The sequence below is a fragment of the Pinus tabuliformis genome, chromosome 8 (genome assembly GCF_031772625.1).
Source record: "Pinus tabuliformis cultivar Carrire ecotype Pingquan chromosome 8, CPIR1, whole genome shotgun sequence".
Lineage (NCBI taxonomy): Eukaryota > Viridiplantae > Streptophyta > Pinopsida > Pinales > Pinaceae > Pinus > Pinus tabuliformis.
Window position 1 is genome coordinate 695,258,414 of NC_142294.1, and position 72,089 is coordinate 695,330,502.

At 37.9% G+C, this 72,089-nt stretch overlaps 2 pseudogenes; both read left to right on the forward strand.

Moving 5' to 3' along the window:
* Window positions 1-21,974: 21,974 nt before the first annotated feature.
* On the forward strand, window positions 21,975-24,336 carry LOC149237513 (acyl-coenzyme A oxidase 4, peroxisomal-like; annotated as a pseudogene).
* Window positions 24,337-35,175: 10,839 nt separating this feature from the next.
* On the forward strand, window positions 35,176-44,537 carry LOC149237514 (acyl-coenzyme A oxidase 4, peroxisomal-like; annotated as a pseudogene).
* Window positions 44,538-72,089: the final 27,552 nt, after the last annotated feature.

A 72,089-nucleotide genomic window follows, 5' to 3' on the forward strand; every position in this document is an offset into this window, starting at 1 on the left:
ATCACATGGCCGCAGGATTCCATACGACCCAAGAGGAGGCCGCGAAATCTCAGTGGGAATTAAATTTACAAATTGCAGAGCTACGACTGAAGGTGTAGCCACCCACACCCCCTAAAGTTCTAAAGCAGCGCCACGGTGAAATTCAAGCAGGATTGGAAGTGATAAAGCTCGTTGTCCAAGATTTCTCAGGATTGTTAGATCAATCCCTCCTTACACTCACATCCCTCCACGAAGACCCAACACTATAGCAAGTAGAAACAGAAGTGTGGGAGTTGTAGCAGGCTTATGACATAGTGCGGGGGACTGCGCAAATGGTCATCATCACACAGCGGTTGGCCAAAATTATGGAGGCCCGGGTTCTCAAGGCACAGGTTGATGCCGCTCGGCAAAAGGAAGCAGTGCTTAAAGAACGCATCCAGCCCTGGCTTGATGAGGCATTCGCGGTCTCCACCACCATCGAGGGAAAGTTAGCACACATGCAGGCAGTCTATGAACCTAGACAAGCAACTGAACCAAACACGGATGCATAAGTGGCTCGCGTACAATGGGTACAAAGGATGGCGGAAGACTTTGTTACGAGTGTAAGCGAATTGCAGAAGCTGCTAGATGACCTCCACATGAAGATTGCCACACCAGCCGAGTGACTCGGTATGAGTCACGATGATTGTGATGGGGGCCTGTTAGGTAGAGGAGGCCCTGGTTTTGGGGCTCAAAGCCCACAATTTTGGGTAAAAGTATGGTAAAGGCTCCGCGAGATGCGCGGAGCGTGAATTGTAAGGAGTCAAGTCAAAGGGTTGTCTGCCCGAAAATAATGTAAGGAAATAGAAAGTGAGTCAGCCTGCCCATGGTCCGTGGACCATGGGAATAAATAGAGCAAGGCTCTAAGGTTAGAAGTCAGTTTTTGTTGGAATTTTGGATCTTAATATGATGAGTCTGTAAAGGCAATATTCTTTCCGCGTCTATAAGTTAGAGTCAAGGGTGTTGGTAGATAGATAGAGGCTTTGTAGCTGTGTGTGCAAAGGCCTGATAGAGTCCGCAGCTATGTGCACGGACCCCTGCAGCTGAGTGCGCAGGGAATATTTGGTTGTACTAAAAAGGAGATCAATAAAGATAAGAATTTCTAAATCATTGTGGGTTTTATTGTGAATCTATCTATTGCTTATTTTTATGCACTGCCTTTAAGAATTATGATTATGTGCACTGGGTTTTATTGTTAAATGTTTGCTTAAAGACCACAAGAAGAAGATCAGATCTATAATAAACTCGTTAATAACAAAGCGCATAAGCGTGGATCTACGCGGAAACCTGACAATAGTACAGAGTAGCGCGAGGCCGCAGAACGGTTCGTTCTCCATCCAGACCTCATCAAGACATCACAAGGGTGCAGAAACCTGGTTCCAACACTCTCCCCTACTACCTCGAGTGAGACTTTAGGCCGCGCTCCGCAGACTTTTGCAGAAAGGGCCGGTAGTGTGGGATTTGTTTGGCTCAATAACTCTTCCGAACCTAGGTTAGGCCCCAATAAGCCAACAGTAGGTCATACATAGGAAATGCTCATTGTTAGCTCCTAAATTATACTACTAGATAATCTCCACAAATATTTGGTAATTTTCACTCTTTAGTCCTAATTCAAGTGACTAGAGAATGTTAGTGACACTCATGCAGTTAAATAAAGTATGATGTTTGAATTTATAGATGTTGCAATGCTTTAATTGAATCTGAAATTTAGATAGAATATATGTAAGACACACAACTGTAAATTTTATAAAGCTGCCAACTTAAGGGCTTACACTCTGCAGAATGGACCATAATTCAATTGTTTTAGGAAGTTGGTTGGAATATAGTAATGACGCCATAAGGCATTCCTTTTGAAAATAAATCCCCTCCTGTGCCACTATGTGTCATCATGCTCCATAAATTTTGTGTTAGATAATAGAATTATCGTTTGTCGTCGTATTATACTGGTATTATATTGGATATTTTTTTATGTGGCATGGGCCTCCCACCGAAAACAACATTAATAACACTTTTGAACTGGAGAAAATTGTGATTAATCCTCGAATTTTTCGTTAGTTGCCTTTGCACATCTCTCTTTTCTTGGCCTATGCACAGTTGTCCTGCCTTAATGAATTTTTTCCAAACTTTTCTTAGCCTACCCACAACTATCTTGGCTTAATGATTTTTTGCCAAAATTCACTCTATTCTTAGCATGAAATTCCTTCACTTCTGAATTTGTTAGAATGCCTTTCAACCTCAGAGATATATGGGATTGCTACAATGAATCAAGTGTATATAAACTTGAGTACCACTTTGTTTTTCAACAATGGAGAAATTGTAGTTCAAAATAATGTGCCTTACTTTTCTGCGCTTCAGATATACACCTCGAGTGACATCAGATTGTCTTCAAACTTCAGGTCAAAAAATTACATTAGTCTCCAATCATGTCATTTGAACACCCACTGTGTACATACCATTTCATTTCTTGGTTACGGGAATGTAGTAGAAGAGTTACACTCAGAAGTTGATATTATTACTTCCTTGCAACATAAGAACTTATTATTTTCCTAATTGGTTATTGTATAGATGGTGAGGAATGCCTTTTGTATATAACTTTGGTTAAGTCCATAACTATGGTTTGGGCTTTACATGTGGGATTGAATTTGGAGTCAAGATGGTCTTGGACAGTGGGGCTCTACCCCATCTATTGTGTATGATTTGCAAGGGAGATGAACAGGTATATCACTCTCCTTAATCCTCTTTGCTCTTTAAAACCTTTTTTCTACTTTTGGAAAGAGTTTGAAATCCTTGTATGTTGTGGTTCTTATTTGTGTGTGCAGTAGACACCTTAACTGATATATTTTCTTAAAAAAAAATTATGGTGGGTTCTCCAGCTTGTTGTGAGATAGTGAATGTCACCAGATAGTATGCATTCTTTATGATCTATTCTCTATTTTTTTCAATACCATTTGAATTTAATTAAATAAATCCTTCTGTAAACGGTGTTTTCAAGCAATAGATTTTAGCTTCCATTGAACAATTCCTTGATAAAACCCAAAAGCTTCAAAATTGAAATTTGGTAAACAAGTTTTTAGTTTTTAGGTGGTTTTCCCAACATAAAAATAGAGTGTATGTGCTCAAATTTGGCAGCATTTGTCAGATGATGTTATTTTATGAAGGGAATGTCAAATTAGGGTGGTTTATGAGTACTACACTTAGAATTTTTTCCAATTTGGAAGTTGCCTCCAGTACTCGGTGTTTTATGAAGTGCAACACCCATTAAAATATTTCCTAGTCTGGAAGCTCAGCTTGGGGTAAAACTCTTCATATTAACATTGTATTAAAGGGGTGTTTCTATGTGGGTCCTTTTTCTTGTGACTGATTTCTTTTTTAAGCTTACAAAAACACGGTGGCATATTCATTTTTAGATTGAAAACTTCTATGATTCATTGTGTTATTGACAGAATCTTTCAGGTAAATCAATTAATTAATTTATTATTATCCTTTAATGTTCATTTCTCTAGCCATTTTGCATCTCTACAGTATATAATTACATGGTTTGATCAGTTCATTCATCAAGATCATGATGATGAACCATAATGAGTGGTTTGAAACACGTTGACCAGAAATATGAAAATGTTATTTACTTGAAGGATTCTCTCAATGGCATATGCCTTACTAGGAATTTCATTTCACACATTTATGGCTACATAATATGCCAATACAATTGGATTAGCATTCTATGGAACCATGAGAACATCATAATAAGCCTCCAAAGTTGATTGGTTACTTTTTTAGCTACTAAATGTGGACATGGAGTAGACTATAATGTGTTTTGTTGTTTAATGAGTGTAAAGGGAAAATAGAAGTATGGTGCGCCTTCTGATCTTCTTGGACCAAGATTTACCTTAGCAGAGTGGGTCCCATTTTTTTTTATTTACAGAGATGTTTATGCATTGATATCCTTGTGATTTTGGAAGACTTTCATCATTGATACCTTTTAAGAAAAATACAACGTGGTAATCTATTGTATCTATGTAATGTAAATGTAATGTACTTATAGGTCAAAATTGTGGACAATAGTTAAATTATGTGAAGTACTAGTAGAAATTGCATTGTGACTGCTTAGTCAATAATGCAATATTTTTTTGTACATGGTTAAAGTAGTTTTTATGGCCACTGCTCAAACTTGTTTTGTAAAATATCCATCATAAGTTATATGTTTTGTGATGTTTTTCTAGTTATATCTTCTAAACATTTCCATGGACTAAAAGATTTTATTTAAACTTTTTCTCATTTCAATGGATTGTTTTTTTTTTGGAATTCATTGCCTTGCAGCTAAATCCACAATTTGCATTGAAAAAGGTGCCCTGCCCATGTCTTGATGCTGAAAACATTAAATTGTTTGACCCATCCAAACTAGAATGGTATACCTCCCAAGGAGACACGTTCTCCAATAGTAAATGCCATTAATCCATGTAAACTGCCTCCAAGAGCATGTGTGCCCTCCCTTTTAACTAGCACACACTATCCATGTATATAGTTTGAAAGTAAGTGGAGCTAAATGTAACTAGCTGTTAGAAGCTACCAAAAGAGGGCTAAGAAGACCTTGTCAATTTGCATTTTTTATGAGTAGATCTATAAAAGGCTTACATGTTCAATGAATAAAGTTGATGGTATTCTGAGTTCTCTTACTTGTTGTTTAGTTTTATGTTTTGTTATACACAGTTCTACACTTTTAGTCTTTCATCATATCAGAGATGAGTGGTATTATCTGCCTTTAGAATAGGCGAAGTGGACACGCACTAGTCGACATGGGTAGGTATGCACCTGCACTAGATAGAGCAGAACTTAAAAATTCGTCATTTGCTCAGGTGTGGGAGGCTAGTGCTAGGTCCTTAAAAATGATTGTTTAGTCAACAGTTTCTCCAAAAAATTATTTACGTCAAGGTCATAGAATGGATCTACTACTGACCCTTCTTAACACTACAAATGAAAATGTGGCAGAAGTTGCAACAAATGCTATTGCACATTTTTGTGTAACCAACATGAAACATCATGCTTTTTTGAATGTTGATGCTCTGGATATCCTTGTAGATCTGCAGGGAAGCTCTCCAAATAGAAGAGAAGCTTGTTTAGATGCTTTAAGAGCTCTTGTCAAGAATAATCCTCAAATTTATTTGAAACTGATTAGCTTGAAACAGGGTGGTGTTCTAGCTACAATCATCAAATTTATAAAGGATAAATCTCCTCACACAAGATTTCTCACTTGCACGTGATTGGAAAATGTAAGTTGTGCTTTTCCTTCTAGCTATTCACAAGAATGGGAGGTGAGGACTGATATGTTACCTATTTTATTCAAGTTTCTTGATGAACCTAGTAAATTTGGAGAAGAAGCTCCTAATGTATTAGAAAATCTAGTTGCAAATAATGAAGAGCTAGCTTAGAGTATGAAATAAATGTTGTTGAAAATTTGTATAACCTTTTGCAAAAATATTCCTTGCAGCCTAAGCATCTACAAGGTAACATTCTCCTTTATCTTTAATTTTGTAGAAAAATGAAATATTTTATTAGTCAAGCTAAATCTCACAATCTAACTGATATTTCACTGACAAGTGTAACACTGTTATTACCAATCTTATTTCCATTTATTTGGGAGGCCTTTTTGTTTCTTATTTCTTTCATCATGGACTGTTTTTTAAGTTTTATTTTGGTAGGCACCACAATATTTAGTTGTGTCCCACTAAACGTGTTAGGGTTATGTTTTACTGTTGTTCATAGCATGACAAAAATCATAACCCTTTGATAAACAATCACAACTTGAGATACTTAAAAAGATCGATTAAAATTATTTGCGATATATGTTGTGATAGAGGCTCAAACATGCAGGGTGACAAATGAAAAATTACTTATTATTTCCAGTCATTACATCCTATCCTTAATGGACAAAAATGGAGAATGATGCCTTGTATGATCATTTTGTTCTTTCATTTTTCTGTCTTTTATTGGCACTCTTTTTTACATTATGGATTGGATTGTAGCATTTTTATGTGATTTGAACAGGAATAATTTGACAACATTGAGACTTGAATTTTAAATTTACTTTTTTATTTTTGGTCAACGTTATTTAATTTTGAAATTATTTTAATATGGTGTTGTAGGGGATTTATGTGCTTAGTAATGTTGCAGCAGGGAATGAGTTCCACAAGGAAAAGTCATGCATTTTGTTGTAGCATCTTTCCATGAAGTGTGTATTACTTCATGTGGCGGTAGTATGGTGTATAATGAACCTAAGTTATCTTGATAGCCCCAGTGTTATTTCTCGTATAGAAAGACTCATAGAATCTAGTCCAGTGATAGAATCCACCTAGCATTCTACTGTGGTTAAATAACACTCTTCCTAATCTATACAGTCCACAATATCATTGTTTACAAGTTGAATCAGATGAGTGTTCTAGCTAGATCATCTTGATTCTTATTTTCTTCTCAAGATTGTTCTCCGTCATCTTATAGAGGGATTTTTGGTGTGAAAAATACTCTGTTGCATTTTCAAAGGTACTTTCGTTGGCTTTTCATGTGGAAACAATTGGAAAATTACATCCAAAAATGTTGACATTGGGGCTTAAGAATCCTTCGCCATGGATTTTGATAGTGGTTTTCCAAATATTCATTGGAAACATGATTGCATATTTGTGGTAATATGCACATTTTCCGGGATGATAGTTTTAACTTATCATAACGTTCAAAATGGATGAAATATAGGAAAACATGTACAAAAATTATGTAGATGACTCTTCTGTTTTTAATGATATTATATGTTATGATAAATTAGTAGGGTTACGGGTTTGAGGGAGTTTTTACTGTTACTTTCCAACTTATGAATTTTCAAAATGAAAATAATGTGCATCATGTTTTTTTAAGGAAAAATGAATTATTTTTAAATGGATTGTTGATATTTGTATAGCGAACGAACGTTTCCTCTCTGGAGGAGGTCACAAATTCAAATTCGTTTTTTGGGTGGGTGGCATAGTTCCAATTTTCGAGTGGGTAAGGTGTATGAAAAAAATCTTGTAAAACTCCTTTCATAGTAAGATCAACCTTTCCAAAACATCAAAAATACAAACTTATCACTGGGAAGCAGGGCAACTTTTAATTGGAGGACTCATCCATAATTATTGCAGGAAACTCTGAAAAAATCCACATAACAATCTACAATTGAATTTGAGGAAGTGTTGTTTTCCTCTGAAAGATCTCTTCTTTAGTATAGGTATTTCTTGACCCATTGAAAATGTACACATCTAAAAGTCCATGTCGGATAACAGTGCTTCAAGTTATAGTGAATGACATCACTTATGAGATTCCTTGTGTTTTTTTGTACCAAATGCATGTCAAATGACACATGGGAATTGTTTGCAGCATTGGTAGTGGATTGGAATATTTGTCACATGTCATATTGTTTGTAGGGTTAAATTTTGTTCCTGAGAAGATGGTGATTAGTCAAATTCCTTAACATTTTCTTTTTATGGTCGGTGAAGATTGTTTAACTGTTTTGGGGCTAAACATGAAGTGTTGTTTCAAACATGGCCCATCTAATTTTGTATTTTAGTAAGTAGCAGAACATCTTGTAGCATGTCTTTCTATTGAGAAGAGAAAATATTTCTCCAATTCAAAAATTCCTACTTCTAGGATCCCTTTTAAATAAATCATCTCAATCTCAATGTCACCATCAAAAGAATAAATATTTAAATAGAATAATTACATTGATAGGCGTTCTTATTATGAGGTTCTTCTCACGGAAACTATATAGATTTATCATCCGACATTGTACAGATTTGGATGACGTCATGTGGGTTGAAGTCCTCCCATGTTTGGTGTGTTAAGAAAGACTAATTGTCAGGGTTAGGTATTTCCTTCCTCCTTGCAATAGGATTTGTACCCACACCAGCACCTGAGCTTATCATTCTTTTTCTTTTCTAAAATCTAGCCTTACGGGTGCTTATGAGTCTACCTCTACTGACCTTCGATGGTGCCCTCTTCATTTCAAATAAACTCTCACCTTCTTCAAGGCATGGAGTAAGAACAAGATACAAGCCTGATCCAAAATGGATCTAACATAGACTTTTAAGTCTACGAATTTTCCTCACAGAGGAAAAATGAAATTCAAAGGATGCTCTTGGGAATAGTCTCATTGCTTAGATCTTTTCAATCTAAATCTACTTTTGAATGGGCTAAAGCGGACTTTAGATGAAGAATTTATTGTAAAAAGAAATTTGCTCATTATCCTTAGAAAAGGAGGCAAATCCTTATAAAAATGGACTTAAAGGCTCATTGAAGGAAATCGCATCAGAAGAGTTCAAAGGGAGGACTTAAGCAAAGGTGGAAGGACTCCCCGATTGCAATCTTCAATATATCGAATCCGAGGAAGCCCTTCGTGCGACATCAAAACCTTGGGTAGGCCGATTAGCGATATGTCGATGTTGCGACATGCGACAAAGTGATCAGCGATGGAGAGATGTGGAGGCAGACCCAAAATATTATATTATGCAACCTAAACCCTTATCGGATCCATAAGATGTATCAGATCAGAGCATTCCATGGGATGTTATATAGGCCTCGAGCCGTTGCGATTGCGATATGCGATGGCACCGATCAGCGATAGCGCCAATGCAAGGGGGCCAATAGCGATACGCCAATGCTGTGGGGCCGATAGCGATATGTGATGTGTTGATATCAGTGATCGGTGGATCCCCAATATAAAGGCCCATTGACATATGCGATTACAATTTGTGATCAGGGTGTGGACCCGATAGGTTTATAAGCGCGATTTCATAATATTTGAAATCCAGATTTTCAGATTTTCAATGTATTTTCGCGTTATCTCTGTGTATTGGAATTTTGTTCCATTTTCGAGAATTTTTCTGAAGAAAGGCTGCCTGTTCCTTTTCATTATGAAATGGTCCCTATTCCTACAACATTTGGTTCCGCATTGTAATGGGGCGTTTCTGTAACAATGATGTGTTATGAAATACGCAGAGCCACAGAGCTAGTGAGCCAGATGGCTAGTCGCAGAGCCACAGAGCCACAGAGCCAGAGGGCCAGTCAAAGAAACACAGAGGCAGAGGAATGATTATACATATAGAAACAGACAGGAATTCGCAGAGTCGAAAGGATGCCTTACAAAAGCCAGAGAGCATGATTGACAAAGGGAGTTTTGGAGTTGCTTAAAGGTCGAGCGGAACCAAAGAGCTCAATTGATGGAGAGTCGCTTGGAGGTCAAGCGAAACCAGATAGCTCAATTGACGGAGAGTCGCTTGGAGGTCGAATGAAACCAGAGAGCTCAATTGACGGAGAGTCACTTGGAGGTTGAGTGAACCCAAAATCTCGTGAGAGCTAGAGCTAAGATCCAGAGCCAGAGAGAGAGAGCCAGAGCCAGAGCCAGAGCCAGAGCCAAGAACCAGAGCTAGAGCCAAGAGCCAGAGCCAGAGCCAAAGCCAAGAGCGAGAGCCAGAGCTGAGAGCTAGAGCCAGAGCCAGAGCCAGAGCCAGAGCCGGAGCCGGAGCCAGAGCCAGAGTTAGAGCCAAAGCCAAAGCCAAAGCTAGAGACAGAGCCAAGAGCCAAAGCTAGAGCCAAAGCCAGAGCCAGAGCCAGAGCCAGAGCCAGAGCCAAAGCCAAAGCCAAAGCCGAGAGCCAAAGCCAAAGCCGAGAGCCAGACCCAGACCCAAGGGCTAGAGCCAGAGCCAAAGCCAAAGCCAGAGCCAGAGCCGAGAGCAAGAGCCCGAGCCAGAGCCAGAGCCAAGAGCCGAGAGCCATAGAGCCAAACGGCCAGGGATAAAAATGGTATTTTAAGCCCAATGGTTCAGTCGTAACCTATTGGAGTTGAGTGTGGAACTTGTAAAAGAAATATTACCATAATCCCAGAGAACCTAGTCGAGTTGACTAGAGATCACGGAGATGTAGCCCAAGAGGTTTGGGTGAACTCCTAATTATATTGTTGTCTTATGTGTTTGTTGATTTGTTGCTTTATTTACTGTTATGTGTGTTTAAATATCAGCATAAGAAAATATACATAAGCACTTGAACAGTTTAAAAACAAACACAAACATACACCTCTTTCAAGACCTTTAATTCCGTAATTATCAATCATAATCTTAGATCTTGGGAATATATAAGCTTTGGAGTGGGAGAGGTTCTTGTAAGCATGACAAGAAGCCTAGGTGCCCCATTTTAGATCAGGTGGTATTAGAGCTGGTTATACCATAACTAGTTATATCGGAGCATCAGGTTAATTAACCCCACCTTCAAAGAAGGTGATATCAGAGTTAATTTATACCAAAGCAGGTTATATCATGATGCAAGTGATATCAAATCAGGATGCTTGATTTACAGAGCAATCGATATGCTTGTTTAACTTGAAAGGTGTTCAAACAGTAGCAAGGATTTTGTTGTTTGATTGTTTGTAAACTGACTGTTGGTTGAGTTTGCAGAGGTGGAAGCTATTGTTAGCTAAGTCCAGGAGAGGATAAGAAGGACGAAGGGATGTCTTATCCCAAAGGACCTCAAAGAAATCCTTGAAGCACAAGGGGTTTGTTGCAAAAGGTTTCTTGAATAAGCTCCTTGTTAATCTTGTTTGAAGTTCTTTTGTTCATTTTGATAATGACTACTTCTACAAGTGAGTCCTCAAATTCTTCTTTCTTCTCAAGAGTCTTTGATGAAGACAAGAAGCAAGATTTGTTCACCATGATGGATATGGTCAGAGAAATGTATGAGGATGGAAGGAAGACCATCATACTTAGAGAGCAATTGAATTCCATGAAGGAATAGAAGCATTTGCTTTTTGACAAATTGCAAGAAATGGAAAGACAACTTCATATTGCAAATATGAATCTAGAAAGGATGCATGAGTTGGAGACACAACTCTTTATTGCAAAAGAAGACTTAGTCAAGTATCAACTTGAAGAAGAGATAAAAAATTCCTGTTTGTCTTCGAATTCCTCTAAGAATGATTATGTTGGTTATTTTGAAAAACATACCAGAGGCATAGGGTCCAAGTTAATGTCCAAGATGGGCTATGAAGGAAAAGGCTTTGGAAAACATGCATAGGGTATTGTTGAGCCAATAATGGTTGAGGAAAGGCCTAATTATTTGGGTCTTGGATATGGAAAAACTTACGGAGAAAGTTCCAAAGCTGCCATGAAGACCATTGAAACGGCTCCAAGAAGGAGTTTCATTGCAAGTCTTCTACCTCAAAAGTGTAAGGATTGTATTCATGGGGAATGCAATTGCTTGAAACATCATTTTCGGGAATAAGATGTTAATAAGCATGCACTTGAACCAGAGAGTTGTGGAAGCTTTGAAACCATTGAAGAGGTTGAGGGTGTTCCAAAGGGAGCTACTTCTTCATTCAATTCACCTCTTCATGAAGGTAATAAAGGTGAAAGAGAAAGGTATAAATCTGGTTGTAATCATATTCCTTTTGATTATGTTCAACATGGTAAATTTCCATATAAGAATGGGAAAGGAATTGCATGTTCCTTTTGTGGTTTGGATAACCATAATGTTTCTAGATGTTGGAAGAGAATGGCCACATATATGAAACTTTTGAGGGAAAGGAAGCAAGAAGCCAAAGGTCCATTGGACAAGGCAAATCACGCTGTCAAGAGGATGCACGTGTGTTGCACTTACTATGATAAGCAAGGACATTTTGCTGCAAAATGTTGGACTCTGAATCCAACAATGCTTCCACAAAACTTGAAGGAGGTGGAAAGAGAGAATGGCAAGAATGGAAAGAAAGATTCCATGAATGATGTGTTTTAGGAGGATTCACATGTTGATGCTGATGTGCAGACAAAGGAAGTGCCTTTGAAATGGATTGGTAAGAAATGGTTAGAGTTCTTATCCAATTAAAGATTGCATGTCTTTTAAAAATGCATCAAATCAATAGAATGCATTTCTTTGTTAATGGAATGCAAGTTGTAGGGTTTTACCAAGAAGGTGAATGAAAAAGTTGAGTAGGAGACTCACTTTATTGCTGCAACATTATGTTCATTTCAGCTTCGAAAGTACAGTGTACTTAAGAGAAAGTTGAAGGATGAAATGCATGCATGAGAATGATGTGCATGAACACAAGGATGTTGATGATTCCTTGTATTTGAACATGTATGTGTAATTAACTTGAAGGGTTGATTGCTTTGTTTTTAAACATGCATGTAATGCAATATTGACTTGAGAAAAGTTGATTTGGTCTCCAAGATGGAGATGATGATGAAGTGTTTCATCTTTGAAAAGGAACAGTAGAATTATTTTTCTACATGCTTGACTTGAAGGGTCAATTGTTTTAAAGGCATGTTTTGTTGGCTTGTTATCTAGTCAATCATTTGTATGCAAATGTAAAGACATGGAGGTGTTCACAAGGTGAAATCTATTTCTTTTGATGAAGCAAGAGTTTAGGCCATCCAGTTGTTGTCTGTAATCCTATTGTTGTTAATAATTGTTTTTGACAGTATGTCAAACAAGTACAAATGAAAATTTTGTGAAGCAGTTGTAACTTCACATTGTTTGAGCCATCTTGGATCAATGATCAAGGCAGATAAGTTCAAACTACCTTCTGTGACCTTCTCAGTAGGAGTTTTGCAGGAAGTCAAGGAGGAAGATAGTTCTTCCCAGGAGGACAAGCACATCCAAGAAGGGAGTGTTCAAAGGCTTTGGTTCAGAGGCATTATGCAAGGCAAGTGTATGGAGGTTGAAAGAAGAGGGTGAGATACTCTTGTTTACTGTTCAGATCAGTATATCAGTCTTTTGGAGTCCAAAATCTTTTTAGTGGGAAGGCATGATCCAAAATGTATCTAACATAGACTTTTAAGTCTATGAATTTTCCTCACAGAGGAAAAATGAAAGTCAAAGGATGCTCTTGGGAATAGTCTCATTACATAGATCTTTTCAATCTGAATCTACTGCAATTTGAATGGGCTAAAATGGACTTCGGATGAAGTTATTGTAAAAAGAAATTTGCTCATTATCCTTAGAAAAGGAGGCCAATCCTCATAAAAATACACTTAAAGGCTCATTGAAGGAAATCGCATCAGAAGAGTTCAAAGGGAGGACTTAAGTAAAGGTGGAAGGACTCCCTGATTGTGATCTCTGATATATTGCATCGGAGGAAGGCCTTCATGCGACATCGGAACCCTGGGTAGGCCGATTGGCGATATGCCGATGTTGCGACGTGCGATAAAGTGATCAGCGATGGAGCGATGTGGATGTGAACCCGAAATATTATATTCCACAACCTAAACCCTTATCGGATCCATAAGATGTATCAGATCGGAGAAATCCATGGGATGTTATATGGGCCTCAGGTCATTGCGATTGCGATATGCAATGGCGCAGATCAGTGATAGCGCCAATGCGAGGGGACTGATAGCTATACACCAATGTGATGGGGCCGATAGCGATATGCGATGCAGCGATATCATCGATCGTCGATCGACTATCGGTGGATTCTGATATAAAGGGTCGTTGACATATGCGATTGCGATTTTTGATCAGGGCGCAGACCCAATAGCTTTATAAGCAAAATTTCATAATATTTGAAATCTAGATTTTTGGATTTTCAATTTATTTTCGCGTTATCTCTGTGTATTGGAATTTTGTTCCATTTTTGGGAATATGTTCGAAGAAAGGCTGCTAGTTCCTTTTCATTATGAATCAATCCCTATTCCTATAACGTTTGCTTCCACGTTATAATGGGGCGTTTCTGTAACAATGATGTGTTATGAAATACACAGAGCCACAGAGCCAGCGACCCAGATGGCTGGTGGCAGAGCCACCGAGCCAGAGAGCCAGAGGGCCAGTCAAAGAAATACAGAGGTAGAGGAATGATTACAATAGAGAAATGGATAGAAAGTCACAGAGCCAGAAGGATGCCTCACAAAAGCCAGAGAGCATGATTGACAGAGAGAGTTTTGGAGTCACTTGGAGGTTGAGCGAAACTAGAGAGCTCAATTGACGGAGAGTCACTTGGAGGTTGAGCAAAACTAGAGAGCTCAATTGACAGAGAGTCGCTTGGAGGTTAAGCAAACCCAAAAGCTCGTGAGAGCCAAAGCCAAAGCCAAAGCCAGAGCCAGAGCTAAGAGCCAAGAGCTAAAGCCAGAGCCAGAGTCAGAGCCAAGAGCCAAAGCCAGAGTGAGAGCCAAGCACCATAGCCACAGCCGAGAGCTAGAGTCAGGACCAAAGCCAGAGCCAGAGCTAGAGCCAGAGCTAGAGCCGAGAGCCAGAGCCAGAGCCAGAGCCAAGAGCTAGAGCCAAAGCCAAGAACTAGAGCCAGAGCTAGAGCTAGAGCCAGAGCCAGAGCCAGAGCATAGAGCCAGAGCTAGAGCTAGAGCCAGAGCCAGAGCCAAGAGCCAGAGCCAGAGCTAAGAGCCAGAGCCAGAGCCAGAGCCAAGAGCTAGAGCTAGATCCAGAGCCAGAACCAGAGCCAGAGCCAGAGCCGAGAGCTAAAGCCAGAGCCAGAGCTGAGAGCCAGAGCCAAGAGCCAAGAGCCAGAGAGCCAAATGGCCAGGGATAAAAATGGTATTATAAGCCCAATGGTTCAGTCATAGCCTATTGGAGTTGAGTGTGGAACTTGTAAGAGAAATATTACCATAATCCCAGAGAGCCTAGTCGAGTTGACTAGAGCTCACGGAGACGTAGCCCAAGAGGATTGGGTGAACTCCTAATTATATTGTTGTCTTATGTGTTTGTTGATTTGCTACTTTATTTATTGTTATGTGTGTTCAAATATTAGCATAAGAAAATATACATAAGCACTTGAACAGTTTAAAAAAAAACACAAACATACACCTCTTTCAATACCTTTAATTCTGCAATTATCAATCATAAGCATAGATCTTGGGAATATATAAGCTTTGGAATTGGAGTTGGATTCATTCTTTCAATGCCCTAGGTAGAAAGAGATATGCTCTCTAATCAATGAGGTTCCTTCCTCCTCCTTTGCATCGACCACCTTGAGGCATATGGGACGAAAGCCTTCGATATTTCTAGGAAGGTCGCTTTTGGTCTTAGGGGACACCATTAATGGCTTTTTCATTACTGTGGCCATGTGGTGCTGGGTAAAACCCACACATACCCACAGTATGCATAAATATGCATCCACACTTCTGTCCTGGGTGTTTAACTCTCCAATGGAGTTAAAACTACAAACCATGAATGGTTAAGGCCCTTTTATCTTGGTTCCTTTATATCGGAACCCAATCACCCCATCAAATCTCCTATCGAAACCTTTAAACAGGCTTCAAGCCTTTGATTATGACTTTTTTTAAAGTCTTCCCCCTAAATCCTTCTATCGGAAATTAGAAACCCTTCAGAACCTTTATATAAACCATAATTCATATACATATAACCATTCCCCTTTTTAACATTAGTTACGTATGGTTTAACATACTAAAACCCTTATCTACGCTCTTTTCCCTTATAACTCTTTTAAAAAAGGAATTAACTACAAAGCATACCTCTTCCACCTTTTGTATGGTCTTGACACACTTCCCGATATTTCACCTTTATCGCAATCGTTGTCGGGTTCTTCACGGGCCCTCATCAACCCTTCCTTTCCGATATGCGACTATCAGAACCTATTTTATATATGTTTTAGTCTTGGAAGACTTGGTCCACACTTTACGCCAATATATAGGAAAACCAGTCTGAATCACATATAGCAGATCTCAAATGTTATAGATGCGCCACTATAACTTTTGTCGGGTCCGTGTCTTTACTGCTCCATAACGCTGATCTGACCTCCACCTTCTCCAATCGCTAATACCTTTTATAGCCGATCACCGACACCTCTGACTCGCTTATCAGCTATTGCTCTTCTCCTCACTTCGATGCGAACATATATTTGGACCCGATAGGGATTTAAATCCGTCGTTATGGAACTTCGGGTCCGGTTATATCGCCCTATCGGAGTTCAGCAGTTCCATAGGTTGGTTCCTCTTCCACTTGAACTTTTGCGATGCGATATTTTGGTGCCAATTCGATCTCAGCCATTGATCTTCCCAGATCTAACAGTTCCTGAGCATCGATCTTCGTTCCTCCGCTCGTTTCTTTTTACTTAGAATTTTTTGCCATTTCCAATGTTTTCTATGGTTTCTGGGTTTTCTTCATGTTTTAGCCCTACACTCTACTGTTGCTCAATTCAATCCCGCTTGAGCTTAACTTCACATGCTCCATTAACCAATGTCCTTCCAGAGCATTACTCTACCCTTTGAATGGATTTCAATAATCCATTACAATTTCTTCGACTTGTTCTGAACCTTTGCGCAATCTCACTTGCTATTTCTTCAAAGCTTCGCTCTTTCCATCAATTGGATTCAATGACCCATTGTGATTCCTCTGAATCACTCCATTCCTCTCCGTCCTTCATAATTCTGCCTACAACCTATTATAGATCCTACTAATTCACAGTAAATCATTTATGAAATACTCTTCAATACTCTGGCACAATCAAGAACAAACTCTGCATATATTAATGTAAAAGAAAACATTACATTCGAGCCTCCTCGGTCTCACATAGGCCTATTTTTCAATGTCAGTGGCCTCTTCTCCTTTTTGACTCTGCCCGTAGGCTTACATATATCCAACATTGGTTCTGTTGAACTAGTTCTGGGGTAAATCATAAACTAACTCCTAAATCCTCTGTACTGACTCCTAAATCTTCTGCCCACTTCTATTTCCATTAATTCCTAAAATCTCTCTCTCGTCCCTCAAATCATGGACTGTTTTAAGAGTTCTGATTGACTTTGGACTCTTTTCATTTATTCCCACTCATGTTCTCATTTATTTGAGAGCACTTACAATTCTTTCCATTATCTAATTAAATCACTAAAAGGCCTAAATTACATTAACTTGAGACTTAGGAAAGCTATTTCCTAAAAATACATGACCCCTCTATGTCTATTTAATTACAATGATTTTCCTTGGGCTGAATGCTCCTGCATCAGACTCCCAAAGTAGAAAATATTCATGATCTCCTAATCATGTGTCTTCTGGTCTTTGTCTTCCTGGATCCCACACTTTGTTCTGTAACTGTCCACATGCTTTGTTCCCTTGTTGTTATTGTACTTCTGTTGTCTTTTGCTCCATCTTCTTCTTCTTGTCAATCAGATTCAAACTCTGATTGATCTTGCTTCCTTCTACTACCATTTTCCTCCATTTGGACTGCTTCATCATTAGTTTCCACATTTCTTCAATCTCTGTTTCCAGTACATCTTTGGACTAGTCCATATTCTGCTTCATATTTCTGCCTCCTCCTTTTTGTTTCTGGTTGTTGTTGTCCACTAGTTCTCCAATCTGATGTTCGTTTTCTTGTTTTGTTATTCTTGCTTTTGCTTACTTTGACTTCTATTTTGCTTGCTCCAACTTTTGCCTTGGTTTCTTTGCTAACTTCTCTTTTATTTGTTGACTCCCTATCATCCTTACCCTCTTTCATGATTGAATCATGACTGTTCAACACTTTCTCCAGCAAATTAACTTCTCTATTCCATGGATTGAGTTCTTTCATAGAATTCTCTTCTTTCACTTTTATTTGGTTGTTCACTTGTGCCAAATCTCCTCCGGCAATTGCAACAAAACCTGCATTCAAAACCACTTGTTAAAATTAAAGACACAAAGCTGTTGTGCCTTGTTTTCCTTTGGCAACAATTCAGTTTACCACTCTGTTTCTTTCTCCTCTGTCAACACATCAGTATGCTGATTTGAATTCTCAAAAGAATTCTTGAGACTGTCAACTAGTCTCTCTTCCACACCATATGTCCTAATGATGTCTTCCTACCCTTGTCCACTGTAGTGAACTCCTTTTTCTGCAACCATATTATCATATTCTGAATTCTCCAGCAATGCAATTTCTCTGTGACACTTTGCCAGTATTTCATCATCACTTCCAATCCTAATTTCTTTCTACTGCAATAAGTCACTACTTCTCTCATTTATGAGACATTCTTCATCCTCCTTTACTTCAGAGTTTTTATCTTTTGAAATATACTTCCCCATAATTCTGAAAGCTTCAAAAGATTTCTCATCCTCTGCATAATACTCTTTTGTTAGTGTTCTTTCTCCCAAGGTTAAATCCTTTGCATAGGTTCCTTCCTTCTTAACATCCTTTAGTAGATGTCCTTGTTCCTTACTGACTCTCTCAATAGTTTCCATGGCTATCTCAACTGTGCATATCATCTTGGTGAATTGATGATCCTTTACTATGTTTTCAGCTAATATAGTCTCTTTTCAAAGCTTGCCTTCAATCTCTTGTTGTTGACTTTCTCCAAGAGCTATCCTTGTCTCACCATCTGCATTATCATTCTCCTGTGTTTGTTCTACATCCACAGACAAACTATCAATCTTAAAAACAATAGACTCTATGGTCCCACTAGATGGTTCAACTATCATATCCTCTTGCTATTCTAGATCCTTCATATGATTCAGAAATTCTTCGATAGTCTCTTCTTCAATCTCTTCAAGCACTTCACTTGGTGGCTTGATATCTTTCTCAGCCTGTATATGAGATCTATCTCTCTCATCTTCTTCCAAAACATAATTTAGATTTTGATGTTCTTCTTCCTCTTTTATGACAATACCAGCAAATTATCCTTCTTTACATGTTTCACCTGCAAACACACATAAATTGTCAGTTCTAAAATCATGTGACCCTTTGGCCTCACTTGAAGTTTCAGTCTTCAAGTCTTCATCTTCACTTTCTCCCAGGATTTCTCCTTGTTCTAGTTCACAAATGTACTCTTCCATTTCTAACTCAACTTCCTTGAGTTTTCCCTTCAACCACCTTACTTGCCTTTGTTGTAGCCTTCTTTGTATCTCAAGCCACTTCACTGGCTTCTTCCTCAAGACCCAACCTAGTCTCTGGTCTTCTTCAAGTATACTCCTTAATGCATTGAGTTGTTCTTTTAACTCTATAACCTCTTTTTCGATATCCTCTTGACTCATCCTCTTTCCATTTGCTTTGCCATCCTTCTTCTCATACCCTCTATTGTGGCTTCTCTCTAAACCTCTCCTATGACTATCAGTAGTCATCTTCTTCTCTTCCTTCTTCATGAGCTCCTTTGCAATAAGCCTCTACAATAGCTAGTCCTCCTCATTGTAATATTACCTCACTAAAATCTCCTCACTCAGTCTTTTGGTAAGCACGGGTCCTCTGTCTACAACCTCCTCTTGAGCAACACCTTTGCTCCTTCTAGGCTTCTGAAATCTCTCATTCTCTCTTGAGAACACTTCAGCTGCCCTCTCTGTCGAATCTCTTGTTGGATTCTTCAGGTTCACTGCCACTTCTCCTTCAGAGTGTTTTTCTTACTCTGTCTTCAAGAACACATCTGGTTCTCCTCTCACAGCTTCTCTTGCTGTCACCTATGCATTAGTATAAAAACACACATTCTCAATTTAAAATAGAATATATTACCTCACTTTAAAGATCTCAGCATGATCTTGTTTCACCATTCCATCTATGCTTTGAATGGATTGCCCTCTGTCTTGTCTCTAAGTCCTCTTTCCTTCAGAACTTGCATTAAGTAATCTTTCTTTCTCTTTCCTTCAAGGAATCCTCTGTTCTTGTCTACTCCAAGCCTCTGCTATAATTCTACAATCTTCCAATAACTTCAAAAGTTCTCCTTATAGTCTTCTATTGTAGCCTTGTGCACATTATCTTCTTCTGTGTGCAATCTCCTTTTTGCAGAAATCTTTCCTTGCTTTGATTTCAATTCTGCTCTGATAACACTAATGGTACTGGGTAAAACCCGCACATACCCACAGTATGCATAAATATGCATCCACACTTCTATCCTGGGTGTTTAACTCTCCAATGGAGTTAAAACTACAAACCATGAATGGTTAAGGCCCTTTTATCTTGGTTCCTTTATATCAAAACCCAATCACCCCACCAAATCTCCTATCGGAACCTTTAAAAAGGCTTCAAGCCTTTGGTTATGACTATGTTTAAAGTATTTCCCCTAAATCCTTCTATCGGGAATTAGAAACCCTTCAGAACCTTTATAAAAACCACAATTCATATATATATAACCATTCCCCTTTTAAACATTGGTTACGTATGGTTTAACATACGAAAACCCTTATCGGTGCTCTTTTCCCTTATAACTCTTTTACAAAGGAATTAACTACAAACCATACCTCTTCCGCCTTCCATATGGTCTTGACACACTTCCCGATATTTCACCTTTATCACAATCGTTGTCGGGTTCTTCACGGGTCCTCATCGCCCCTTCCCTTCCGATATGCGACTATCGTAACATATTATATATATGTTTTAGTCTTGGAAGACTGGGTCCACACTTTATGCCAATACATAGGAAAACCGCTCTGAATCACATATAGCAGATCTCAAATGTTATAGATGCGCCACTATAACTTCCGTCAGGTCCATGTCTTTATTGCCCCACAACGCTACTCCGACCTCCGCCTTCTCCAATTTCTGATACCTTTTACCTCTGATCTCCAACACCTCTGACTCCACTTATCGGCTATTTCTCTTCTCCTCACTCTAATGCGATTATATCTTCGAACCCGATAGGGATTTAAATCCACCGTTATGGAATTTTGGGTCCGGTTATATCGCCCTATCGGAGTTTGGCAATTCCATAGGTTGGTTCCTCTTCCACTCGAACTTTTGCAATGCGATATTTTGGTGTCGATTCGATCTCAGTTGTTGATCTTCCCAGATCTAACGGTTCTTGAGCATCGATCTTCGTTCCTCCGATCATTTCTTTTTACTTATAATTTTACGCCATTTCCAATGTTTTTTATGGTTTATGGGTTTTCTTCAGGTTTCATCCTTGTGCTCTACTGCTGCTCAGTTCATTCTCGCTTGAGCTTAACTTCACATGCTCCATTAACCAACGTCCTTCCAGAGCATTACTGAACCCTTTGAATAGATTTCAACAATCCATTACGATTTCTTTGACTCGTTCTGCACCTCTACGCAGTCTCACTTGCTATTTCTTTAGAGCTTCACTCTTTCCATCAATTGGATTCAATGACCCATTTTGAATCCTCTGAATCAATCCATTCCTCTGCGTCCTTCATAATTCTGCCTGCAACCTATTACAAAGCCTACAAATTCACAATAAATCATTTATGAAATACTCTTCAATACTTTGACACTGTCAGGAACAAACTCTACATATATTAATGTAAAAGAAAATAGTACATTCGAGCCTCCTTAGTCTCGAACAGGCCTATTTTTCAATGTCAATGGAATCTTCCCCTTTTTGACTCTACCCGTAGGCTTACATATATCTAGCATTGGTTCTATTGAACTAGTTCCGGGGTAAATCCTAAACTAACTCCTAAATCCTCTGTACTGACTCCTAAATTTTCTGCCCACTTCTATTTCCATTAATTCCTAAAGTCTCTCTCTCGTCCCTCAAAACATGGACTGTTTTAAGAGTTCTGATTGACTTTGGACTCTTTTCATTTATTACCACTCATGTTCTCATTTATTTGAGAGCACTTAAAATTCTGTCCATTATCTAATTAAATCAATAAAAGGCTTAAATTGCATTAACTTGAGACTTAGGAAAGCTATTTCCTAAAAATACATGACCCCTCTATGTCTACGTAATTACAATGATTTTCCTTGGGCTGAATGCTCCTGCATCACCATGCTCATCCTTAGTCACATATTGCTCGGCATTGGTGTTGGTTTTGGCAATCAAGTTATTGAATTTGGACTCAGAATTTTCTATGTTAATGCTCCCATCTGAATCCAAGTCTAGACCATTTTTGCAATTTATTCCAGTTTATTTGTTGGAGATGACACCTTCGAGGTTGCGAGGAGCACTAAACATTTTCTTCCAGGTGTTCATCAACAATGGGATATTAGTGGCGAGCCTCATAACTACGGCACCCAGAGACTCCATAATTGGGGATGGTGCCTCTCACTTGCTACTGCAGCTATCTCATTAGTTGTAATGGCGATAGGCTCATTCAGGCTCCCTGACACACCCAACAACTTGACCGAGAGATCCATGTTGGAGAAGATCTCTGGGACACACGAGGTTCAAGAGGAGTTCGATGACCTGGTAAGGAGATTTCTGACTCATTAATGTGACAGGTAATGGTTTTTTCATTTTCACGGGCTATGATTGAACCCAACTATGGTAGTGACGCAATCTCTTTGAATACAACAACAAAAAAGGTTTATTTTAATTACACTATCATTCAAGTTTCCTGTCATAGGGATTTCCACCCTCAAATGTTGTCTTGATTCTTCATTGATTATCGCTTCAAAGAAAAAAATTAGTCGCACAACTCTTGCCTTTTCATCCCATCCATTTTAGAAAATAAGGAAAACAAAGTCTAATATCTCATCCATTGGTGATGCCATTTGAAAGTTGGTTGGAAGTTAGATGGCCAAAACCATTGGACATGAAACAATACCTTTGAAAACATACTATATTTGCCAGGAATACAACCACAAATCAAATCAATGGGTAAGAGAAATAGTAGCAAAGATAAGTTTAATTGGATATAATAGGTATTAGATATTACTTATTTGATGTGTACCTTATGTATCAGTTCCTATCTATATCTAAGTCTAGACCATTTTTGCAATTTATTCCAATTTATTTGTTGGAGATGACACCTTCGAGGTTGCGAGGAGCACTAAACATTTTCTTCCAGGTGTTCATCAACAATGGGATATTAGTGGCGAGCCTCATAACTACGACACCCAGAGACTCCATAATTGGGGATGGTGCCTCTAATTTCTAGGGATTTTCCACAAGTTCATTGTGATAAAAGGTACTTCTACACTGAGGGTAACGAAAATAGAAAATAAAATTGCACCGAGTTATGTTCAGAATGGGGAAATTCTTTCGAAAGGAGTTTTTGTTGCTGATGAGGATAGATTGTCGGGCATTAATCCCATTCTAACAGTTGGATGGTAATATTTGAATTTCTGAAAATCACTAGGAAATATGCATAAAGGAAGGTGACATGTACCAATGCATTTTCGTTTGGTGGGTCCATTTGATATAATCAGCCTATTGCACTTTTATAGATTTTATGTGCTCTTATGTTAAACATTTGTAATGTATGCTAATATTTTCAATGAAATGACATTTAAATAGTTGTCTGTAATTAGCAATAGTTTCATTTTTGTGCCTAGTTTGAGAACCACATTGATTTTATGCCTTTATCGTATTTCAGGTGCTTGTTATATCACGTGTAATAGTTGCTTGGTAGCCCATCGGTATTGCAATGGATGTATATGATATGTGTCACAGGTGCAATATTGTTTTTTCTTAGACATTGACCTTGATTGCATTCCCTTAGTTCACTTTTGTACAGGTTTGTTGGGAAAAAAAATCATATTTTTTTTTCACTGTACAAGTATTTACAGGGAAGAAAGAAGTTTGGAGTGTCATTAAATTCTTTCCAAATTATCCAAGAAAAACTTACTCATATGTTGGGTAACATTCAAGTGATGAACTTAATGGGATGGCGACTAAGCAAGTTGTATGATAATGGGAAGATGACTCTAGGGCATGCCAGCTTAGCCAAGGCATTGACTTAACTACAATAGTTATTCCATCCAAGACTTGGTTAGAATCAGTTGTTTAAGGAGAGCACTTTTTGAGAGTCTAACATATATATGCTATGTCCTCAGATTTGTATAGGCCTGGAATACCTTATGGGAGGTAATATATTTGGGATGAGAATTACTTGGTGGAAATGGAATCTTGACTGACTTTCTTGTGGCTAAGGCATGTACTACCCCCCCAGGATATGTATTGATGCTCGAAACTTTTAACAATGAAATGTAAGATATATTAACTAGTTCACAAGTATAGTTTTAAATTTTCCTAAGAAAGTGTATATAGAGAAAGAGGATCAGAGGCTGGTATAATGTATCATCTCACTAAGTTTGGTGAAAAAGCATGTTATATTTAGTAGGACTAAAATGGTGGGAAGTTTTTCTAACTGCCTTTTCCCATTTGGAATAGAACCCCAAAATAATAGATTAGAATTTCAAATTTCTATTGAAATAAGAGCCCTTTCTAATATTTATTTTCTCTTGGTTCTGTACGTGGTGATTCTTTTCCTCGAGAGTGTGCATTTAATTGGATAGATTTGGAAATCAATCTGCAATGTGAAAAATTGCATTAACATTGTTTTTATGTACTTAAATGCATGTTTGGTATTTTTTTAGGCATTTGTGATTTGAAACCTATATCCTCATACAAAGGAAAATATGAAATAAATTCACTGTTCACTTGGCGAGAAGTCACTGGAACTGCAAATTTTAAATCATTTCTTGCTCGTAAATAATTAACTATAAAGTTGTAGGTACAATTCAGCCACCATAGAAAACTTCATTATTAGTATTATTGGTTATCTAGATGCGTTGTTGACAAGGCATAAATTTAGGGTTATAAATGTCAAAGTTGAAAAGGGAAATGCATCCTTAGAAACTATAGTAGAAAAAAATATGGACCAGCCTTTGTACGATGTTATGATAGAACGATGCCTAAATGAGAGACCTCCAAAATGGATAAAAGTGGAATTACGATAGACATACAAAGCAAGTGTCCAAATACAGGCCCATCTACATTGGTTCAAAAAGCATTATCATGTGCGTTATTGATTACTTTTCAAATATCAAGTTTATGTTTTTTCCTTATTCCTTTTTCAACTCCTCTCATGTACAGTCATTTTACTAGTAATTTTTCTTGTATGGCTTGAAATAATATCATAATTTGTGTAGTATAGCAATATTGGAATATTTTATTTTAACTTGATCAAATATTTGTTCACGACAATAATAATATTTCATGTGATCTCAAAATTCTCCCTCCAATCAAATCTACAATTAATATGGGAATCTTTTTATGAACCAATTCACTATCCCCTCTAGTTTTTCCAACAGTAAATTTTATCTGGAATCGTTGAAGGTACTATCTATGTTTTGTGTTATGTATAATATAATCATTATTAAAATATGTTAAAGAGGTTTCAGACATTTATGCAATACATTTTTTCCTATAGGACATTTATATACATAACATTTACATTAAAAACCATCCCTGATCATGTTAAAATTCATTTATATATGGAACATTTACATCAAAAAGAATCCATGATCATGTTAAAAGACAAATGAGCATCACTTTTCTTCCACCATATATATATCTTATATGTTTTTATGTCATGTCAACCATTTCTTGTGATCTTGATGTCTTGTAGAATTGATGAAGAGATTGCAAGAGGAAAAATGATAGTTCAAGGCAGTTTCAAAGATTCTGAAGAATATGAACGTGAGAGGCAAGAACAACAGTTTTCATGGCTATTTCAACTGTGCCTATCATCATGGTGAATTGATGATCCTTTACGATGTTTTCAGCTAACATAGTCTCTTTTCAAAGCTTGCCTTCAATCTCTTGTTGTTGACTTTCTCCAAGAGCTATCCTTGTCTCACCATCTACATTATCATTCTCCTACATTTGTTCTGCATCCAAAAAAAAACTATCAATCTTAAAAACAATAGACTCTATGGTCCCACTGGATGGTTCAGCCATCATATCTTCTTGCTATTCTAGATCCTTCATATGATTCAAAAATTCTTCGATAGTCTCTTCTTCAATCTCTTCAAGCCCTTCACTTGGTTGCTTGATATCTTTCTCCAGCTATATATGAGATCTATCTATCTCATCTTCTTCCAAAACAGAATTTAGATACTGCTGATCTTCTTCCTCTTTTATGACAATATCAGCAAATTTTCCTTCTTTACATGTTTCACCTACAAACACACATAAATTGTTAGTTCTAAAATCATGTGACCCTTTGGCCTCACTTGAAGTTTCAGTCTTCAAGTCTTCATCTTCACTTTCTCCCAGAATTTCTCCTTGTTCTAGTTCACAAATGTACTCTTCCATTTCTAACTCAACTTCCTTGAGTTTTCCCTTCAGCCACCTTACTTGCCTCTACTGTAGCCTTCTTTGTATCTCATGCCACTTCACTGGCTTCTTCCTCAAGACCCAACCTAGTCTCTGGTCTTCTTCAAGTATACTCCTTAATGCATTGAGTTGTTCTTTTAAATCTACAACCTCTTTGTCGATCTCCTCTTGACTCATCCTCTTGCCATTTGCTTTGCCATCCTTCTTCTCATATCCTCTGTTGTGGCTTCTCTCTGAACCTCTGCTATGACTATCTATAGTCATCCTCTTCTCTTCTTTCTTCATGAGCTCCTTTGCAACAAGCCTCTACAATAGCTAGTCATCCTCGTTGTAATCTTACCTCACTAAACTCTCCTCACTTAGTCTTTTGGTAAGCACGGGTCCTCTGTTTGGAACCTCCTCTTGAGCAACACCTTTGCTCCTTCTAAGATTCTACAATCTCTTATTCTCTCTTGAGAACACTTCAGTTGTCCTCTCTGTCCAATCTCTAGTTGGATTCTTCAGGTTCACTGCCACCTCTCCTTCAGAGTGTTTTTCTTACTCTGTCTTCAAGAACACATCTAGTTCTCCTCTCATAGCTTCTCTTTCTGTCACCTATGCATTAGTATAAAAACACACATTCTCAATTTAAAATAGAACATATTACCTCACTTTCAAGATCTCAGCACGATCTTGTTTCACCATTCCATCTATGCTTTGAATGGATTGCCCTCTGTCTTGTCTCTAAGTCCTCTTTCCTTCAGAACTTGCATTAAGAAATCTTGCTTTCTCTTTCCTTCAAGGAATCCTCTGTTCTTGTCTACTCCAAGCCTTTGCTGGAATTCTATAATCTTCCAAGAACTTCAAAAGTTCTCCTTACATTCTTCTATTGTAGCCTTGTGCACATTATCTTCTTCTGTGTGCAATCTCCTTTTTGCAGAAATCTTTCCTTGCTCTGATTTCAATTCTGCTCTGATACCACTAATGGTGCTGGGTAAAACCCACACTTACCCACAGCATGCATAAATATGCATCCACACTTCTGTCCTGGGTGTTTAACTCTCCAATGGAGTTAAAACTAAAAACCATGAATGGTTAAGGCCCTTTTATCTTGGTTCCTTTATATCGAAACCCAATCACCCCACCAAATCTCCTATCGAAACCTTTAAATAGGCTTCAAACCTTTGGTTTTGACTATGTGTTATGAAACCAGCTCACAAAAAGATAGAAAAAAGGGATCCACGCCTTAGAATTCAGCCTCTTCGAGGGGGCAACCTCCTTTACATTACATAAATGATCAATTCTTGGATGATACAAATGACAAAACCTCCTTTCTATATATAGGAGTCTAGGGAGTCACAATATAATCCAGCCGACCTAACAATAATAATATAAAGCCACAAAAATAACAATAGAGGGATTCTATGGGGCACAGAAATAACAATATGGGGGTAATAGGGGCACAACAATATAAATAAGGGGTATAACTACAATAGTAATGGGGTAATCACTAGTATTATAGGGACCCAACATGCCCCTCTCCTTCAAAAAAGTGTTGTCCTCAACGCTTGAGTAGTTCTGGATACTTCTGCATAAAATTCTCATCCTCCCATGTGGAATCTTCAGCGGATAAGTTCTTCCACTTGATAAGATACTCTAAAATTGATCGATTTCGTAGCTGTCGAGTTCTTGTTTCTGTGACTGCTTCCGGTTCCAATATAATTTTTCCTTCCTCGTCAAGTTCTGGCAATATTGTTTGAATTGGGAGCTTGTCACCTATAACCTTCTTTAAACATGAAACATGGAAAACTGGGTGCAATCGAGAAGCTGCAGGAAGCTCCAATTTGTATGCCATAGTACCAATCTTTTGCAACACCTTGTACGGACCATAATACTTTGGTGATAATTTATTATCCTTCTTAGCTTGCTTTAGGGACATTTGCTTATATGGTTGTAGCCGTAGGAATACCCAATCACCTACATCAAAACTTCTTTCACTGCGATGTTGATCTGCCTGTTGTTTCATTCTATTTTGTGCCAACACGAGGTTATCCTTTAAGAGTTGGAGGACTTGTTGTTGATGTTCGATGTGATGTTCCACTGCCTGAACCTTAGAATTTTCTCTTAAATATGATGTGATGGATGGTGGTTGATACCCATAAAGTGCCATAAATGGGGTCATTTTTGTTGCTGTATGGAAGGAAGTGTTATACCACCATTCAGCCAGAGGCAACCATTTGACCCATTGTGTCTGTTTATCAGATACAAAGCAACGAAGATATCCTTCCAAACATTTGTTTACTATCTCAGTTTGCCCATCAGATTGAGGATGATAAGATGAGCTATGAGCTAACTGAGTACCAAGACAAGAAAATAATTATGTCCAAAAATTTCCAGTGAAAATGGGATCTCTGTCACTTACAATAATCTTTGGGTTTCCATGTAGCTTTTGAACGTTTCCATAAATGCAGTAGAAACTGTACTGGCTTTAAATGGATGTGATAATGCACAAAAGTGTGCATACTTGGTAAGTCTGTCAACTACCACCATGATGACACTCTTTCCCTCAGACTTGGGTAAACCTGTGATAAAATCCATTGAAACCTCCTCCCAACGTTGGCTTGGAATGGATAAAGGTTGTAATAGACCCGGTGTCTTAATTGTTTCAACTTTATTTTGCTGGCAAACCAAACATTCCGCCACAAACTTTTGAATATCTGATTTAAGGCCATCCCAAAAAAATTCCTTCTTAACCCTGTGGTAAGTTTTTAAAAATCCTGAGTGCCCTCCTAAGGGAGAAGTGTGCAATTCCATAAGAATCTTTTGTTTTAGCTGGGAATTCTTACAGAGGTATAAGCGATCTTTGTACCATAACGAATCATTTTTCCAGCTAAATGTATCAGAAGTACTGGAATCTTGTTGTAACTTTCGAATAAGTGCCCACACTTCTTCGTCATTCTTCCATTCCTCCCTTGCTTCGTTTATCCAATCTGGTTGGATAATAGAAATGGCACACAACAATGCTTCCACATCCTCATCCTTTCTTGAGAGTGCATCTGCCACCACATTTTGCTTCCCTTTTTTGTAGATGATTTCAAAGTCATAACCCAACATCTTTGTGACCCACTTTTGTTGCTCTTCAGAGGATAATCTTTGTTCTAAAAAGTATTTAAGGCTATCATGATCCGTTTTTACCTTGAAGTGTCTTCCCATTAGGTAGGGTCGCCATTTCTTAAGTGCATGGAGTATTGCCAACATTTCCTTCTCATAAATAGCTTTGCTTAAAAACTTTCCCTTGATTGGACGACTTTCAAAAGCAATGGGTCTTTCATCTTGCATTAGAACAGCACCAATTCCATTTCCTGAAGCATCACATTCCACAATAAAGGTTTTTGTGAAGTCCGGTGTAGCTAAGACCGGTGCTTGGCACATTGCCTCTTTAAGATGTTCAAAGGCCTTTGTTGCTTCCGGAGTCCATGAAAATGAATCTTTCTTCAATAATGTTGTTAGAGGTGCTGCTATTCTCCCATAATTCTTAACAAACTTGCGATAATACCCTGTCAACCCAAGAAATCCTCGCAGATGCTTTATGGATGTGGGGATTTTCCATTCCTTAATGGCTTTAATTTTGCTAGGGTCTACCTTAACTCCTTCATGAGATACAATATGACCCAAATATTCCACCTCCTGGACTCCAAAGAAACATTTGGATCTTTTTGCATATAATTGTTTCTCCTCCAATAGTTGTAGCACCCTGTCAACATGTTCAACATGATCCTTCCAAGACTTGCTGTAGATTAGTATATCATCAAAAAATACTAACACAAATTTTCTAAGGAATGGTTTGAAAATTGAATTCATCAAACCTTGAAATGTTGAAGGTGCATTGGTAAGGCCAAAAGGCATGACCAAAAATTCATAATGACCCTCATGAGTTCTAAATGCCGTTTTCGGAATGTCTTCAATCTTCATTCTGATTTGATGATATCCCGAACGAAGATCCAACTTGGTGAAGTAAATTGATCCATGCAATTCATCCAGTAATTCATCAATAACAGGAATGGGGAACTTATCTTTAATAGTGAGCTTGTTGAGCTCCCTATAATCCGGACACATGCGCCATGATCCATCCTTCTTGTGCACCAATACTACTGGAGCTGAGAAAGAACTTTGACTCGGTTGAATTATACCAGCCTCTAGCATTTCTGCAACCATACGTTCAATTTCACTTTTTTGGACATAGGGATATCTGTACGGCCTGATGTTTGGAGGAACACTTCCTGGAATCAGATGAATAGCATGATCATGATCACGCATAGGTGGGAGACCTTTGGGAGTCTCAAATACCTTGGAATGATTGTCCAGGACTTTTTGGAGATCTGGAGAAATAGATGATTCCAATGTGGAAACATCTAGCGAACATAATTGTGCAATTACACCTCTTTGCTCCTTTTTTAGAAGCTTTGTCATGCCATTAGAGCTGATTATCTTTCCTGGTTTCCCTGCAATACCCCTTAATTCAACTTCCTTTCCTTCCACAGAAAATTTCATGAAAAGTTCTTGAAAATTAAAAGCTATTGTACCCAAGGATTGTAGCCATTGGACTCCTAGTACAACATCAGCACCTCCCATTGGAATGGAAAGCATTGGGCTAGTCAATACATATTCTCCCATGGATAGCTTGATATTATGGCACTTTCCAGAACAATTTATTGTTCCTCCATTTGCAATCATCACTTGACACTCTGGTGCTGGATATAGGAAGCAATTCAATTCTTTTGCTACCCTACAATGAATAAAATTGTGGGTGCTTCCTGAATCAATCAACACTATTACCTTTTTCTTCTTGATTTGTCCTTCTATCTTGATGGTTTGAGGAGTGGTAATTCCTGCCAATGCATTACAAGATATGGTCGGATTTATTTGTTCTTCATCTAGGCTTTGTTCCTGGAATATATCCTCTTCTTTTGACCTTTCTTGCTCCTTTTCTTCTTCCTCTTCACAATCTATGTAGAATAATTTCTTCTCAGCACACTTATGACCTTTTGTGTATTTGCTATCACAATTGTAACAAAGCCCTTTTGCTCTTTTTTCTTCCAATTGTTGTGGTGTCAACCTTGTAGGTTGTGGAAGACTATGGGCAACAACACTTCCGTCTTTATAGTTGTGAACGGTATGCTTCCTAGTTGCCATAATTTTGCTTTCCATTTTTCTTGCTAACCTGAATGCCTTCTCTAATGAATCAGGTTCCCAAAGGCGCACATCATGTTGGATATTATCCTTTAAAGACCCTATGAACACATCAATCCTATGCTCCTCTGGAATATCTTTTACCCTTATGTTCAATTTTTGGAACTCCTCAATGTGCTCCATTATTGAACCCTTTTGTTTGAGACTTATCAATTGGCTAAAAAAAGTGTTGCTTTTTGTATCCTCATAATGTGCTATCAATTCTTCCGTAAAAATTGCCCAAGTGATAAATTGTTTACGAGAACAAAGCCATTGATACCATACAAACTGATTTGGTTCCAAATATAAAGTTGCCATACGTACCTTTTGTGTGTTTTGCACATTATTGAGATCGAAGAATTGCTCCATCTGTAATATCCATGTGGCGGGATCCTTGCCATCAAACTTCCTCATATCGATTTTTGGAACATGGTGAGTCTTCGATCCAACATTAGAGTCTATGGAATCATGATTAACATTTCTTTTGTTCTCATCATGAGTTTCCTTTACTACCTTTTCACCATTAGTGACCCTTTCTTGTAGCAACTTCTTCAATTCATCCATCTTATCATCCATGCCATCAATTTTAGCGTCCAATCAATTTTAGCGTCAATCTTAGCTTCCATGCCATCCATCTTAGCTTCCATTCCCTTTATCTTAGATTCCACGCCATTTACCTTAGATTCCACGCCACTTATCTTAGCTTCTGTTAGCTTTTGTGAGCGTGACATTTGTTGCACTTGTTCTTGTAATTTTGATATATCATGTAGCATTTCTTCCTCTTCTTCATGAGTCATGCTAGAGCTTTCAGGTTCCTTACTAGGTGTTTGCATTTTCTTTCCTCGGGGCATCAGTTACCGATAATAAAGTTTTACTATGCCCTTTGAATTCCGTTAAACCAAGCTTACACAAAAATTAAAAAAAAACTACACACCTTTTTTTCACTTTATAGAAGCCTGATATTGAATCTGATGTATCTCTGTAATTTTGGATCATCCAATTCTGAAATTGCTACCTGTAGTAGCCTTCTGCGTCCTCTTTCCAATGCCACAAGTCTGAGCCAAATTGGATTCTCCAAGGAAGAGTTATGTGAAATCTCCCACAGTGACTTGTTTTTAGACTGGTTCAGTAGAGCGAACTTGTACGACGTGCCACGAGTCACTGTTTCAACCTTTGAATCTGAAACACACACAAAAGAAACTACAGTCCGTCCTCTTTCTGTACCTTTTTACGAAATTTCAATCCGATCCTCAGAGAGAGAGAGTTATGATGATTTTCCCCAGGTCACCTGTTTTGAATGTAATTCAGGAGTCTGCAAAAAGACCAACTTCCTCAGATCATATCTCCGAAAATATTGCGAGAAAGGCTCTGAAATTCGGACCCAAGGTTCAGCGCCAATTCTTCTCAAATGGGTTTTTTTTGCGACTTCTGAAACGTCACAGAAAAAAAGTTATAGCGAAAATTCCACGATGACCTGTTTGGAGCAGCGAAACCCTAGAATCCAAAGCTCTGATACCAAATGTTATGAAACCAGCTCACAAAAAGATAGAAAAGAGAGATCCACGCCTTAGAATTCAGCCTCTTCGAGGGGGCAACCTCCTTTACATTACATAAATGATCAATTCTTGGATGATACAAATGACAAAACCTCCTTTCTATATATAGGAGTCTAGGGAGTCACAATATAATCCAGCCAACCTAACAATAATAATATAAAGCCACAAAAATAACAATAGAGGGATTCTATGGGGCACAGAAATAACAATATGGGGGTAATAGGGGCACAACAATATAAATAAGGGGTATAACTACAATAGTAATGGGGTAATCACTAGTATTATAGGGACCCAACACTATGTTTAAAGTATTTCCCCTAAATCCTTCTATTGGTAATTAGAAACCCTTTAGAACCTTTATATAAACCATAATTCATATATATATATATATATATATATATATATATAACCATTCCCCCTTTTAACATTAGTTACGTATGGTTTAACATACTAAAACCCTTATTGGCGCTCTTTTCCCTTATAACTCTTTTAACAAAGGAATTAACTACAAACCATACCTCTTCCACCTTCTGTATGGTCTTGACACACTTCCCGATATTTCACCTTTATCACAATCGTTGTCGGGTTCTTCACGAGTCCTCATCACCCCTTCCTTTCTGATATGTGACTATCGGAACATATTATATATATGTTTTAGTCTTGTAAGACTCGGTCAACACTTTATGCCAATACATAGGAAAACCACTCTGAATCACATATAGCAGATCTCAAATGTTATAGTTGCACCACTATAACTTCCGTCGGGTCCGTGTCTTTATCGCTCCACAGCGCTACTCCAACCTCTGCCTTCTCCAATCACTGTTACATTTTACCTCTGATCGCCGACACCTCTGACTCTGCTTATCGGCTATTGCTCTTCTCCTCACTCCAATGCGATAATATCTTCAGACCTGATAGGGATTTAAATCCACCGTTATCGAACTTTGGATCTAGTTATATCACCCTATCAGAGTTTGGCAGTTCCTCTTCCACTTGAACTTTTGCGATGCGATATTTTGGTGTCGATTCAATCTCAGTCATTGATCTTCCCATATCTAATGGTTCCTGAGCATTGATCTTCGTTCCTCTGCTCGTTTCTTTTTTCTTAGAATTTTTCGCCATTTCCAATGTTTTCTATGGTTTCTAGGTTTTCATCATGTTTCAGCCTTACACTCTACTGCTACTCAGTTCATTCCCGCTTGAGCTTAACTTCACATGCTCCATTAACCAACATCCTTCTAGATCATTACTCAACCCTTTGAATGGATTTCAACAATCCATTACGATTTCTTCGACTCGTTCTGCACCTCTGTGCAGTCTCACTTGTTATTTCTTCAGAGCTTCACTCTTTCCATCAATTAGATTCAATGACCCATTATGATTCCTCTAAATCACTCCATTCCAATGTGTCCTTCATAATTCTGCCTGCAACCTATTACAGAGCCTACGAATTCACAATAAATCATTTATGAAATACTCTTCAATATTCTTACACTGTCAGGAACAAACTCTACATATATTAATGTAAAAGAAAAGATTACATTCGAGCCTCCTCGGTCTCGCACAGGCCTATTTTTCAATGTCAATGGCCTCTTCCCCTTGTTGACTCTGCCCGTAGGTTTACATATATCTAGCATTGGTTCTGTTGAACTAATTCTAGGGTAAATCCTAAACTAACTCCTAAATCCTCTGTACTGACTCCTAAATCTTCTTCCCACTTATATTTCCATTAATTCCTAAAGTCTCTCTCTCGTCCATCAAATCATGGATTGTTTTAAGAATTCTGATTGACTTTGGACTCTTGTAATTTATTCCCACTCATGTTCTCATTTATTTGAGAGCACTTACAATTCTTTCCATTATCTAATTAAATCACTAAAAGGCTTAAATTACATTAACTTGAGACTTAGGAAAGCTATTTCCTAAAAATACATGACCCCTCTATGTCTACTTAATTACAATGATTTTCCTTGCGTTGAATGCTCCTGCATCACCATGCTCATCGTTAGTCACATATTGCTCGGCATTGGTGTTGGTTTCGGCAATCAAGTTAGTGAATTAGGACTCAGCGTTTTCTATGTTAATGCTCCCATCTGAATCTAAGTCTAGACCATTTTTGCAATTTATTCCAGTTTATTTGTTGGAGATGACACCTTTGAGGTTACGAGGAGCACTAAAAATTTTCTTCCAGGTGTTCGTCAACAATGGGATATTAGCAGTGAGCCTCATAACTACGAAACCTAGAGACTCCATAATTGGGGATGGTGCCTCTCACTTGCTACTGCAACTATCTCATCAATTGTAATGGTGATAGCCTCATTCAGGCTCCTTGACACACCCAAAAACTTGATCGAGATAGCCATGTTGGAGAAGATTTGTGGGACACCCGAGGTTCAAGAGGAGTTCGATGACCTGGTAAGGAGATTTCTGACTCATTAATGTGACAGGTAATGGTTTTTTCATTTTCACGGGCTATGATTGAACCCAACTATGGTAGTGATGCAATCTCTTTGAATACAACAACAAAAAAGGTTTCTTTTCATTACACTATCATTCAAGTTTCCTGTCATAGGGATTTCCCCCTCAAATGGTGTCTTGATTCTTCATTGTTTATCGTTTCAAAGAAAAAAATTAGTCGCACAAATCTTGCCTTTTCATCCCATCCATTTTAGAAAATAAGGAAAATAAATTCTAATATCTCATCCATTGGTGATGCCATTTGAAAGGTGGTTGGAAGTTAGATTTCCAAAACCATTGGACATGAAACAATACCTTTGCAAACATACTATTTTTTCCAGGAATACAACCACAAATCAAATCAATGGGTAAGAGAAATAGTAGCAAAGATAAGTTTAATTGGATATAATAGGTATTAGATCTTACTTATTTGATGTGTACCTTATGTATCAGTTCCTATGAACAATATTTTTTCATGAAAAATCTTAAATACAGTTTTTGCCCATGAAAACAAATGACAAAATGAAAGCATTCAACATGAATTGCATGAATAAGTACCAAGATTCCTTTTAAAGAAGAGGATTCATATACAAAAAACATTTTATGTCATATGTATTGAATTGTTTCATATATATCTAATTTCTATGGATTTTCCACAAGTTCATTGTGAGAAAAGGTACTCCTACACTGAGGGTAACAAAAATAGAAAATAAAATTGCACCGAGGTGTGTTCAGAATGGGGAAATTATTTCGAAAGGAGTTTTTGTTGCTGACAAGGATAGATTTTCGGGCATTAATCCCTTTCTGACAGTTGGATGGTAATATTTGAATTTCTGAAAATCACTAGGAAATATGCATAAAGGAAGGTGACATGTACCAATGCATTTTCGTTTGGTGGGTCCATTTGATATAATCACCCTATTGCACTTTTATAGATTTTATGTGCTCTTATGTTAAACATTTGTAATATATGCTAATATTTTCATTGAAATGACATTTAAATAGTTGTCTGTAATTAGCAATAGTTTCATTTGTGTGCCTAGTTTGAGAACCACATTGATTTTATGTCTTTATCGTATTTCAGGTGCTTGTTATATCACGTGTAATAGTTGCTTGGCAGCCCATCGGTATTGCAATGGATGTATATGATATGTGTCACAAGTGCAATATTGTTTTTTCTTGGACATTGACCTTGATTGATTTCCCGTAGTTCACTTTTGTACAGGTTAGTTGGGAATAAAAATCATATTTTTTTTTTCACTGTACAGGTATTTACAGGGAAGAAAGAAGTTTGGATTGTCATTAAATTCTTTCCAAATTATCCAAGAAAAACTTACTCATATGTTGGGTAACATTCAAGTGATGAACTTAATGGGATGGCGACTAAGCAAGTTGTATGATAATGGGAAGATGACTCTAGGGCATGCCAGCTTAGCCAAGGCATTGACTTAACTACAATAGTTATTCCATCCAGGACTTGGTTATAATCAGTCGTTTAAGGAGAGCACTTTTTGAGAGTCTGACATATATATGCTATGTCCTGAGATTTGTATAGGCTTGGAATACCTTGAAAGCAAGGGAGGTAGTGTCTTTGGGATGAGAATTACTTGGTGGCAATGGAATCTTGACTGACTTTCTAGTGGCTAAGGTATGTACTGCCCCCCAGGATATGTATTGATGCTCGAAACTTTTAACAATGAAATGTAAGATATATTAACTAGTTCACAAGTATAGTTTTAACTTTTCCTCATAAATTGTATATAGAGAAAGAGGATCAGAGGCTGGTATAATGTATCATCTCACTAATTTTGGTGAAAAAGCATGTTATATTTAGTAGGACTAAAATGGTGGGAAGCTTTTATAACTGCCTTTTCCCATTTGGAATAGAACCCTAAAATAATGGATTAGAATTTCAAATTTCTATTGAAATAAGAGCCCTTTATAATATTTATTTTCTCCTGGTTCTATACGTGGTGATTCTTTTCCTCAAGAGTGTGCATTTGATTAGATAGATTTGGAAATCAATGTGCAATGCGAAAAATTTCATTAACATTGTTTTTATGTACTTAAATGCATGTTTGGTATTTTTGTAAGAATTTTCTGATTTGAAACCTATATCCTCATACAAAGGAAAATATGAAATCAATTCACTGTTCACTTGGCAAGAAGTTACTGGAACTGCAAGTTTTAAATCATTTCTTGCTCGTAAATAATTAACTATAAAGCTGTAGGTACAATTCGGCCACCATAGAAAACTTCATTATTAGTATTATTGGTTATCTAGATGCGTTGTTGACAAGGCATAAATTTAGGGTTATAAATGTCAAAGTTGAAAAGGGCAATGCATCCCTAGAAAGTATAGCAGAAAAAAAATATGGACCAGCCTTTGTATGATATTTATGATAGAATGATGCCTAAATGAGAGACCTCCAAAATGGATAAAAATAGAATTACGATAGACATACAAAGCAAGAGTCCAAATACAGGCCCATCTACATTGGTTCAAAAAGCATTATCATGTGTGTTATTGATTACTTTTCAAATATCAAGTTTATGTTTTTTCCTTAATCCTTTTTCAACTCCTCTCATGTACAGTCATTTTACTAGTAATATTTCTTGCATGGCTTGAAATAATATCATAATTTGTGTAGCATAGCAATATTTGAATATTTTATTTTAACTTGATCAAATATTTGTTCACTACAATAATAATATTTCATGTGATCTCAAAATTCTCCCTCCAATCAAATCTAAAATTAATATGGGAGTCTTTTTGTGAATCAATTCACTATCCCCTCTAGTTTTTTCCATCAGTAAATTTTATCTGGAATCGTTGAAGGTACTATCTATGGTTTGTGTTATGTATAATATAATCATTATTAAAATATGTTAAAGAGGTTTCAGACATTTATGCAAAACATATTTCCCTATAGGACATTTATATACATAACATTTACATTAAAAACCATCCCTGATCATGTTAAAATTCATTTATATACGGAACATTTACATCAAAAGCATCCATGACCATGTTAAAAGACAAATGAGCATCACTTTTCATTTACCATATATATATCTTATATGTTTTTATATCGTGTCAACCATTGCTTGTGATATTGATGTCTTGTAGAATTGATGAAGAGATTGCAAGAGGAAAAATGATAGTTCAAGGCAGTTTCAAAGATTCTGAAGAATATGAACGTGAGAGGCAAGAATGAAATTTTCCATGGCTATTTCAACTGTGCCTATCATCATGGTGAATTGATGATCCTTTACTATGTTTTCAGCTAACATAGTCTCTTTTCCAAGCTTGCCTTCAATCTCTTGTTGTTGACTTTCTCCAAGAGCTATCCTTGTCTCACCATCTGCATTATCATTCTCCTGCATTTGTTCTGCATCCACAGGAAAACTATCAATCTTAAAAATAATAGACTCTATGGTCCTACTGGATGGTTCAGCCATCATATCTTCTTGCTATTCTAGATCCTTCATATGATTCAGAAATTCTTCGATAGTCTCTTCTTCAATCTCTTCAAGCCCTTCACTTGGTTTCTTGATATCTTTCTCCAGCTGTATATGAGATCTATCTATCTCATCTTCTTCCAAAACATAATTTAGATTCTCCTAATCTTCTTCCTATTTTATGACAATATCAACAAATTGTCCTTCTTTACATGTTTCACCTGCAAACACACATAATTGTCAGTTCTAAAATCATGTGACCCTTTGGCCTCACTTGAATTTTCAGCCTTCAAGTCTTCATCTTCACTTTCTCCCAAAATTTCTCCTTGTTCTAGTTCACAAATGTACTCTTCCATTTCTAACTCAACTTCCATGAGTTTTCCGTTCAGCCACCTTACTTGCCTCTGTTGTAGCCTTCTCTGTATCTTATGCCACTTCATTGGCTTCTTCCTCAAGACCCAACCTAGTCTCTAGTCTTCTTCAAGTATACTCCTTAGTGCATTGAGTTGTTCTTTTAACTCTACAACCTCTTTGTCGATCTCCTCTTGACTCATCGTCTTTCCATTTGCTTTGCCATCCTTCTTCTCATATCCTCTGTTGTGGCTTCTCTCTGAACCTCTGCTATGACTATTAGTAGTCATCTTCTTCTCTTCTTTCTTCATGAGCTTCTTTACAACAAGCCTCTACAACAGCTAGTCCTCCTCATTGTAATCTTACCTCACTAAGCTCTCCTTACTCAATATTTTGGTAAACACGGGTCCTCTGTCTGCAACCTCCTCTTGAGAAACACCTTTGCTCCTTCTAGGCTTCTGCAATCTCTCATTCTCTCTTGAGAACACTTCAGTTGTCCTCTCTGTCCAGTCTCTTTTTGGATTCTTCAGGTTCACTACCACTTCTCCTTCAGATTGTTTTTCTTACTCTGTCTTCAAGAACACATCTGGTTCTCCTCTCACAGCTTCTCTTGCTATCACCTATGCATTAGTATAAAAACACACATTCTCAATTTAAAATAGAACATATTACCTCACTTTCAAGATCTTAGCATGATCTTGTTTCACCATTCCATCTGTGCTTTGAATGGATTGCACTCTGTCTTGTCTCTAAGTCCTCTTTCCTTCAAAACTTGCATTAAGCAATCTTGCTTTCTCTTTCCTTCAAGGAATCCTTTGTTCCTGTCTACTCCAAGCCTTTTCTGGAATTCTACAATCTTCCAATAACTTCAAAAGTTCTCCTTACAGTCTTCTATTGTAGCCTTGTGCACATTATCTTCTTCTGTGTGCAATCTCCTTTTTGCAGAAATCTTTCCTTGCTCTGATTTCAATTCTGCTCTGATACCACTAATGGTGCTGGGTAAAACCCACACATACCCACAGTATGCATCAACACTTCTATGCCAGGTGTTTAACTCTCCAATGGAGTAAAAACTACAAACCATGAATGGTTAAGGCCCTTTTATCTTGGTTCCTTTATATCGAAACCAATCACCCCACCAAATCTCCTATCAGAACCTTTAAAAAGGCTTCAAGCCTTTGGTTATGACTATGTTTAAAGTATTTCCCCTAAATCCTTCTATCGGGAATTAGAAACCCTTCAAAACCTTTATATAAACCATAATTCATATATATATAACCCTTCCCCCTTTTAACATTGGTTATGTATGGTTTAACATACTAAAACCCTTATCAGCGCTATTTTCCCTTATAACTCTTTTAACGAAGGAATTAACTACAAACCATACCTCTTCTGCCTTCTGTATGGTCTTGACACTCTTCCTGATATTTCACCTTTATCGCAATCGTTGTCGGGTTCTTCATGGGTCCTCATCACCCCTTCCTTTCCGATATGTGACTATCGGAACATATTATATATATGTTTTAGTCTTGGAAGACTCAGTCCACACTTTTTGCCAATACATAAGAAAACCACTCTGAATCACATATAGGAGATCTCAAATGCTATAGATGCGCCACTATAACTTCCGTCAGGTCCGTGTCTTTATTGCTCCACAGCGCTACTCCGACCTCCGCCTTCTCTAATCTCTGATACCTTTTACCTCCGATCGTCGACACCTCTGACTCCGCTTATCGGCTATTGCTCTTCTCCTCACTCTGATGCAATTATATCTTCGGTCCTGATAGGGATTTAAATCCACCGTTATGGAACTTCAGGTCCAGTTATATCACCCTATCGGAGTTTAGCAATTCCATAGGCCGATTCCTCTTCCACTTGAACTTTTGCTATGTGATATTTTGGTGTTGATTCGATCTCGGCCATTGATCTTCCCAGATCTAACGGTTCCTGAGCATCGATATTTTTTCCTCTGCTCGTTTCCTTTTACTTAGAATTTTTCGCCATTTCCAATGTTTTCTATAGTTCCTGGGTTTTCTTCAGGTTTCAGCGTTACGTTCTATTGCTGCTCGATTCATTCCCACTTGAGCTTAACTTCACATGCTCCATTAACCAACGTCCTTCCAGAGCATTACTCAACCCTTTAAATGGATTTCAACAATCCATTACGATTTCTTCAACTCATTATGCACCTCTACGCAGTCTCACTTGCTATTTCTTCAGAGCTTCACTCTTTCCATCAATTGGATTCAATGACCCATTGTGATTCCTCTGAATCACTCCATTCCTCTACGTCCTTCAAAATTCTACCTGCAACCTATTACAGAGCCTACGAATTCACAATAAATCATTTATGAAATACTCTTCAATACTCTGACACTATCAGGAACAAACTCTACATATATTAATGTAAAAGAAAAGATTACATTCGAGCCTCCTCGGTCTCGCACAGGCCTATTTTTCAATGTCAATGGCCTCTTCCCCTTTTTGACTCTGCCCGTAGGCTTACATATATCTAGCATTGGTTCTATTGCACTAATTCTGGGGTAAATCCTAAACTAATTCCTAAATCTTCTGTACTAACTCCTAAATCTTCTGCCCACTTCTATTTCCATTAATTCCTAAAGTATCTCTCTCTCGTCCCTCAAATCATAGACTGTTTTAAGAGTTCTGATTGACTTTGGACTATTGTCATTTATTCCCACTCATGTTCTCATTTATTTGAGAGCACCTACAATTCTTTCCATTATCTAATTAAATCACTAAAAGGCTTACATTACATTAACTTGAGACTTAGGAAAGCTATTTCCTAAAAATACATGACCCCTCTATGTCTACTTAATTACAATGATTTTCCTTGGGATGAATGCTTCTGCATCACCATGCTCATCGTCAGTCACATACTGCTCGGCATTGGTGTTGGTTTCAGCGATCAAGTTAGTGAATTAGGACCCAAAATTTTCTATGTTAATGCTCCCATCTGAATCTAAGTCTAGACCATTTTTGCAGTTTATTCCAGTTTATTTGTTGGAGATGATGCCTTCGAGGTTGCAAGGAGCACTAAACATTTTCTTCCAGGTGTTCATCAACAAAGGGATATTAGCGGTGAGCCTCATAACTACGGCACCCAGAGACTCCATAATTGGGGATGGTGCCTCTCACTTGTTATTGCAGCTATCTCATTAGTGGTAATGGTGATAGGCTCATTCAGGCTCCCTGACACACCGAACAACTTGATAGAGAGAGCCATGTTGGAGAAGATCTCTGGGACACCCGAGGTTCAAGAGGAGTTCAATGACCTGGTAAGGAGATTTCTGACTCATTAATGTGATAGGTAATGGTTTTTTCATTTTCACGGGCTATGATTGAACCCAACTATGGTAGTGATGCAATCTCTTTGAATACAACAACAAAAAAGGTTTCTTTTAATTACACTATCATTCAAGTTTCCTGTCATAGGGATTCCCCCCCTCAAATGTTGTCTTGATTCTTCATTGATTATCGTTTCAAAGAAAAAAATTAGTCGCACAACTCTTGCCTTTTCATCCCATCCATTTTAGAAAATAAGGAAAATAAATTCTAATATCTCATCCATGGGTGATGCCATTTGAAAGGTGGTTGGAAGTTAGATGGCCAAAACCATTGGACATGAAACAATACCTTTGCAGACATACTAATTTTGCCAGGAATACAACCACAAATCAAATCAATGGGTAAGAGAAATAGTAGCAAAGATAAGTTTAATTGGATATAATAGGTATTAGATCTTACTTATTTGATGTGTACCTTATGTATCAGTTCCTATGAACAATATTTTTTGATGAACAATCTTAAATACAGTTTTTGCCTATGAAAGCAAATGACAAAATGAAAGCATTCAACATGAATTGCATGAATAAGTACCAATATTCATTTTAAAGAAGAGGCTTCATATACAAAAAAAAAATTTGTGTCATATGTATTGAATTATTTCCTATATATCTAATCTCTATGGATTTTCCACAAGTTCATTGTGAGAAAAGGTACTCCTACACTGAGGGTAACGAAAATAGAAAATAAAATTGCGCCGAGGTGTGTTCAGAATGGGGAAATTCTTTCCAAAGGAGTTTTTGTTGCTAACGAGGATATATTGTCGGGCATTAATCCCTTTCTTACATTTGGATGGTAATATTTGAATCTCTGAAAATCACTAGGAAATATGCATAAAGGAAGGTGACATGTACCAATGCATATTCGTTTGGTGGGTCCATTTGATATAATCACCCTATTGCACTTTTATAGATTTTATGTGCTCTTATGTTAAACATTTGTAATGTATGCTAATATTTTCATTGAAATGACATTTAAATAGTTGTTTGTAATTAGCAATAGTTTCATTTGTGTGCCTAGTTTGAGAACCACATTGATTTTATGCCTTTATTGTATTTTAGGTGCTTGTTATATCACATGTAATAGTTGCTTGGCAGCCCATCGGTATTGCAATGGGTGTATATGATATGTGTCACAGGTGCAATATTGTTTTTTCTTGGACATCGACCTTGATTGCATTCCCTTAGTTGATTTTTGTACAGGTTAGTTGGGAATAAAAATCATATTTTTTTTCACTGTACAGGTATTTATAGAGAAGAAAGAAGTTTGGAGTGTCATTAAATTCTTTCCAAATTATCCAAGAAAAACTTACTCATATGTTGGGTAACATTCAAGTGATGAACTTAATGGGATGGCGACTAAGCAAGTTGTATGATAATGGGAAGATGACTCTATGGCATGCCAGCTTAGCCAAGGCATTGACTTAACTACAATAGTTATTCCATCCAAGACTTGGTTATAATCAGTTGTTTAAGGAGAGCACTTTTTGAGGGTCTGACATATATATGCTATGTCCTTGGATTTGTATAGGCTTGGAATACCTTAAGGGAGGTAGTATATTTGGGATGAGAATTACTTGGTGGAAATGGAATCTCGACTGACTTTTTAGTGGCTAAGGCATGCACTGCCCCCCAGGATATGTATTGATGCTCGAAACTTTTAACAATGAAATGTAAGATATATTAACTAGTTCACAAGTATACTTTTAACTTTTCCTCAAAAAGTGTATATAGAGAAAGAGGATCAGAGGCTAGTATAATGTATCATCTCACTAATTTTGGTGAAAAATCATGTTATATTTAGCAGGACTAAAATGGTGGGAAGTTTTTCTAACTACCTTTTCCCATTTGGAATAGAACCCCAAAATAATGGATTAGAATTTCAAATTTCTATTGAAATAAGAGCCCTTTATAATATTTATTTTCTCCTGGTTCTATACGTGGTGATTCTTTTCCTCAAGAGTGTGCATTTAATTAGATAGATTTGGAAATCAACCTGCAATGCGAAAAATTGCATTAACATTTTTTTTATGTACTTAAATGCATGTTTGGTATTTTATTAGGAATTTTGTGATTTGAAACCTATATCCTCATACAAAGGAAAATATGAAATCAATTCACTATTCACTTGGTGAGAAGTGACTGGAACTGCAAGTTTTAAATCATTTCTTTCTTAAAAATAATTAACTATAAAGTTGTAGGTACAATTCAGCCACCATAGAAAACTTCATTATTAGTATTATTGGCTATCTAGACATGTTTTTGACAAGGCATAAATTTAGGGTTATAAATGTCAAAGTTGAAAAAGGCAATGCATCCCTAGAAACTATAGTAGAAAAAAATTATGGACCAACCTTTGTACGATATTTATGATAGAACTATGCCTAAATGAGAGACCTCCAAAATGGATAAAAATGGAATTACGATAGACATTCAAAGCAAGAGTCCAAATACAAGCCCATCTACATTGGCTCAAAAAGCATTATCATGTGTGTTATTGATTACTTTCCAAATACCAAGTTTATTTGTTTTCCTTAATCCTTTTTCAAAGCCTCTCATGTACAGTCATTTTACTAGTAATTTTTCTTGCATGGCTTGAAATAATAACATAATTTGTGCAGTATAGAAATATTTGAATATTTTATTTTAACTTGATCAAATATTTGTTCACGACAATAATAATATTTCATGTGATCTCAAAATTCTCCCTCCAATCAAATCTATAATTAATATGGGAGTTTTTTTGTGAACCAATTCACTATCCCCTCTAGTTTTTCCATCAGTAAATTTTATCTGGAATCGTTGAAGGTACTATCTATGTTTTGTGTTATGTATAATATAATCATTATTAAAATATGTTAAAGTGGTTTTAGACATTTATGCAATACATTTTTTCCTATAGAACATTTATATACATAACATTTACATTAAAAACCATCCCTAATCATGTTAAAATTCATTTATATACAGAACATTTATATCAAAAAGCATCCATGATCATGTTAAAAGACAAATGAGCATCACTTTTCATTTACCATATATATATCTTATATGTTTTTATATCGTGTCAACCATTGCTTGTGATCTTGATGTCTTGTAGAATTGATGAAGAGATTGCAAGAGGAAAAATGATAGTTGAAGGCAGTTTCAAAGATTCTGAAGAATATGAATGTGAGAGGCAAGAACTTATTAAAATGCATGGCAACAGGAGAAGGGACATCAAGTTAACTTAGTTACAAGAAGAAATAGCCTTAGAGAAAGAATTGGAGCTTGAGAGAGTTGAACTGTTGGACAAGTATCTAAATAGAAGACAAGAAGTATAGAATGTCGTTGTTTGATTGTTCAGGTCGGAGAATTTATATTCAATTAAATAGGCCTTTTCAAATTTCCTTAGCCATAATAAACCGAAAGTGACACTCACTAGGATGTTTTTCCTAGCATTCAGCTTGGAATACATGTCCCATGACCTTGGTCTTTTTTTGCCTTTATTAATCTTTATTACATGAAATTTTTAACTCGACGTTGTTATAATTACAATAGACATTATGAAGACTGAACCTAGTTACACATTTCAATAGTAAGTGCACGAGGATGGAAGAAACAACTATTATTGCCATGCATGTTCAGTCAAAGGACCCACCCAATGTCTAATATGTGGTTCTGAAAATCTGCCATGATACCATATGTTTCGTATGAAGTTGCAATGGAGAAACATGTGATCGATAGTTTTTTCCTCACATTGGCATAGTACACACTAGCATGGGCCAATGGAAACCTGCCTTTTTAAAACCTCCCACATAGGGAACTTGCCCTTCATAATGCACCACAGTAGCAGCTTCGCCTTTGGGGGACATTTTTTCTTTCATATACAAGACCACCACCAATGAGGAGCAACTGGGAAATGTTCAACAGTTATATAGTTATAACCAGATTTTGGGGAGTAGAGACAATTTTTTGCACCAGACCAGATCAATTCATCTTCACAATCCATCAGAAGAATATTACTTTTGTGCAGAGTTAATATGTAATATTCCCACTAATCATAGAAGATCCATGGAATTCCCAGATCCTCGACTGATTTCAAACCTTTATTATAGATAGCAGAAGAATTTGGATCAACTATATCAGCAAGTTTGGAGATACCAAGATCCTGCAAAAAATAAATCAAAGGCATTAGAAGGATGTGATCTAGGTTTGAACCCAACCATGGGTCCATGCCTAAATGAACTTGAGCACCACATCCAACTCTCCAAACCAACCCTATACGAATGGTTTCAAATGTGTTTAGGATTGCATGCTAGATGCCTGAAATATTGTGTCACGGCTTATTAGCACAACACACCTAATATTCCACAAATAAAGGAGATATATTTTTGCTAATGAAAACAGAGGTCCATAATATTTGAGTGCTACGAAGATTCCAACCACTTTTTGCAGTAAGAGAATGTGAGAAATGAAATAAATTATTCTATCTCCATCCCCCCATGGCTTTGGGCAATGCAATTTTGTCCCATCCCACCCATGGAAGAGAAAAATCTGAATTTGAACCTGTCCATAGGAAATTATAATAGATCCTTCTAATGTGTCCCAAAATACATTTTGGGATCCGGGAAAGAGAGGACCAATACCCTAGAATAGCCTCCAGGACAACTTTTATGAGAACCAAGTGACTTGCACGTGAGAGCCATCTATTGCACCAAATATTAATTCACTTTTCTATTTTGGAAATCAACCATCTCCAGCGAGTAATTTTGTATGTATTGAGCTTCAATTGAAATCCAAGGTATTTAATACCCTCCTCGATATGTGAATATTCCATCGAAAGAAGATAATTGATTTGTTGAATATTGGCTTCTTCCAATTTTGATACTAAAAGAAAATATTTTTGAAAGTTGATCATCACACCTGAGGCCTTCCAAAAGGTGGACATAATTCTTTTAAAACATGCCACCTCATGAAATATTATATTAATATGCATTTAATTTCATCTACTTTCATTTCCTAGTTTAGTTGTGTGCCTTTAGTTTATGTCAATTCCTTTTCCCAATTTGTTTTATGTTATTTCCTTTCTACATGGTTTCTTCTAGTAGTGCCAAGGGTGGTAGAATCACCTGTTGGATATAATATATCCCAAGTTAGATGATGTGCATTTTACATGCTTACTAACTATATGACCCAATCGAGAGGACTCCTAGTCTACAAAACTAAGATAATTTGGAGTTCTCATACAATCTTGTGTGAGAACATTGTCCCCGAGTTGGTGCTAGGCATTGTCTTTCAAGTAAATACCCTAGAGCACACTCAATTGGGAGTGATTTGATGATGCTTGTACCTATTTCTACATCCCATCAACCGCATTCTTGTTGTTATACAAAATCTACGACTGTGGACATAAATGTCTTCCCTAGGCCTAGTGGACAGACCGAAAACAACATAAAGCAAGGACTATAATGTCTTCATTAAAGTAAATGGACAAAAGGATGAAGCATACCTAGAATCTGTCATAAGCTTCATTTGTTTCTCAGCTTGTATGCTCTAATCCTAGCTCTGATCACTATAATTGGAACCTGCACAATCAGACAACACAAGCCAACGATATATGACATCTATGTGGCATAATCCATTCACTTCATTCAATACATCAACATGGTATTGAAATACATGAATAACATAACATCATATATAGTAAAACAATGTACTCTTTGTATTAATACAAATGGAGAGAGTAACAACCAAATATAGAGTTGATCTTGTAGAAGAGATCCTCCAAGTTGACTTGTCCTTCCTTGTCACAAAGTGTATCTCTATGTCACCTTATTGCATGGAATAATGACTTTCACAACAATATCATGAGGGTAAAATCTATCTCCAAAAGCAAACCCCTAGCTTGTGGATGGAAGTAAATATATAGAAGAGGATGGTAGTTTAGGAATTCTTGTCCATTTACCAATCTGGGCTTGAGATCGACTCTTGATGGGAGGATGAGATCAAGGGATAAAAGGTGAAATATCCAAGGTAGGATAGGATAGGATTTGAGATTTTCATCCAAGGCAAATGGTTAGAAAAAACTTTGGAAGCTTCTAGAAGAGGAAGCTTTAGGATTATTTTTATTTTTCTTGAATTTCTAGAATCAGCACACCCCCAGCAAGGGGAACCTGCTGGTGATCAATTCAAATCCAGATAAGGTCAACTTGCTAGTAAATGCAGTCTCCTAAGGCAACGGGGTGTGTTGGGCCTTAAAATCACTGAAATGAAGTAGTTAAAGGCATAAATTCATGGATTAGGGAGAGTCGTGCTTAGGGCTTTGAGCAAGAGCGATGACAAGGGGTAAAAGGATGTTGATTGATCCAGTTAACAGGCCTATTAACCAGATGTGAAAAAATGCCATATAGCAGATTGCCCCCTAAAGCACAAAGTTAGAAATGGCAACAGATGACTAAAGTTCTTTAGCTTGTGACAAGTTAGCATCAAGAACAACCGACAAGATCATTATGTGTTACAATACATTTACATCGTGATATATATACTCAGGGAGGCATACCCATGCTCAACATATAAGCTAACATTACATATATAATGAACAAAAGACACATCCACTAATGAAAAAAGGTGGACCCGTGATTGGATGACTATATGTATGATCATAGCCATCATATATTGTGATCTTGTATTAATCTTGAAATTGTAGCCCAAATGGATGGAACTAGATCCAAGGTCTTCTATCTCGTTCACATGATCATCTAACGTACAAGTCTAACCATGTGAATCAATGAGCTGGAGTTTAACATGAGAGACACCATTTGATTACCGGCCAACGATGTAAGTCGTTAACAAACATGATAGAAACCACTGATGATGTTAATGGTCCTAAAGGTCCTGCAATACAATCCGTGTGGTGTGAATGAATGAGTTGAAGTCGAACACCACACAAAATCTATCGTTCGAAGGCCAATGATGTAAACTTGTTGCCGAGAGTGAGGAAACTTGCCATTGATGTATTTAAGCACCAAGGTATTGTAGGGTTGCTCCTAAGTCAACTTCTTGGACAATGAGTTGATGTAGACAGGAAGCGATCCATCACAAGAGGGCTCTGATGTATCCCCCATCAACAACACAAAACAGGTATCATGATTTGAGATAGAATAATGATGATATGGAACTAGTTCAGGAACAATAGACATGGAATGAAGGCTTGAGGGTATCATAGCAGATATTGGCTAAATGACTTCTCTTGAATACATCAATGAAATTGAATAGAGTTGGAAGAATTGACCCAAAACTGAAAATGGAGGCTTTGAAAAGGTAAGATGAACCAAAATACAAGCATATTTCCCAACCAACAACCATGGAGATGAAATGGAAGAGTATCATGTTCAAGAGTGACTCACTTCCATTAACAAGTGGAGTACCCTATTTTCCCAACTTCCCCAACAATTTTTGGTCAGTACCTCTTTATTTTTTAACAATCTTGAGGAGGATAACATATGCTTGATTTGTAAGTTCATCCTTCGAATGAATCCCTCTAATTATATTTAACGAACCTTGAGAAGGATTGGTTCGGCCTTGTCATGATCAACGAGTCCATCGTTATTTGATGTTTTAACGAGTCGAACAAAGGTATAACTCAACATATTTTTCATGTTTAGAGAGTTTAAAAAAGAGGTGAAAAATAAAAATCCAAATGTTCATTTTCAAAGATAGTCTCTTGAGTCTAAAAAGGTAGAAAATGATACTTAGGAGAACCTCTCATCCATGTTCGACTAAGGTATTCATTTTTCGTAAATAGTCTAGTACAGTATAGAAAATAGTTAAACTTATATCAAGTAGACATCTTTTCATTTACTTTAACGAGTTTGAAAATACAAGTGCTCAACAATATTTTCATATTTTGAGAGTCTGAAAAGAGTTGAAAGATGACTCTTCCTAGAGGAATGAGTAGTATAAAGGGTAGCAACTAGATCTAGTCATGGTGGAACTGCTCAAAACATGTGGAGGTCAATAGGTTGGCTAACAAGACCACTCATCGCAGTTATTCCTCAGGAAAGGGTAAAACAACCGAGTGAAAGTGTGTGATCAGCTAAGCAAATGGTGACAATGGAATGAGAAAACCAAGGCTCATGTGGAAAAATTAGGTTGAAAAAAATGGAAATCACGAGAAATAGGATGAAAATGGTTTCATTTTTACACAAGCTTGAAACATGGGAAATTATGCTTGAAATTGGTTTCATTTTTACACAAGATTGAAACGAGAAAAGATACGCTTAAAATAAGTTTGCATGCCCCCAACATAATGACTCAATTTGAGGTACATGCCCCCTAAGCTTCATTTCATTCACCTAATTAGACTATCGGTTGCCAACAGGTGGATTGAATGAAGGTTCATTTACGAGATCAAGTGAAAGACTCGACTCGGAATTTACGAGATATAATCAAAGGCTCGAATTAAAAGGGGATTTTTTTCATTTTTTAACAAGCTTAACACAAGAAATGAAATATGATCATGGGACTTTGTTTCATTTTTTAATGAGCTTGACACAAGAAAAGGAACTATGCTTAGGGAACCTTGTTTAATTTTTTAAGGAGCTTGACACGAGAAAAGGAACTATGCTCTAGTGCCTTGATCATGACCTAAAAAAGGCCATGGCTTCCAAGAGGTTATCATAATATGGGAGAAAACACTCTAGAAAGGATCAAAGGATCCAATGGAAAGATCAAACTCCGATGCCCCCAATAAACGATGCACTACATCACCTATTAGATCATCAGTAGATGCGGGTGTGGAATAGGTTGCCACATAATTAATTTGTAGCAAGGGATCTACCACTTGCATATAAGTACCATTTATGGAATTTGGTTTATTTGGAGTCAAATTAGGACTAATGAATGAAAGTTGGTCAATGGTCACGATTCTTCCTTCATGTGGGAAACACATCACACGAAAGAGTGAAGAGACAAGATCTCCCATGTCATAAGCATAGTCACACCCAAGGAGTAAATTAAAATCAAAATGGATTTGGACTACCATCACATATTTATAGACATTATTTCCTCCCAAAATAATATGAAACTGAGGAAGGATCCCTAATGGTTGACCAGTCCATCTATTAAAAGCCAACAAATTCTGGGTAACAAGCACAAGCTGCAGAGAACCAAAATCTTTCAAAGTAGTTGAGGATAGAATACTAATAGACGTGCCTTCATATATGATTGTGCGAGATACCTTCACATTATAAGAATGTACCATGATTTGGAAGGGCATGTAAGGAGGAAGATGATATCTTTTTAGTCGACTCCAATCAAAGGAAGTGACCATACTACTTGGAGGGGGTGTCGTGGGAATGGCAGAACTACCCCTTTGTGCCATGGCAATAGGAAAATTTCTCCCTTTTGAAATAGGAAAGGGATAAATTCTCCCCTATGCTATATGAATAGGAGGATTTCCCCCAGTGTCGTGGGAATGGGAGGATTTCCCCCCAGTTCATTGGAACCTGAAGAAACTAGAAAAACCTTAGCAGTATGGAGTTCACTATCTACATTAAAGGCACAATCAACTAAAAGGTGGAATCGAGTCAACCATATTCTCAACCAATGGTTGGTTGGGAATAGACTCATGGGCTTCACGTTCAGAGAGAGTGGGATTTAATGGAGACGAATTTCAATCTATCATTTGATCAACTAGTGGAAGATTGGGAGAAAGCTTCTGATAACCAACCAAAATACAAGGTTATAAGGTTTTTCAACACTTTTGAGGTTTCATCCATATAAGGACAAAGGTGAATAAGATGATTCCCTTCAAATTACCTACATGGAAACTTGACTTTACCCTTTTTCCCATGGACCTTACTATCACTAGTCAATGGTTTATCACCAGCATGATCTCCAGAGGCTGATGAGAAAGGTTGATGGCAGCCTGTGGACCACACTTCTAATACCTATGGAATACCAGGAAAATATCTAAGAAGATGGTCACCCTTACATATCTTTCAAGGGAATTTAACTTTGCGGGTTTGATTGGAAGGTTTCTCCAACTAGTTGCATGGGTAGCAATAATTGCTTGGTTTCCCCCTACTTATTTTGATTCTTCTTCTTTGTCCTTTTCTTCTTCTCCTTAGCCTCCTAGTTATTAGAATCAAGACTTTCACCGGGCGAGCAGGAAGAAACAATGGGTGAAAAATTAAAAGGGTCAACTTTAGGATCAACTTGAGGTTGATATTGTTTAGGTGGTGGAGAATCTGGTTGAAGAGCAGTATGGACATGTGGAACCAAGGAGGTCAAAAATAACCAAAATGGAAAACCAATGGTAAATCCAGGAAGGGACAACGTTACCATATAAGGAGCACCAATATTCCCAAAAGGAGGAAAAGGACTAGGATTCCCATCAGAGGGGTTTCCTTTATTGGTATACTCTTAAACTATCGTCATTGTTTTTAATGTAAGATCCACTAAGGAGCTATTCCACGGTGAGGATGTTATTCTGTGGTCAATTAATTGATTTTAGAAAGTAAAGACACAAAAAAGAGAGCTAACTAGGAAAAAGGGTTTACCAAGCAACCATGAACTACAATATACAACCTTGGAGAACCAAGGATTCATGTATGGGTAGGCAATCTCCTCGAATGTTGTGTTCGGTGTATCATGGTATACAAGGTGGCCGACTGAGTTACCTATGGTGAGGATAGAAACCTATGGTAGACTTCCAAAATATACTTAACGGTGTGTGGAAGTGCAGTCAATAGTAGTGTTGTCTAATGTGTAATCGTTTGATGAGAGTGTTCCCATATACTTATCATGCATGTAGTGACATATGATATACTCGAAGGTATGAGGAAAATGGTCTAATACACTTATGTATATGGAACGGGACATCACCCTCGGAATCTAAAGCTGACAAAAAACAACAGCTCCTATGTTTAAAGATGACGAAACACGTCTCTGGCCTAGACCTATATGTGATTCGTTAAGTTTCAAATGCTCTTAGGTTAATAGAGGTGAATTTTTTAGTTTATCTTGAATTATGTTTCAATTTCAAGGCTTAAAACTCAATGTCGCCTGAACACGCCTATAATGCAACTAATATGACAAAAATAACTCTTTTCATTTTCCTTTTAACAATGAAAGGCCTAACTCGATACGGGAAGAACAAATCAATCAACAATGCAACAAACAAGTGACGCAACAATTGATCTCCTCAATTTCACTATTCCAATCAAAATCAAAGCCCTATATGCAATTCAAAGATATTTTTCTTTTTTTCTTCTTTTGATGTTTCAAATGCAAAGAAACATTTGAATGAAACTTGATTGCTGATGAAAAGAAACCACACAGACTTTAACTATAATGTAAAAGTGACTTTTCAAATTCAACAATCAATCTATGCATACAACCTGAATTTAACAAGAAGAAATAAAGAATGAAACAAAATATTATCAAAAAGGTGATGCCCCTCAGAGGTGATTAACACTCATACACAATTTAACCACCCCCCCACCCCCAAAAATTGAGGGGGATTTTTTTTGCAAAAATGAAAGAAAAATATGCAATTTCACACTAGGGAATTCCAATTTTCACACACAAAACCCTAGATGCAATTCATAGGATTTCACTTTTCGATTCCACTTAATTTTCAAATGAAAACTAAGATATTTTCCTAATCACTAATAAAAGAAACTATTCAGAACAATGACTGGAACACCAATTCTTTCAAGCAACCCAATGATCAAGCAATCAGTTTGCTAATAACCTATTTGGCAAGAACAAAGGAAAACCTAAAGAAATTCTTATCAAAGGCACTCAAAACCAAAAGAAAATAATATGATGGCTTCTAAGGGACCTAAACACACTCAGGGACACAAGGAAGAGTAGCTGGAACAAGGCTGATGAGAGAGAAAACAACAGAAAGATATTTTTTTGCATGAAACAGGGGTCAAGGTAGGTGCAGGTAGGCTACCAGTTCTCTGCAACAAAGGTGCAGAGAAAGCCAGGGAGATTTGCAACACTTTGTCTCTAGACCAAAGGGGGCACTGATTAGGGGATGCAATGTTCAGACACAAAAATTACAATTGAAAATCAATGAAATTTCTTCCTAGGTCTATTCTTGATTGAGTAAGATAGTGAAGGTTTGAAGAATATGTAAAACAAGCACTAAGGACAAGGAACCCACCAATGGAATACACCATTCCCCAATATGGTCACCAATTTGTTATAAAAAATTTACGACTGTTGATAGAAGTGTCTTCCCTAGACCTATTGGACTGACCTAAAACAACAAAAAACAAGGACTATAATGTCTTCCTTAAAGTAAATGGACAACAGGATGAAGCCTACTTGGAATCTGTCGCAAGATTCATTCCTTTATTGGCTTGTATGCTCTAATCCTATCTTTGGTCACTATAATTAGAACATGCACAATTAGACAACACAAAATATCTACAAAATCTATGTAGCATTGTTGCACTAAAAATTGTCACCTTGACATTCTGCAATCTGTGTGAGTCCATTATCACTCATAATTCCCCCCTTTGCAAGTCTTAAGCCTCAGTTCTTCATATCAAGCCTTGAAAATAAGAGAAAGCTCTCAAAATTCTCTAAAACTCTGGTTCCACACTTTATCTTATCATTACCTGCGGTCCCGCACCTAAAGGTCATGTCTCTTGCGCACCTGACCACTCCGTCTCTGTGTTATGGGTGCGGACCCCTGTAAAAGTCAAAAAGGTGCAAGTATATTCCTAAAAACTCACTTTGAGTCATTTCTAGAACTTCTGGAAGGAATCTTGAGGTGGCAAGTTCGCTCCTTTAAGTTTCATGCATCCCATACCTTAAGGAGCTAACCCCTTGATGTGAGGAGCTTATCCCTTTGAAGGAGGACTCTATCCCTTCATAGGTGGACCTGTAACCTCTTTCCTTTCCACTATAAAATGAAGCATTGGGCTGGTTACTAGAGAGGTTGAAAGCTGAATATTTTTTAGGTGAAATGTTGTTGTAACTTAGTCTTCCTAATTGAGCTTTTGTGAGGAAAGATTACATACCTCTTTGATCTCATTTGGAAGAGTGTGAGGCTTGTCAAAGTAGAGGAGATTCTTGTTTCAGACCCTGGGAAGAGCTTGTACAACATCAAGGCACCAAAAGGTTGTAAAGTTCTTCTATTTCAAAGTTAATACAAATAAGTTTATTTTTCTCAATAAGCTATGTTTTATGGTTTATTTTATGGATTCCTTGATCACCATAATGAACATGATTTATGATATTAGCTATGCAGGTGTTATTTGATGTGTGCTTGTTTGTGATTGCAGATTCTAAAAAGGAAACTCTTTCGGACAGTTGAAGGATGGCTGCTACAAACTAGCGTTGGACTTAAGGTAGGGTCTAAACACCTCTATAGTTTTTATTAATGAATCGCAATATGTTTAGAGAAAGGTATATTTGCTTGTCCTATTTGTTGCTAGATATCTTTTGATACGAGGAAGATTGGCCTTGTCCACAAGATTGATTTATCCGGCGAACAAATTGGCGACTCCACTGGAGAAATGGATTTGAATTTTGGTTTCAAATCAAATTTGTTGTCCGAATAAATCAATCTTGCAAACAAGGCCGATCTCCCTAGTATCAAAAAATATCTAGCAACAAGCAGGACAAGAAAATCTACCTTTCTCTAAACATATTGCGATTCATTAATAAAAACTATAGAGGTGTTTAGACCCTACCTTAAGTCCAACGCTAGTTTGTAGTAGCCATCCTTCAATCGTCCGAAAGAGTTTCCTTTTGAGAACCTGCAATCACAAACAAGCACACATCAAATAACACCTGCATAGCTAATATCATAAATCATGTTCATTATGGTGATCAAGGAATCCATAAAATAAACCATAAAACACAGCTTATTGAGAAAAATAAACTTGTTTGTATTAACTTTGAAATAGAAGAACTTTACAACCTTTGGTGCCTTGATGTTGTACAAGCTCTTCCCAGGGTCCGAAACAGGAATCTCCTCTACTTTGACAAGCCTCACACTCTTCCAAATGAGATCAAAGAGGTATGTAATCTTTCCTCACAAAAGCTCAATTAGGAAGACTAAGTTCCAGTAGCATTTCACCTCAAAAATATTCAGCTTTCAACCTCCCCAGTAACCAGCCCAATGCTTCATTTTATAGTGCAAAGGAAGGAGGTTACAGGTCCACCTATGAAGGGATAGAGTCCTCCTTCAAAGGGATAAGCTCCTCACATCAAGGGGTTAGCTCCTTAAGGTATGTGATGCATGAACCTTAAAGGAGTGAACTTGCCACTTCAAGATTCCTTCCAGAAGCTTCTAGAAATGACTCAAAGTGAGTTTTAAGAATATACTTGCGCCTTTTTGACTTTTACAGGGGTCCGCACCCATTACACAGATACAGAGCAGTCAAGTGCGCAGGAGACATGACTTTTAGGTGCAGGACCATAGGTAATGCTAAGAGAAAGTATGGAACCAGAGTTTTATAGACTTTTGAGGGCTTTCTCTTATTTTCAAGGCTTGATATGAAGAACTGAGGTTTAAGACTTGCAAAGGAGGAAAGTATGAGTCGTAATGGACTCACACAGATTGCAGAATGTCAAGGTGACAATTTTTTGTGCAAAAAATTTCCCCCTAAAGTGCGAAGTCTGTAATAAATGAAGACGAAATCTTCCATGTATGAAGAGTGAAGTACTTTATCATTTCAAGGATCATCCTGTGGACAACCAAGTCAGAACCTGTAAAAACATTCAATTCAAAATATATATATGTGAACATATCATCGCTGAGGTAGGCATTCCCATACTCAGATACTGACTAGAAACTAACTAAATTGTTCTGATACAGGAATGATTTTGTAATACATCACGAGTATAGACATATGTAGACACAGTATGGATACAGCCATCTGTTTATGAATAGTAGAGTGTATAATGAATAACAAAATTCCTCGCAGCCTGGATGGTGGAAACTAGATCCAAGGTCTTGATTTCTGCTTCCAAAACTAGTACGATTCTATCCATGCGAATGAATGTGTTGAAGTCGAACATGGTAGAAACCACTTGATTACCAGTCAATGATGTGAACTATTAATAAGTGTGATAGAAACCACCAGTAATGTCAATGGCTCTCAAAGTACTTAGTACAATCCATGAAATGTGAATAAATGAGCTGATGTCGAACATGTCATAGAATCCTTTGATCTAAGGTCAATGATGCAACCTATTGTCAAAGGTGAGAAACCTGCCATTAGGGCATGCAGATTCAAAGGTACTGACGATTTCTAGATCATCTTTCTAGATAATGAGTTGAAGTCGATAGAAAGTGATATGTCGTAGGCAAGCCCACAACATGAAATCATAGATCAAGTTTTCTCTTTTCCCCCACCATTTCTGGCAAGTGCCTCTTTATTTTTGACAAGCTTGAGGAGGATAACACTTGCTTGGTTATAAGCTCATCCTTCAGATGAGTCCAACTTATTTTAAAATTTGAACCCTAAGGAGTGGTTCATTCCTGTTTAAAATTGAACAGGTCCTTTACTGTTAAATTTTAACGAGTCCAGTATAGGAAAAACTCGTTGTTTTTCAATTTTAGGGAGTCAAAAGAAAAACTTAAGGAAACTCCATGGGTGTCCTTTTTCGTAAATTTGTGTCCCTCAAGCCCGAAAAAAGTATAAAATAATACTTGAGAGAATCGCTTGACCATTATGATCAAGGAGTACTTTTCATAATTAGTGGCTCCGATCTGAAAAAGTAAAAAAGTGATTGAAAGCACGTCGTTTTATAACCAATATTGAACTTGAAACGACAAAAGTCTGGCAACCTTTTCATGTTTATACGGTAAAAAAAGAGTTGTAAGTGGACCGCCTTTTTAATTCTGTTTAACGAGTTAAAAAGGGGAAAACTCGACAATCTTTTCATATTTTACGAGTCAGAAAAGAGCTTAAAGAGAACTCATCCTAGAGGAACGAGTGGTATAAAGGGTAGCAACTGGTTCTGGCAATGGTGGAACTGCTCAAAACATGTAATGGTTAAGAGGCTGGCTAATAAATCCACTCATAAATGCGGTCCCTCAGGTAAACAACCAAGTGAAAGCATATGATCAGCCAAAGAGATGGTGGCAATGGAATGAAAACAACCAAGGCTCATCTAACAAAATTTAGCGGATAAAAACGGCAATCACGAGATGTAATCGGGTATAGGTTCATTTTTACACAAAAACTCGGCAATCTTTTCATATTTTACAAGTCAGAAAAGAGCTTAAAGAAGACTCGTCCTAGAGGAATGAGTGATATAAAGGGTATCAACTGGTTCCGATAATGGAGGAACTGCTCAAAACATGTAATGGTTGAGAGGCTGGCTAATAAAACCACTCATCGCTGCGGTCCCTCAGGAAAGGAAAAACAACCAAGTGAAAGCATATGATCAGCCAAAGAGATGGTGGCGATGGACTGAAAAGAACCAAGGCACATCTAACAGAATTTAGCGGATAAAAACGGCAATCATGAGATGTAAATCGGGTATAGGTTCATTTTTACACAAGCTTGAACCATAGAGAACTCTGCTTGGATTCGGTTTCATGTTTATGCAAGCTTGAAACGAAAAACTATGCTTGTTATAAGTTCGCATGCCCCCAGCATAATGACGCAAATCGAAGTACATGCCCCCCAAGCTTCATTGCATTCAACCAGGTGGATGGAATGAAGGTTCACTTTCGAGATCTTGGAAAGAATCGACATGGAAAGGGAGTTGTTTCATTTTTTAAATGAGGTTGACACAGGAAAGGAACTATCCTCAAAACCCTTGTTTCATTTTTTAAACGAGCTTGACACAAGACAAGGAACTATGCTCTAAAATCCTTGATTCATTTTTTAACGAGCTTGACACAAGACAAGGAACTATGCTCATGACTCCTTGTTTCATTTTTAACGAGCTTGACACAAGACTAAGAAATATGCTCGAGACATCCAGTTTCATTTTTTAATGAGGTTAAGAGAGGAGCAAACTATCCTCACAACATCTGGTTTCATTTTTTAACGAGGTTGAGACAGGAACAAACTATCCTCGTGACATCCGGTTTCATTTTTTAACGAGGTTGAGACAGGAACAAACTATCCTTGCGATAGGTCAGGAATCAGAAAACAGTTGTACCGCTTGATATGCAATTTCAAAGGGATTCAAAGGCATCGTGCCATCAAATGAATCCACCTCAGAATCGGAAGGTACAATCCAAGGATCTTCAAAAGTAACAGTATTCGATGAAATCATATGAATAGTTGCAATAGAAGGCGATACATTAGGAGGAGGGATGGAACAAGTTCCTAGTAAACAAGAATCTTTAATCAAACCTACCCCAGCATCCTTGTAAGGGATACTCATTTTACCGACGTGCTGAACGCTATTAGTAGAGGTCGGGTCAGATGAGAAATAATTCAGTTGGTCTATTGTAACGATCTTTCCATTATGAGGAAACTTAACAAGCTGAAAGACCGATGAAACAATAGCAGTCATAGCATAAGACCAACTGCGACCCAAAAGAAGGTTGTAATCTAGAGGGGAATCAACCACTTCCACATCTAGATTTACAGTATTTCCTTCAACCGCTATAGGTAAATCTTCCAAAACACTAAAAGGATGGAACCCTCGGCCATCAAAAACCTTTAGAATTGTCAGAGACTGATTGAGTGTAGGAGAACCAAGCGATTTCCAATACTGGATCGAAATAATCCTTCCTCATCAAATGTCTTTCCAGATTATGGTAGTAACAATCCTCATCAAATGGCTTTCCAGATTCTAGTGCTAGTCAAAAACAGACCTTGTTTTAGGATTGTGATTGATGAGGGAGCTTCTACGTGTATTATGTCGATCCAGTGTTGGAAATCACTTGGTTCTCCTACACTTAATCAGTCTCCGACAATTCTAAAGGCTTTTGATGGCTGAGGGTTCCATCCTTTTGGTATTTTGGAAGATTTACCTATAGGAGTCGAAGGCAAAACTGTAAATCTAGATGTGGAAGTGGTTGATGCCCCTCTAGATTACAACCTTATTTTGGGTCGCAGTTGGTCTTATGCTATGACTGTTATTGTTTCATCGGTCTTTCAGCTTATTAAGTTTCCTCATAATGGAAATATCATTACGATAGACCAGCTGAGTTATTTCTAATCCGACCCAGCCTCTACTGATAGCGTTCAGCGCGTCGGTAAAATGACTATCCCTTACAAGGATGTTGGTGTAGGTTTGATTAAAGATTCTGGTTTACTAGGAACTTTTTCCGCCCCTCCTCCTAACGTATCGCCTTCTGTTGCAACTATTCATATGATTTCATCAAACACTATTGATTTTGATGATCCCTGGATCGTACCTTTCGATTCCAAGGTGGATTCATTTGATGGCGCGATGCCTTTGAATCCCTTTGAAATTGCATATCAGGCGGTACAGTTGTTTTCTGATTCCTGACCTATCGCAAGGATAGTTTCTTACTGTATCAACCTCATTAAAAAATGAAACAAGGGTTTCAAGGATAGTTTCTTCCTGTCTCAACCTCGTTTAAAAATGAAACTGGATGTTTCGAGGATAGTTTCTTCCTATCTCAACCTCATTAAAAAATGAAACTGGATGTTTCGAGGATAGTTTCTTCCTGTCTCAACCTCGTTAAAAAATGAATCTGGATGTTGCGAGGATAGTTTGTTCCGGTGTCAACCTCGTTAAAAAATGAAACTGGATGTCGTATGCATAGTTCCTTGTCTTGTGTCAAGCTCGTTAAAAAATGAAACAAGGAGTCATCGAGGATAGTTTTCTCCTGTCTCAACCTCGTTAAAAAATGAAACTGGATGTCATGAGCATAGTTCCTTGTCTTGTGTCAAGCTCGTTAAAAAATGAAACAAGGGTTTTGTGGATAGTTCTTTTCTTGTGTCAACCTCATTAAAAAATGAAACAAATCCCTTTCCAAGTTGATTCTTTCCAAGATCTCAAAAGTGAACCTTCATTCCATCCACCTGGGTGAATGCAATGAAGCTTGGGGGGCATGTACCTCGATTTGAGTCATTATGTTGGGGGCATGCGAACTTATAACAAGCATAGTTTTTTGTTTCAAGCTTGCGTAAACATGAAACCGAATCCAAGCAGAGTTCTCTATAGTTCAAGCTTATATAAAAATGAACCTACACCGTTACATCTCGTGATTGTCGTCTTTATCTACTAAATTCTGTTAGATGAGCCTTGGTTGTTTTCATTCCATTGTCACCATCTCTTTGGATGATCATATTTTTTCACTTGGTTGTTTACCCTTCCTGAGGGACGCAGCGATGAGTGTTTTTATTAGCCAGCCTCTTAACCATTACATGTTTTGAGCAGTTCCTCCATTGCCGGAACAAGTTGCTACCCTTTATACCACTTGTTCCTCTAGGACAAGTCCTCTTTAAGCTCTTTTCTGACTCGTAAAATATCAAAAGATTGTTGATCTTTTTCCTTTTAAACTCTTTAAAACTGAATTAAAAGGACGGTCCACTTACAGCTCTTTTCTGACCGTATAAACATGAAAAGATCACTAGTTTTTGTCGTTTCAAGTTCGATGTTGGTTATAAAACGACGTGTCTTTGATCACTTTTTTACTTTTTCATATCAGGGCCACTAATTATGAAAAGTACTCCTTGATCGTAATGGTCAAGCGGTTCTCCCAAGTATTATTTTATACTTTTTCGGGCTTGGGAGACACAAATTTACGAAAAAGGACATCCATGGAGTTTTCTTAAGTTTTTCTTCTAACTCCCTAAAATTGAAAAAAAATGATTTTTTCCTATACTGGACTCGTTAAAATTTAACAGTAAAGGACATGTTCAATTTTAAACAGGAATGAACCACTTCTTCTTAGGGTTCAAATTTTAAACTAAGTTGGACTCATCCGAAGGATGAGCTTATAACCAAGCAAATGTTATCCTCCTCAAGCTTGTCAAAAATAAAGAGGTACTTGCCAGAAATGGTGGGGGAAAAGAGAGAAAAATGAACCTGTTTGTTATACTTTGTGTTTTAGAAAAGCAGTCAACCACTCTTGAACATGACACTTTTTGTTCACCTGGGTTGGGAAATCCTTTGCCTAATAGTTAATCAAATCATATTGAAAGTCTTCAGCCGATTTCTGGGTATTAGCTTTGGGTCAATTGTCACCAAACCATCCGCAGTGTCGTTATGTGTTCAAGAGGTCAGTTCAAATAAACCATTCATCTGCAAAATATCTATCATCCATTTTGACCATCCCTGAGTTAGTCCTTGCCAAATAAATTTCTTCAAACTTGATCTATGATTACGTGTTGTGGGATTGCCTACGACAGATCGATTTCTATCAAATTCAGCTCATTATCTAGAAAGATGATCCAGAAATCGCCAGTACCTTGGAATCTGCATGCCCTAATGGCAAGTTTCTCACCTTCGACAACAGGTTGCATCATTGACCTTCGATCAAAGGATTCTGTGACATGTTCGACATCAGCTCATTTATTCACATTTCATGGATTGTACTGAGTACTTTGAGAGCCATTTTCATTACTGGTGGTTTCTCTCACACTTGTTAACAGTTCACATCATTGACTGGTAATCAAGTGGTTTCTACCATGTTCGACTTTAACACATTCATTCACATGGATAGAATTGTACTAGTTCGGGAAGCAGAAATCAAGACCCTGGATCTAGTTTCTACCATCCAGGCTGTGAGGAATTTTGTTATTCATTATACAGTGGAATATTCATAAACAGATGGATGCGTCCATACTGTGTCTACATATGTCTATACTCGTGATGTATTACAAAATCATTCCTGTATCAGAGCAGTTTAGTTAGTTTTCTAGTCAGTTTTAATTTGAGTATGGGAATGCCTACCTCAGCGATGATATGTTCACATATATATATTTTGCATTGAACATTTTTATAGGTTCCAACTAGGGTGTCCATAGGATGATCCTTGAAATGATAAAGTACTTCACTCTTCTTAGATGACAAGTTCTATTTTCATCTATTATAGACTTTGCACTTTAAGGGGCAATCTGTTGCACTAAAAATTGTCGCCTTGACATTCTGCAATCTATGTGAGTCCATTATCACTCATACTTCCCTCCTTTGTAAGTCTTAAGCCTCTGCTCTTCATATCAAGCCTTGAAAATAAGAGAAAGCCCTCAAAAGTCCATAAAACTCTAGTTCCGCACTTTCTCTTAGCATTACCTACGGTCCTGCACCTAAAGGTCATGTCCCCTGCACTCCTGACCGCTCTATCTCTATATAATGGGTGCAGACCCCTATAAAAGTAAAAAAGGCACAATTATATTCTTAAAAACTCACTTTGAGTCATTTCTAGAAGCTTCTGGAAGGAATCTTGAGGTGGCAAGTTCTCTCCTTTAAGGTTCATGCATCCCATACCTTAAGGAGCTAACCCCTTGATGTGAGGAGCTTATCCCTTTGAAGGAGGACTCTATCCCTTCATAGGTGGACCTGTAACCTCCTTCCTTTGCACTATAAAATGAAGCGTTGGGCTGGTTACTAGAGAGGTTGAAACCTGAATATTTTTGAGGTGAAACGCTGCTGGAACTTAGTCTTCCTAATTGAGCTTTTGTGAGGAAAGATTACATACCTCTTTGATCTCATTTGGAAGAGTGTGAGGCTTGTCAAAGTAGAGGAGATTCATGTTTCAGACCCTGGGAAGAGCTTGTACAACATCAAGGCACCAAAGGTTGTAAAGTTCTTCTATTTCAAAGTTAATACAAACAAGTTTATTTTTCTCAATAAGCTGTGTTTTATGGTTTATTTTATGGATTCCTTGATCACCATAATGAACATGTTTTATGATATTAGCTATGTAGGTGTTATTTGATGTGTGCTTGTTTGTGATTGTAGGTTCTCAAAAGGAATCTCTTTTGGACAGTTGAAGGATGGTTGCTACAAACTAGCGTTGGACGGTTGAAGGAGTACTTTTCATAATTAGTGGCTCTGATCCGAAAAAGTAAAAAAGTGATCGAAGACACGTCATTTTATAACCAATATCAAACTTGAAACAACAAATGTCTGGCGATCTTTTCATGTTTATATGGTCAGAAAAGAGCTATAAGTTTACCACCTTTTTAATTCTGTTTAATGAGTCAAAAGGGGAAAAACTCGGCAATCTTTTCATATTTTACGAGTTAGAAAAGAGCTTAAAGAGGACTCGTCCTAGGGGAACAAATCCTGGTCCAACTTGATCAATCTCAAGTTCATCCTCCATCGTTGTCACATCTACAACATCCTCAATCATCACGGCTTCCTCTTCCTGGTTAGCACAATCTACAAATTCATCTTGCTCCATTGTCCGACCAAGTTGAAGAAGTTTGTCTTCAACATTCTTTTCCAAGACTTCAAGTTCCTTTCGAATCTGGGGATTCTTTTCTTTCATTCACTTCAACCTGTATAAGGTAAGCAAGGGCTTTCCTACTACATGGAGAGCTGAGGCATCTTGCAGAGACCTTTGGGCCGAGACCTGTATGCTTGTTGACGTGTTGGTTGGAGATGACTCATGGAGCTCATGATGACATGAGGTTGTGACTTTTAGGGACTTCATATATGGTGGACTTGGAGGATCTGAAGCATTGAGGAGCTGAGGTCAGAGACTTTGATGCAGAATGGGATGCATACTTTCGAGTACATGTATGGGTGTGGCTTGGAAGTGTGACTTGATGTGGAGGATCGATATGAGACACTTTGGAGTGATGGAGTTACAACGATGATGATGCCTTGGTGGCAACACTTGGGCATGGGTTAAGCCGATACTTAACCACTTTTAACACATGGGAGCTTATTGATCTATGATCACAGGCAGCACATGGATAGATGAGACAAGTATATTCTTGTTTCTATGGCAGACTTGAGGGATGGTACATGCAAATATGATGGAGGTTGCTTCATGGACCTGGATGTGGCACATCGAGAGTTAGAGTTTGATGATATGATCTCTTCACTTTGAGGAGATGGATGTTTTGCAGATGGATGATGATGTTGGATAGACAACATCATGGATAGCATGTTGCAGATGGGATGGAGACTACTTCATGGACCTGAGCATGGCTTACACTTATATGGAGATGGATTCTTGATCGAGTTGAGGATGTGATGGGATATTCTAAGAAACGACTGATGATAGCATGAGGATGGACATTCTCATGGTTTGGGCGTGACAGTTGAATTAGCTACCCAACTAGTTCAAACATGAGGGCTAGCAGTGTGCAGAGATGTGTTAGCATTATGTTGGAGTATCATGGCAGTAGTACACACAAGGACGATACATGATGAGGTCGACACGAGATGTTGCAGGAAACATGTAGCTTAAGATGGAGGGGCCAGCCTTCCACGATGGGGAGCAGCATGTGGAGATTGTGACAGGGTGTTTGTTGGTCATGGATTGAGATGATTTCCGATATATGACATACCGATGGGGTGTATATCTTGGTATGGTGATCTTGGTGACAGGTGGTTGCTGGGATGAGATATTGTCAAGGACGAAAATGACTTCAAGTGGGGGAGGATGTATGGACCTGCGGTCCGCGCGACGAGCAGGGCGACTCCACCGTGCGAAGGACTTGTGCGAAATGGGAAATGAATGAACCAAGAGGTGAGTTTATATGATGTTGGGCGAGTTGTGAGGTTGGTCCCACGAGTTGGGAAGGCCGACCCTCCACTCAGGTGAAGGCAACATGTTGAACAAGTCAGCGTGGGCGTTGGGCGTGGGTCGGCCGGGTGACATAACCCACCACCGGCCCGTATATATTGGAGGGCTTTTGGAGGCAAACAACCATCATTTGATCAACACGAATTCAAACAAGGAGTTCTATGGTGCGTGGATGAGCCCGCACGATGGGCGGAACTCGAGTGAAAAACTCGTTCAGAAAAGTCAGGTGAAAAAAGACGGGTGAGAAACTCAGTCAAAAAACTCGTGTAGAAAACTCGGTGAAAAACTCGTGCAAAAAACTCGAGCGAGGTCGTCGGGTAGAACTCGGGTGAGGTCGTTCAGGCAGGACTCAGGCGAGGTCATTTAGGCAGAACTCGGGCGAGGTCATCAGGTAGGAAACTCGGGCGAGGTCGTTCAGGGGAACCGGGTGAGATCGTTTGGGCGATCAGGGAGAGGTCGTTAGGCGACCCGGGTGAAGTCTTTCGGGAAACCTAGGTGAAGTCGTGTGGCGACCCAGGTGAGGTCGTTCGGGTGAACCGGGTGAAGTCGTGTGGTGACCCAGGTGAAGTCATGTGGCGACTCAGGTGAAGTCGTTCAGGTGAACGAGTTTGGGTGAACGGGTGGATGTGAAGATTATTAGGTTCGAATCTTGAATATCAACAGCTCCTATAGCAGACAATAGTAGACCCCGCCTTGCTCATCAAATGGCTTTCCAGATTCTAGTGTTAGTCAAAAACAGACCTTGTTTTAGGACTGTGATTGATGAGGGAGCTTCTACGTGTATTATTTCGATCCAGTGTTGGAAATCGCTTAGTTCTCCTACACTCAATCAGTCTCCTACAATTCTAAAGGCTTTTGATGGCCGAGGGTTCGATCCTTTTGGTATTTTGGAAGATTTACCTATAGGAGTCGAAGGCAAAACTGTAAATCTAGATGTGGAAGTGGTTGATGCCCCTCTAGATTACAACCTTCTTTTGGGTCGCAGTTCGTCTTATGCTATGACTGCTATTGTTTCATCGGTCTTTTGGCTTGTTAAGTTTCCTCATAACGGAAAGATCATTACAATAGACCAGCTGAGTTATTTCTCATTCGACCCGGCCTCTACTGATAGCGTTAAGAACGTCGGTAAAATGACTATCCCTTACAATGATTTTGGGGTAGGTTTGATTAAAGATTCTAGTTTACTAGGAACTTTTTCCATCCCTCCTCCTAACGTATCTCCTTCTATTGCAACTATTCATATGATGTCATAGAATATTGTTACTTTTCATGATCCTTGGATCATACCTTCCGATTCCGAGGTGGATTCATTTGATGGTTCAATGCCTTTGAATCCCTTTGAAATTGCATATCAGGTGGTACAGTTGTTTTTTGATTCCTGACCTATCACGAGGATAGTTTGTTCTTGTCTCAACCTCGTTAAAAAATGAAACTGGATGTCACAAGGATAGTTTGTTCCTATCTCAACCTCGTTAAAAAATGAAACCGGATGTTGTGAGGATAGCTTGTTCCTCTCTCAACCTCGTTAAAAAATGAAACTGGATGTCTCGAGCATAGTTCCTGGTCTTGTGTCAAGCTCGTTAAAAAATGAAACAAGGAGTCATGAGCATAGTTCCTTATCTTGTGTCAAGCTCGTTAAAAAATGAATCAAGGATTTTAGATCATAGTTCCTTGTCTTGTGTCAAGCTCGATTAAAAATTGAAACAAGGGTTTTGAGGATAGTTCTTTCCCTGTGTCAACCTCATTTAAAAAATGAAACAACTCCCTTTCCAAGTCGAGTCTTTCCAAGATCTCGAAAGTGAACCTTCATTCCATCCACCTGGTTGAATGCAATGAAGCTTGGGGGGTAGGTACCTCGATTTGCGTCATTATGCTGGGGGCATGTGAACTTATAACAAGCATAGATTTTCGTTTCAAGCTTGCGTAAACATGAAACCGAATCCAAGCAGAGTTCTTTGTGGTTCAAGCTTGTGTAAAAATGAACCTATACCTAATTTACATCTCGTGATTGTCGTCTTTATCCGCTAAATTCTGTTAGATGAGCCTTGGTTGTTTTCATTCCATTGCCACCATCTCTTTGGCTAATCATATGCTTTCACTTGGTTGTTTTTCCTTTCCTGAGGGGCCGCAGGGATGAGTGGTTTTATTAGCCAACCTCTTAACCACTACATGTTTTGAGCAGTTCCTCCTTTACCGGAACCAATTGCTCCCCTTTATACCACTCATTCCTCTAGGACGAGTCTTATTTAAGCTCTTTTCTGACTCGTAAAATATGAAAAGATTGCCGAGTTTTTGTGTAAATATGAACCTATACCCGATTTACATCTCGTGATTGTCGTTTTTATCCGCTAAATTCTATTAGATGAGCCTTGGTTGTTTTCATTCCATCACCACCATCTCTTTGGATGATCATATGCTTTCACTTGGTTGTTTACCCGAGGGACTGCATTTATGAGTGGTTTTATTAGCTATCCTCTTAACCATTACATGTTTTGAGCAGTTCCACCATTGCCGGAACCAGTTGCTACCCTTTATAACACTCATTCCTCTAGGACGAGTCCTCTTTAAGCTCTTTTCTGACTCGTAAAATATGAAAATATTGCCGAGTTTTTCCCTTTTTAACTCGTTAAATAGAATTGAAAAGGTGGTCCACTTACAGCTCTTTTCTGACCATATAAACATGAAAAGATCGCCAGACTTTTTTCGTTTCAAGTTCGATATTGGTTATAAAACGACATGTTTTCGATCTCTTTTTTACCTTTTCATATCAGAGCCACTAATTATGAAAATTACTCCTTGATCGTAATGGTCAAGTGGTTCTCTCAAGTATCATTTTATACCTTTTCGGGCTTGAGGGACACAAATTTACGAAAAAGGACACCCATGGAGTTTCCTTAAGTTTTTCTTCTGACTCCCTAAAATTGAAAAACACCGAGTTTTTCCTATACTGGACTCGTTAAAATTTAATAGTAAAGGACCTGTTCAATTTTAAACAAGAATGAACCACTCCTTCTTAGGGTTCAAATTTTAAATTAAGTTGGACTCATCCGAAGGATGAGCTTATAACCAAACAAATGTTATCCTCCTCAAGCTTGTCAAAAATATAGAGGTACTTGCTAGAAATGGTGGGGGAAAACAGAGAAAAATGAACCTGTTTGTTATACTTTGTGTTTTAGAAAAGCAGTCAACCACTCTTGAACACGACACTTTTTGTTTACCTGGGTTGGGAAATCCTTTGCCTAACAGTGAATAAAACCATATTGAAAGTCTTCAGCTGGTTTCTAGGTATTAGCTTTGGGTCAATTGTCACTAAACCATCTGCAGTGTTGTTATGTGTTCAAGAGGCCAGTTCAAATAAACCATTCATCTGCAAAATATCTGTCATCCATTTTGACCATCCCTGAGTTAGTCCTTGCCAATATATTTCTTCAAAACTTGATCTATGATTTCGTGTTGTAGGCTTGCCTACGATAGATTGCTTTCTATCGACTTCAGCTCATTATCTAGAAATATGATCTAGAAATCTTCAATACCTTGGAATCTGCATGCCCTAATGGCATTTTTCTCGCCTTCGACGATAGGTTGCATCATTAACCTTCGATCAAAGGATTCTATGACATGTTCGACATCAGCGCATTTATTCACATTTCATGGATTGTACTGAGTACTTTGAGAGCCATTGACATTACTGGTGGTTTCTCTCACACTTGTTAACACTTCACATCATTGACTGGTAATCAAGTGGTTTCTACCATGTTCGACTTCAACACATTCATTCACATGGATAGAATCATACTAGTTCAGGAAGCAGAAATCAAGACCCTGGATCTAGTTTCCACCATCCAGGCTGCGAGGAATTTTGTTATTCATTATACAGTGGACTATTCATAAATAGAAGGTTGCATCCATATTGTGTCTACATATGTCTATACTCGTGATGTATTACAAAATCATTCCTGTATCATAACAGTTTAGTTAGTTTCTAGTCAGTATCTAAGTATGGGAATGCCTACCTCAGCAATGATATGTTCACATATATATATTTTGCATTGAATGTTTTTATAGGTTTTGACTGTGGTGTCCACAAGATGATCCTTGAAATGATAAAGTACTTCACTCTTCATACATGGAAGACTTCATCTTCATTTATTACAGACTTCGCACTTTAGGGGGCAATCTGTTGCACTAAAAATTGTCACCTTGACATTCTTCAATTTTTGTGAGTCCATTACCACTCATACTTTCCTCCTTTCCAAGTCTTAAGCCTCATTTCTTCATATCGAGCCTTGAAAATAAGAGAAAGCCCTCAAAAGTCTATAAAACTCTAGTTCCGCACTTTCTCTTAGCATTACCCATGGTCCCACACCTAAAGGTCATGTCCCCTGCGCACCTGACCGCTCTGTATCTGTGTAATGGGTGCGGACCCCTGTAAAAGTCAAAAAGGTGCAAGTATATTCTTAAAAACTCACTTTGAGTCATTTCTAGAAGCTTCTGGAAGGAATCTTGAGGTGGAAAGTTCGCTCCTTTAAGGTTCATGCATCCCATACCTTAAGGAGCTAACCCCTTGATGTGAGGAGCTTATCCCTTTGAAGGAGGACTCTATCCCTTCATAGGTGGACTTGTAACCTCCTTCCTTTGCACTATAAAATGAAGCATTGGGCTGGTTACTGGGGAGGTGGAAAGCTGAATATCTTTGAGGTGAAATGCTGTCGGAACTTAGTCTTCCTAATTGAGCTTTTGTGAGGAAATATTACATACCTCTTTGGTCTCATTTGGAAGAGTGTGAGGCTTGTCAAAGTAGAGGAGATTCTTGTTTCAGACCCTTGGAAGAGCTTGTACAACATCAAGGCACCAAAGGTTGTAAAGTTATTCTATTTCAAAGTTAATACAAATAAGTTTATTTTTCTCAATAAGCTGTGTTTGATGGTTTATTTTATGGATTCCTTGATCACCATAATGAACATGATTTATGATATTAGCTATGCAGGTGTTATTTGATGTGTCCTTGTTTGTGATTGCAGGTTCTCAAAAGGAAACTCTTTCGGACGATTGCAGGATGGTTGCTACAAACTAGGGTTGGACTTAAGGTAGGGTCTAAACACCTCTATAGTTTTTATTAATGAATTGCAATATGTTTAGAGAAAGGTAGATTTGCTTGTCCTGCTTGTTGCTAAATATCTTTTGATACTAGGGAGATTGACCTTGTCCGCAAGATCGATTTATCCGGCCAACACGTTCAGTTCACCAACTTTGATACCACCTGTCACAAAGTGTAGGTGTGTATCAGCTTCAACGCTTCAACACCACCACCAGCTCCCCAGCACTATCTCTGATACCACCTGTCACAATAGTGCAGTGGGATCAGCACTTCATCGTCAACCTGATCAGCTTCCTGATCATCAGCTCTAATACCACCTGTCATGATAGTGCAATGGGATCAGCACTTCATTGTCAACCCGATCAGCTACCTGAATCAGCTCCAATACCACCTGTCACGAAGTGCATGTGGATTTGCTGGTGTGACATGGAGATATTTTATTTATGAGCCGATGGAGAGGTTGTGCACTCTTGTACAACAAGACCATGGACTTGGATGGAGTTGTGAGCAGACTATGGAGCATTCCTACTACATGGAGAGTTGAGGCATCTTGCAGAGACCTTTGGGCCGAGACTTGTATGCTTGCTAGAGTGTTGGTTGGAGATGACTCATGGAGCTCATGATGACATGAGGTTGTGACTTTTAGGGACTTCATATATGGTGGACTTGGAGGATCTGATGCATTGAGGAGCTGAGGTCAGGGACTTTGATGCAGAATGGGATGCATACTTTCAAGTACATGTATGGGTGTGGCTTGAAAGAGTGACTTGATGTGGAGGATCGATATGAGACACTTTGGAGTGATGGAGTTACAACGATGATGATGCCTTGGTGGAAACACTTGGGCATGGGTTGAACCGAAACTTAACCACTTTTGACACATGGGAGCTGATTGATCTATGATCATGGGCAGCACATGGATAGATGAGACAGGTGTATACTTGTTTGTATGGTAGAATTGAGGGATGG